General features: G+C 40.1%; 1 protein-coding gene across 1 annotated transcript; it reads right to left on the bottom strand.

The window, feature by feature from the left end:
- Positions 1–19,414: 19,414 nt before the first annotated feature.
- MAL2 (mal, T cell differentiation protein 2) lies at positions 19,415–46,751 on the bottom strand. The gene is made up of 4 exons (XM_058564840.1): positions 46,606–46,751; positions 32,591–32,761; positions 23,718–23,873; positions 19,415–20,873 (listed from the first exon to the last, which is right to left on the bottom strand). Exons 1-4 carry the CDS (start codon positions 46,735–46,737, stop codon positions 20,802–20,804), a joined length of 531 nt encoding a protein of 176 aa, XP_058420823.1. The 5' UTR covers positions 46,738–46,751; the 3' UTR covers positions 19,415–20,801.
- Between the last annotated feature and the right edge of the window lie 25,338 nt (positions 46,752–72,089).

Genomic DNA, 72,089 nt, shown 5'->3' with positions numbered 1-72,089 from the left:
AGAAAGACTTTCATTCTATTTGTGGTATTTACTGAAAACATTGTCTCTTTAAGACCAAATTAGGTTCCTTTCTAAGAGGTAACTATTACAGACTCTCAGAGCCAATTACAAATAAGTATTGAGAACATTTTTTGCTATTATTTCTTATTTCTTTTGGTGTTGGTATTCCTGAAGGGAAAGAAGGCATATAGAAGAAACAAATTTTATATAAAAGAGGAAAATTGAGAAACATGATATTTTGGGGGATGGATGAAAACAAAATTTGAATTTTTCTCCGTAATATTGAAAACTGAGTTGTTTGCTAAAACCAGATTTATTTGGGCTAATGTCTGTATTACCAGAGCAAAGCGAATGACGTGCCACCTTTTGGAGGGAAGTCACTGGTTGGTACCTGGCTAGTTTGCTCAAAATAATAGCAATGAAACCAGCAGCAGCAGGAACTCCTGCTTCAATTCTTACCGCTCAGTAAAATCAGAGCATTGCTCATCCTCCAGACTGGAGAAAAAACTGACCCAGAAATTAAAAGACTGGTCCCAAATCTCACAACTGAGCCAAAATATGAAACAAGTTCTACCTGGCTGCAAACTCTGTGTTCCTTTCCGGGCACCACCGGAGCAAGCTGGTTGTGAGGATAACTGTGACTTCAATCAAGCAGGAAAAGACAAAAATAGAAAGTTTACTACAAGACACAGCATTTTTTCTTTTTCTTTTGATTATTGCATGAAATGTATGATGGCCTTAAGTGTGTGTTGTTATTAATAATTCAGTCACCGCTAAGATTTTAAGCGAAGGCTGAAAGAGCAGTGCTTAACCTCAGTGAAGGAAATGGCCAAGTTTTGCCGGAACCCAGTGAGTATGTTCCAAAATTGTATTTTGATTAACAGTGAAAGATATTGAAAGGCATTGAAAAGATGACTTTTGATTGTAATATAGTGAGTGTCTCAAGGACATGAAAGGCACTGATGTTTTTAGATCCCCCTTTCTCTCCAGTGGAAAAAGGCATCTGATTATAATTATTGCTATCTATGCTTTTAATAATCAAGTTTTGGCTAGTGCCTTAAAAGGGGCCATGGTGCTCAGCTCTGACTTAGAACAGCATGCTACATTTGGCCTTGAACTTTAGGTTTACACGTCACCCTGAGGAGAGGGACTCAAGCGTACATCATATTAAAATGGAAAATCTCTCTGTCTTCCACCCTTGAGCAGCTGCCTATCAAGTCTCTAAAATGTACTCAGACTGCCCTCTCCTGGTTGGATGGAAGAACAGCTAAAATAAAAGTATGAACATTAGTTTTAGCAGTGCAAGCTCTTAGATTAATTTGAATTTAATAGAAATGGAAATTACCAAGTGATCAAAAGAGAAAAACAGTGGGACAGAAAAAGAATTCTCACATGTGACTTTGAAGTGCAAATATAAATCCGAACTAAACAAATTCCGTAAAAAAGCATCCCGATTGTGGGCTGAAGTCTTGCATTAGGGTCATTTGATCAGTAGGGCTGTCCCATAGCTATCTATTGTGAGCAATCAGAGCTCACCCAAGTTCTGGATAGGTTCGTCTCAGGCCCCATGAACTGTAGGACAGGACTCAGTGGAGCCTGGGGTCCCCAATGTTGCATTTGTTTTCGTTTGTTTATACACTTCATAGCCTGGTGTCCTTTGTAGCACCCCAATGGCAGATAAAAAGGCTGATATCAGGCTGAAGTGCAAAAACAGAGATAGCTGGAGACCCATGGAAAATGTTCTACGTTTCATTACAAAACACTCCTGCATTTTTTCAGTGTCTGTTGACCAAATTTATGGCTATGATAAAACCTAAAAAGTGTATATCTACTCAACTTCTTGCATTTAAAAACATTTTGTGTGTGTGTGAGGAAGTTTAGCCTTGAGCTAATATCTGATGCCAATCCTCCTGTTTTTTCTGAGGAAGATTGGCCCTGGGCTAACATCCCTGCCCATCTTCCTCTACTTTATATGGGAGGCTGCCACAGCATGGCTTGACAAGCAGTGCATCAGTGCGCGCCCCGGATCCGAACCCCAGGCTGTGGAAGTGGACCGTGCGCACTTAACCACTACGCTACTGGGCTGGCCCCTACAAGCATTTTTTAAGGTCAGAATTGTGACTTAAAAAATATTTTGGATACCAGTACTTCTTGGCCTCTTGGACTATATCGCTTAGGTTTAGAAATGTGGCTGTGCTCCTAGCTGCATGACCTTATGTTAAGTCCCCAAATTTCAGTGTCTTCAGTTTCCACATCTGGAAAATGGTGATCATAGAAGTATGTCTTGGGTTATTGGGAAGATTAAATGTGATACATCTAATATTCTTAGATCAGTGACTAGCACATAGCAAATGTTAATTGCCAATGTTATTCTACAGTCAAAATAGGGGGAGCTTTTGTTAAAATCTTCATTCACAGAGAAGCCATAAAATCATTCCTTGACACTAACATGTCTAACATTCAGAGAGTAGAATTACATTGATTTCAAAACACTTTATAGATCTTCATTGCTCCCTGCAGATCTGCCTTTGTTGGAGGAGGTCAGTCCCCAGTTGCAGTGCAAACCGGGCTGCCACCATTAGGAGATTAGAGAAGCTGAGTACCATGTATGGACACCCTCATCAAATAGACAGTTATTGGGGGTGACATTTTAAGGATCGTGATGTGCAAGACTAGCCAGAAGTACATTACATTGAATGGAAGTTCCATCACCCCTACAACCTGCAAGCAGCAGGGTTAGTAGAAAGGAATAATGGAATATTGAAGCAGCAGATTAATTTACTAACAGGTAAAACCACCTTGGCCAGGTAGACTAAAGTACAGTCCCAGGCTTTAATACATTTGAATGATCAACCAGTAGGGCCTGTCACCCCGTATGGCAGACTAAGGACCCCTGCTTAGATACCCAGCATCGTAAAGGTTTGGAAGTCACAGGAGACAGCCACTGCCCTGACTCTCATCATGGATCAAGGTGCTATGCTGCTGAGAACACTAAGATCCGTCACACCTGGAAAAGGCATTATCTACTGGAATTTGCAATGAGATGTCCCACCAGGATGGGTGAATTACTTTGCAGCCCTGGGTGAGGGGGAACTATTCAGTCTCCACTGGGATTCTGCTGCAAATCGGACCTATTGAAACACACTATACCTGGAATGGAACACGCACCATTGAAAAAGGGGAGAAGTGGGGGTCCTGGTCTGGCATATCCCACTCCTATTCCATCTCCTCATGCCTGACAGTGCTGCTCTTCCCTGGCCAACATGTATGCTATGCACAACCAGGCCAAATTCCTAAAGCTGCCAACCTCCCTGTCTTAAAGGCCAGGTGGGCATGTTCTTTTTTCTACTGGTATGACCATTTGACCGCCATCTTTTTTCCCTCCATTGGCCTGGAGGACATTATAGCACACATGGAAGCCCTAAATAAACTCACTCAGCAAGCCTTAAATGATGTCCAACAAAGCCTGTCCTTACTGAACACTGAAATGTCTCTAATGAGAAAAGCTGTCCTTCAAAATAGAGTGGCCTTGGACGTTATTACTGCCTCACAAGGAGGTACCTGTGCCCATATCCAAAGAGAATGTTGTGTGTTCGTACCTGATGAGTCTGTAATGTATCATCTTCCTTAAATCACATGAAGACCCTGAGTGATCCAAATCAAAGCCTAAGGGACTTAGTAAATTAATGGTTCAGATCATGGGTCTCTTGGTGGAAAAAATTGTTACTTATTTTGGGAATCATTATCTTAATCTGTGTTTTCTCTTGCATGTGCTTACATTGTTGCTGTGTTATCTGCCTCCAAAGCAGCCAGATAGCCACGAAACGAGCCACCTCCAAGCTAATGAAACCCTTTGCCGACTGCTCAGGGCACACTGTGGAAGAGGGAGGCTTGTAAGATTGTAAGAGCTGGTCATAAGAGGTGGAGTGTCGGAGGTGGTCAACGAGAGGATGTGACCACTGGTTGACTGTGGGCTGGCCCTAGGCAGTCAGAGGCTCCTTACCCTCTCCCCTGTCCTCGGAATGTATGCCTTGCCAACCATTCCCACACTAGAAGCTGTTTCAAGAACATAGCCGTGAGAGAGTAAAGTGTTGTTGAGACCACCTGGCAGGTATATGTGACTGAATTCAGTTAAAACTTCTGTATAAAGTTTTAAAATTCTGACTGGTGGGTGCGGAGATCTACTCGTCTTGCCTAAGATGAGCCTTGTATGTAAGTTCCCTTGCTTATTAAGGCTGCCACCTACCAATCTGGAGTGGTCTGCCTCTTTCTTCAATCTCTTCTTGTCCTCCATATGCGGAGGCCAGTTTCAAATTTCACTTGGGGAACTCCAGAGGTTGCCAACCAACAGCTTTACATACCTTTTGCCTGACTGGGACCCACACAACACACAAATGCATGTTTTTGCTGCTGCTGTTTTGAAGCAGAGTAAATTCTACATTAAAAATGTCTTCAGATGAGATCGGGCATGTTCAGGGTGGTATGGCCATGGACTGTTATTAATTTCACTCTGAAGATTTACTATAAATTCTGAACAGAATGTTGTTCACTCCGTAACTAAATCTGTTGATTGAGTTTTAACATGGTGGTAAAATAAAATCACAACTCTTAAGACATATAAATAGAGGAAGAAAATATTCTATGTACTAAACATGAAACAAAGTTTATAAAAAATTCTAACCACATAATTAATTGAAGAGAAGTAAATATTACAAAAAAAAAATGTCTTCAGGTCAAGTATCCAACAGATAGCTCAAAATGTCAGAAATGATTTGAATTTATTACAGGTTAATGAGAAATTCTGTGACAAGCATTATATAGCTATACCTTTTAGCCTATAATGTACAGGAAGAGAAAGCTTGCTATTCAGACTGAAGGAAAAACACACATTCAAAACGGCTAGGCAATGATAAGTGCTCCTCAAGGGCTTCACTCACTACAGAGGGACAGTAAGTCAGCTCCCGTATTGCTTGCCTTTCATCTAGCATCAATCCAGGAGTTTTTGCTAAAGAAGACTTGGCACATGGTTATACCACATGTCAGATGTGCACCTTTGCTCTTGCATCTGTTAGCAAAAATTGAAAAGGGAGAGGGACTTCTGGCCATTCTTCATTTCAGAAACAAAAAGAGAGAGTTGTGGGCTAGGTGGGGTTGCCATGTTAGAATACCAGGTCATAGGACACCTGGCAGCTGATCAGGAAATTATGAGAGTGAGGTGATAGAAAGAGAAAGGAAGGTGGACTTAAAATAGGACCTGCTACCTCTGCTTGCCAGACGATGAACTGCTGCATGTTCCTGAAATGAAGCACTCAAATTCATGGACTAAAGCGGCATAGCCAAGACACTTGCACAAACTCTTCCAGGGCAACTGGAAAAATTCCAACACTCACTTGAGGCCAAAAAAATTTCTATAGGTGAAGAAAGAGAAATTATGAGGAGATAGCTAGGCAGGTGCACTTTGGTTTAGAGTGGCCTTGAGCCTCTTAGAACAAAACTCAAACTCCTTAGCATGACACAGAAGGGCCTTCATAGTGGGACCTTGCTAACAACTCCATCATCATCCCTACATTCATCACTGTCACACTCCAAGCTACAGCCACACTGAACAACTTTGCTTGCTGGACGCAGCATCTCTTTTTCTGTCGGGCCTTTACACAGTGGGTCCCTCTATCTGGAATGCCCTTCTCCTTATTGTCTTGATATTTTCTTGATTGGGTCTAATTCATCCTTCAGATCTCTTATATATCACTTCCACCAAGAAGCATTCTAACATCCCTCCCCTCCATGGCCAGGGTAGTTAGTCTTTCGTTGTGCTTCCATTGCATCCTATGCTTATCTCTAAAATTAGCTTTTTCTATCTTAATTGTATGTTTATTTGTAGATCTCCCTCTTTATGGACAGTTGCTGGGTCTTATTCATCACCATAGTTTCATCTCTTGTTCAATGCCTGGCCTAAAATAGGTTCTCAATATACATTTTGAATAACTGAAAAGACTCTTTTACTTTCCCTAGGAATAACGCAGAACTTCTACCTGAGAAGTTCAGTTGGCGGTTGATTTTATCTTAGTGGTGAAGTCACCCATTGGGCATTGCCTAAGGCAATGTCCAGACTTTAAAAGCCTTGAAGTCAGCAACCATGCTAGAATTATTTTATTTTTAAGAATCTTTACCAATGTATAATTTATCACTATTTGTATACAACGGCTTCCCTGAAGCAAGCTGACATTTAGCTTTAAATATAAACCAGGGCCGGCCCCGTGGCTTAGCCGTTAAGTGCTCGCTGTCCACTGCTGGCGGCCCGGGTTCGGATCCTGGGCGCGCACCCACGCACCGCTTCTCTGGCCATGCTGAGGCCGCGTCCCGCATACAGCAACTAGAAGGATGTGCAACTATGACATACAACTATCTACTGGGGCTTTGGGGGAAAAATAAATAAATAAATAAAATTAAAAAAAAAAAAAGAAGGGTTTATTAAAAAAAATTAAATATAAACCAGCAATACACTAAAACATGTTATGTTCTGAAAATACTTGTTCCAAATACACGATAGCTTGATGCAGAGCTATCTGCAATACGAGGGGCTCTGATTCATTCACCTGGTGCTTGAGACACTCTTAGAGGGCTTTCACACTCATTGTCCCATTAGACTCTCACAACAGCCCCTTACAGTTGGGGATTGTGTTTTCCAGTTTTATAGAGAAGGAGATTATGATTGCTTCATAGTTTTCCCAGGCTTATTCAGTAAATAAGTGGGTGCCAGTGTTGACAACCCTAAATATTTTTAACTTAGAGCTTGCACCTGAACTCCAGACTTGTATATCCAACCGCTTCTCAACATGGATGCCTAAGCAATCTCAAACTTAAAAATGAACTTGACATGTCTGTTATGAGTTGACTTGTGTCCTCCCAAAAGTCATGTAGAAGGTCTAATCCCTAGTACCTGTGAATGTGACCTTATTTGGAATTAGAGTCTTTGCATATGCAATCAAGCAAGGTATTAGAGTGGGTCCTCATCTGATTTGACTGGTGTCTTTATAAGAAGAAGAGGCAGACATATACAGGTAGAATGCCATGTGATGACAGATGCAGAGATTGGGGCGATGTAGCTGCAAGCTAAGGAATGCCAAGAATTGCCAGTCTCCACCAAAAGCTAGGGAGAGGCAAGTAAGGGTTCTATGAGAGTCTCAGAAGGAGCACGGTCCTGCTGACACCCTGATTTCAGACTTTCAGCCTCCAGAACTGTGAGAGAATACATTTCTGTTATTTTAAGACACCAGTTTGCGGTATCTGTTACAGCAACCTTAGAGAACTAATACAATATCTAAAACCTAACTTCTGATTCCCCTATAAACCACCCCCTCCTATGGTCTCTTTTAAAGCAGTAAACGGCAGTTCCATCCTTGATCTAAGTCTTGTTTCTTCCCTTTTGCTCACACTGCATACCCAGTCCATCAGCACACTCTGTTGGCTTTCTCTTCACAGCACGCCTAGAGTCCAACCACTTATCACCACCTCCACTGCTGCCACTCCCATCTGACTGTCAGCATCTCTCACCTGGTTTAATACAATAGCCTCTTAATGAGTGTTTCTGCTTCCACTCTTATTCCTCTACACATTATTTTCAGCCCAGCAGCCAGCATTATCCTGTTAAAACTTAATTCAGATCATGCCACACTTTTTCTCCCAACCAACACAGAAAAAGGAAGTCCTTTTTTTTTTTTTTTAACTTATTTTTTTATTGTAGTAACATTGGTTTGTAACACTGTATAAATTTCAGGCATACATCATTATACTTCTGTTTCTGCATTGGTTACATCCTGTTCACCACCCAAATACTAGTTACAATCTATCACCACACACATGTGCCTAATCATCCCTTTCACCCTCCTTCCTCCCCTCCTTCCCGCTGGTAACCACCAATCTGATCTCTGTCTCTATGTGTCTGTTTGTTGTTGTTTTTTCCTTCTACTTAAGAGTGAGATCATACGGTATTTGACCTTCTCCCTCTGAGGAAGTCCTTTCATTTGATTACAAGGTCCTATATGAGCTGCATCCACCAGCACTCCTTCCCACCTCATCTCAGCCCACTCCTCCTCCTGCTCACTTCTCTCTGGATCCACTACCCTCCTTGCTGAGCCTGGATCACACCAGGCATGCTCTCACCTCAGTCCTTTGAAGGGCTTGTTCAAATCCCTAAGGGCTTTTCCCTTAAACATCCACTCACTCACCTCCCTCAGCTTCAGGGTCTGCTCATTGCCTCTAAGCTAGGCTTTCCCTAGTCAACTTACTTAAGATTATAACTCTGCTTCTCCTGGCCCTCCCACACTCTTTACCTTGCTTTATTTTTCTCCTTAGCACTCTTGAGTGCTATATGTACTATGCACCTCTCTCCTTACACCAAAATTTAAGCCCTATGAGGAGAGGGACATTGTTTTCTTCACTGCCTGTCTCTGTAGCATCTAGAACCATGGCTGACACATGAAAGGGTTCAATAAATATTTGTTGAATAAGTGGATGAATGAAAGGTCTCTTAGATCAGTCTGTTACTTTTTCCATTTATATACATGACAAAAAAATCCAGTGCGACATAAATGACTAAACTATGTAACTTTTAAAAAATGAGTAATGCACTCAATACACTAACAATTCATTTGCACTCTCCCAGTTAACCACCATAAAATATATATATATTTTTTTTTGTGAGGAGGACCAGCCCTGAGCTAACAACCAATGCCAATCCTCCTCTTTTTGCTGAGGAAGACTGGCCCTGGGCTAACATCCATGCCCATCTTCCTCTACTTTATATGGGACGCCGCCACAGCATGGCTTAACAAGTGGTGCGTCGGTGCGCACCCGGGATCCGAACCAGCGAACCCCGGGCCGCCGCAGCGGAACGTGCGCACTTAACCGCTTGCGCCACTGGGCTGGCCCCCACCATAAAGTATTTTAACAATTTAAACATCCAATGTCAGACTTACCTGAAATGACCAAGAGATTCAAAACTGGAAGAGGAAAAAGAAAGAAAAGAGAGAAGAAAGAGGCAGGAGAAGGACTTTAATAATTTATCAAGATAAGAGTGCTCACTGTTAAGACAAAATGAACAAATACCATAAGTAAATCGAAAACTGAATGGTTCCAGGTGTCATAGAATTGTCTGAAGTTTGGAGATTTGTGCCAGTTGGGGGAAGCCTTTACACTATTCCTCTCCTTTTTTTTAGCATGTCATCTGGATTCTTTTTCTATATTTGGAAACCAAATCTACTCAAATCTCTGGACTAAAATAGATGTTATGATTAGTTATTGGAATCTTGGCAAATTAAGCAATGATACTCTAAAGTGAAATAGGGCTCTTTTGGGTTAGTGGCAAGAAAAATTATATATTTATATTAAATTTTGTAATAATAGTCAGTGGTGCTGATAAATTAAAAGGCACAAATACCATATTGGGTAAATACAATCATCCTAACATGGGAGAATGTCCCCATGGAGGAGAACACTCTGGCCGATGTGATGATTCAGGTCTTTGAAATTACAGAGGAAATAACACATTAAGTTACAAACAATAGCAAAAGCTGGTGATTAGTTTTGTTGATGCCCTACATCAATAATGAGAAACTGAAGGTCCTTAACAAAGAGTTAAAACTAAATGTAACAGCCAGAGGCCCTATGAGGTAGCTTATAAAGGGATTCTATCTTTTGCAGTGGGAGAGCAACATAGCTAAAGAGCATGCTCAAGATCTGACAGGTTTACTGAATTTCAAAGGTAGTAGAAAGCTCTGCCAAGGCAAATCTGTAATGCTAACTTCAGCACCCTGGTGAGAAAGCCTGGGCCCCTGAAACACAGGATGATGGTGTTTGAATGGATACCCTCCAAGATTGTGGCTCTCAGAATGAATGGATACCCTCCAAGATTGTGGCTCTCCAGAATTCTCTGAATCCTTGGAGCTACAGAGGTGGTTCATCCCTCCTTTTAAGAGCTAGTACTTTCTCCATGCAGAGACCTCTCCCCCAGGAGGCAGCAGAAGCCTCCCCTCCGGGCATGTCTCTACCTTTCTCCTGGATGCCAGGCTGATAACTATGGTTAAATCCCAGGATAGCCCAGCTGAATTCATGTTGGATCTAATAAAGAAGAACGATTATACCCTGAAGCAAAAATTAACTAGCATGTATTATTAGCAGAAGCCAGGGGATTACCAATGGGATTGGATTTTAAGGATGCTTCATCAAGCAAAGAAGAACATAAGACTGGATAAGAAAGAATTTCTTAACCTCAGAGGATGGTGCAAACTCCCAGTTGAATTGCCAAGGAACACAATAGAAAAAGGGATTAAGAAAACTCAGTGAAGTGAGCATGTTGGAATGATGTATTACATGAGGGCAGAATACGTCCCAAAGATTTTACTCCATGTGAAGGCCTAGAGGACACATAGTCACCAAGGCTCAAGAAGGCACTGGTGGGAGGAACAGCAGCATCACTAAGAAGGTCAGTGATGGATTTCCTTTAAAACACAGAACTGAAGGTAGGAGAGAGATTTACCGAGCTTGGCTCATCAAAATAAATAAGGATGACAGAGCCCTGATGCAATAGAATATAGAAGGTGATACTTAACCACCGAAATGCACGGAGGGGCTGCAAATTTTGAGAGAGGTATTCATACATGGATTTATGCAAATGGTTACTAGAACATGGCCATCTGTAGGGGCAAAAACAGATGGGCAACCAATGAGGGTACTGCTTACTACATACAATCAAAAGAAGGAAAGATGGGATGAGCAGGAAGTTGCTGGCAATTGCTCATGTTTTCTTGCTCAGTTCACAAACCTGAACCAGTTTTCAGACCTGGAACCTATTGACTGAAGAGGTGGCCAGTTACCCCTGAGGAAGGACCTCATAACACCAGGGCAAGTGCACACAATAATGATACTCTTGGTCCTTCTCCAAAGGGATGTACGACCACTTAAACAAGTGATTAATATCGAGTAAAGGGGTTGAGGACTTGTGGACACAAGGACTGAGTTGACATTGAATTTGAAGATTCAAAACATGACTATTGTCCCCATTTGAGTAGGGGTATATAGGGACAGGTAATAAATAGAGTGCTGGCCAAACTCTAGTTTACAAAGGACCTACTATGTTTGAGAACCAACCTGGTGGTCATCTCCCTGGTCTCCAAATGTATAATTGGGTTTTCCACACTTGGTAATTGGAGTAAACCCCATATGGGATCCTTGGTCTATAGATTAAGAGCTATCATAGTAGAGAAGGCCAAGTGGAAGCTTCTGAAACTGCGCAGTCCCTCAGCCAATATACTAAATTAAAAAAAAAATTACATTCCATGAGAATGGAGATGACAGAGATTAGTGCCATCATTAAGACTCTTAAGGATGCAGGGGAGGTGGTCTCTAACATAACTCTATTTAATTCAACAGTCTGGCCTCTGTGGAAATTGTTGCCTCCTTGAGAATGACCATAGAATACCACAAGCCCAACCAAGTAGTGGTTCCCATTGTGACTGCCATGCCAGGTGAGGTATCAGGCACATGGTATGATGAAGGAATTGTTCTATCTTAATCACAGAACTACAATGAGATATCACCTCACACCCATCAGAATGGCTATTATTAAAAAGACAAGAAATAACAAATAATAATAACTGCTGGTGGGAATGCAAACTGGTACAGCCACTATGGAAAAGAGTATGGAGATTTCTCAAAAGTTAAAAATAGAAATATCATATGATCCAGCTATTCCATTTCTAGGCATTTATCCTAAGAACGTAAAAGCACTAATTTGAAAAGATATATGCACCTCTATGTTCATTGCAGCCTTATTCACAACAGACAAGACTTGGAAGTAACCCAGGTGCCTATCAACGGATGAATGGATAAAGAAGATCCACACAATGGAATACTACTCAGCCACAAAAAGACAAAATCGTGTCATTTATGACAACATGGATGGACCTTGAGGGTATTATGTTAAGCGAAATAAGTAAGACAGAAAGACAAATACCTTAATGATTTCACTCATATGTGGAAGATAAGCAAATAGACAAACACATAGGTAAGGAGAACTGATTGGTGGTTAACAGTGGGGAAGTGGGTGGGAGGAGGGCAAAAGTGGTGAAGGGGCACATATATATGGTGATGGATGGAAATCAGACTTTTGCTAGTGAACACGATGTGGTCTATACAGAAGCTGAAATATAATAAAGTACACCTGAAATTCACAGAATGTTATAAACCAATGTGACGTCAATAAAATAAGAAAAAAAAGATCAGAAACAGTTTGCTTTCACATGGATCGGGTAGTAAAATAGATTAAAGATTTGTCCCAGAACTAGAATAATTCTTCTGCTATGTGTCATAATGTAGTCTGCAGAGACCTGGGCTATCTGGACATAACCACAAAACGTGATATTGACCCATGACATCAGCAACATCAGGATAAGCAAGAGTAGGCTGAAGACCTCCAGAGGGCATGAGAAAAACTCTACAAAGATTCAGGGAACTGCCTTTTCTTGCCAAACCTGTAGGCATCTAATTGTCAGGGGCATGTTGAGACATCCCTGCAAAGAAGTGAAATTGCAGCATCTTGCTGTCTTAACCACAAAGATGGAAGTACCATGGACTATAGGTTTCTCTGGGTTTTCTGAAGGCAACGCATTCCATGTGTAGGAGTATTGTTCTGGACCACATGCTGGTTGACACAAAAAGGAACCTTCGAGTGAGATCCAGAGCAGGAAAGAGCTCTGCAGCAGACTCAGGTTCTGGCACAGCAGCCAACTTAGTTATCTCACGCTGCTGTAACAAAATACCACAGACTGGATGGCTTAAACAACATAAATTTATTTTCTTGCAGTTCTGGAGGCTTGAAGTCCCAGATCACAGTCCAGCAGGGTCAGTTTCTGGTGAGGACTCTCTCCTGGCTTGTAGGCAGCCCACTTTCTCACTGTGTCCTCACAGTAGGGGGAGATAGCGAGAGACAGAGAGAGAAAGAAAGAGAGAGAGAGAGAAAGAGAGGAGGAGAGAGAGAAATCTCCCTAATGCCCCCTCCTTTTAGCCTCTGGCAACCACCAATTTGCTTTCTGTCTCTGTAGATTTACCTATTCTGTATATTTCATATAAATGTAGTCATACAATATGTGATCTTTTGTGTCTGTCTTCTTTCAGCTAGCATAATGTTTTCTAGGTTCATTCACTTTTAGTATGTCAGTACTTCAACCCTTTTTTATGGCTGAATAATACTCCATTATATGGATAGACCACATTTATTTATCCATTCATCCATTGATGGACACTGGGGTTGTTTCCACATTTTGACTGCTGTAAATAGTGCTACAATGACCATTCATATATAAGTATTTGAATATCTGTTTCAATTCTTTTGGATATATACCTAGGAGTAGAATTGTTGGGTCATGTGATAATTCTATGTGTATCTGCTAAAATGTTTTGAGGAACTGCCAAACTGTTTTCCACAGTGGCTGCACTATTTTACATTCTTATCAGCAATGTATGAGGGTTCCAATTTAGTTATTTTCCTTTTTAAAAAAATTACAGCCATCCTGGGGGGTGTGAAGTGGTATCTCATTGTGGTTTTGGTTTGCAGTTCCCTGGTGGCTAATGATGTTTAGCATCTTTCCACATACTTGTTGGCTATTTGTGTATCTTCTTTGGAGAAATGTCCATTCAAGTCCTTGGCCCATTTTTAAATTGGGTTGGTTGTCTTTTTGTTGCTGAGATGTAACAGTTCTTTTTATAGTCTGGATACTAGACTCTTACCAGATACATGATTTGCATTTTTCCATTCTCTGTCTTTTCACTTTTTTGATAGAGTCCTTTGATGCACACGAGGTTTTGAATTTTGATGAAGTTCAATTCATCTATTTATTCTTTTGTTGCTTTGCTTTTGGTGTCATATCTGCAAATTCATTGTTGAATTCAAGGTCATGAGGATTTACTATTCTTATGAGTTTTATCTCATGCACCTTTTGTGGAAGGAAAAGTGTCTTGAGGTGAGAATATGTATAGACTCCTGCACAATGAGATTATGGTGTTCTTGATCCATAAGCATGGAATCCCACTCAACATAGCATCTAACCAGGGAGATAGCCCTATGACTGTGGTCATTGGTCATACCATATATTGCACCATCCAGAAGCAGCTGCCCTGAGCGAGTGTTGGAATGGCCTGTTGAAAGCACAGTTGAAGCACCAGCACAGAGCCAGTACTCTGTGAGGAGTGGGAGCCATCTTCCTAGATACCAGATACACACTGAATCTGAGACTTCTACAGGGCATTGTGTCCTCAAAAGAACTCACGAGGCTGGGAAAAAAGAGATGGAAACAGGAATAGCCCCCATGTACCATCTCCCCATGACTCACCGTGGACTTGGTGGCACCTGTGGTTCTTCATGGTTACCTTTCTGATCCCCAAAGAAGGCTCATTCTTATCAGGTGACAGAGCAAAGGTCTCATTGAACTACAAGCTGTGGCTTCTGCTGAGGCACGTTGGACTCTTTAGAAACCAGCAGGCAATAAAGATTCGCCATCTTGGCAGAGGTATTTGATCCTGGTCAGGAAGTGGTAGGGCTGATATTACACAATGGAGACAGGGAGGAATGTGTATGGAACTCAGGTGATCCACCTGGGTACCTTATCAGTACTTCCTTGCCCAACTCTTACTGTGAATGGACAAGTGCAGTCACCCCCACTTGAAAAAGGTATTGTTGCCAGGGATTCAGATCACTCAGGGATGAGGGTTCGGGTCACGACGTCAGATAAGCGACCAAGACCTGGAAAGGTAGGTGGTAGCTGCTGGGGGAGTTCAGAATGGATAATCGCAGAGAGAGATTATGAGAACTAGTTATGGCCCCAATACAACTGCAGTGATGGGGCTAGCAGTTTGTCTCACTAACTCTCTTGTTCTAATTCTTCCCTAGGACAAGAGGGCCACTGGAACCCTGGAGAAGTGGCTCCCAGGACATGTATGGAAAACAGGACTTATTTGGCACAAGGGGCAGAAAGTGGTAGTAACCAAGTGTGCTGTTCGGATTTCCCACAGAGAACCATCCACAGAGTGCAGTTATTTGACAGGCTCCAGTTGCAGGTGTCTTCGGGATTGTCCTTCAGCTTTTAAGCCAACAAGCTGAGGTCATACTCTTTCTGGGCAATCCACAGCCAATAACTGAGCACGGTGTTGGTACAAAGGCTCATCCTTTCCAGCGGGTGTGGGACTCCTCTATGGACAATCTTGGTGCTTGAGCTCCCTGGTAAGCTGGTTGAGACTTTCTCAGACCAGAACACAGTCTGAAACTCTTCCTACCTAATCTTGCTTACTTCTCCCTCTCCTCTTTATCTTTTACAGCCATTTCCTCCAATAAATTGCTTGTACTTCTAACTCCATCTTGGGTTCTTCTTTCCAAAGGACGTACTGTCACAGGTTCGTAAACGTGATCACCATTGATAGATGAGAATATAGGCTTGGACAAATAAAGTGATTCACCTCAAGTCATAAAGCTCTTAATGGAATATTTTTTCCTACTTAAATGTTTATTTAGTTTCATGATGAATAATATTCATGACATCACACCTTTGATGTACAAGTCATACTTTCCTAATCCACTTTGAAAATGTAACTATTAAAAAAAATGTCTGAGGCAATGCTCACTCATCTCACATTGGGAAAGAGCATAATATCATAGGCATTTGCCAAGAATTTGTTTTATAAAAGTTTATTTGGCCAAGAGTTAATTTTTGATATTTAGGCCACTTTTCCACTTGAAAGACATGGAGTAGTTATCATCTCACTGGGAAACCAAAGCAAAGGTATTGATAAAAGTTGTGTCTATGGCTGCCAGACCCTATATTAGACACTTCCCCTTATTATCTTATTTAACACTTCCATCAAACCAGCAACAGAGATAAATTAGTTTCCTGACCTCTAGATCAATGATCCATCCCTGCAGCCTCCAAAATGAGTATAGGCACCTTAAGAAATACTCAAGATCATTTATTACACAGAGTGACAAAAAAATGTATTTTACCTATACTTAAACTTAAAATACTTTACTAATACTTAAAATAGATTGACACCAGTTCATATACTTCATATACATAAATAGGGTATGTATGTTAAAAACCTGAGACAACTCAATTAAAACAAACTGTCTACAAGTAACAAATTTTTTGGCAACCACTGTTATTTTATATACCTTATGTATACAAATGAATTTATTCATATTCCAAAAAATTTCCACACAAAAGTTTTAGTGTATTCAGTAAGATGGCATATTTAACAATCAATAACATGCACAATTTCATGAAAGAGCAACGTGGTCCAGTATACTGATGCATCAGAACTTCATTGCTTCAGCTAAACTGTACATTGATTCAGAACATCAGGCATTCTTAGAATGATGAACTACAGATAGAGAATTCAACAATATCCTTCATCTAGAACACTTCTCATACATAGCCAAGAATAAAGCTTGGAGTTGGGAGACATGAAAAATCAAAATGCCACATTATATATACAGATACCTCCATGTCTTATTAGGTTTAGAACAGTGACTATCATAATTTCTGGCCAAAACTACTAGTAGCCATAACCCTCCTATCATAATTATATAAAAACAACAGCCTTTGACCATTAGTTTTTAGTTCTGATGATGCTTTGAGGATTATCTAAGTCAGTTGAGTCTACATTGATATCTTTAGTCATGAAAAAAAGTTACAATAAAGATCTAAAGAGTTTATATGGAATGTCTAATTTTTACATGCACAACTCCTCTGCTACAGAAGACTGATTATAAAACATTTTTATGATACACATATATTTAATTACTAGAGAACTTGTAAGGTTAGCATTCACTCTAAATACATCCAGAGCTAGGAGAAAAACACCTGGTCATTTTATACCAGAATTTTTCAAGTGCTAACAAGATTACTTTTCATAGAATATATTGATTGGAACACAAGAGTAAGGTATTGCTATAATATTCATCCATTCATTAATTCAATATATAGTTACTGAGTACCCGCTATTTGCTATGCTTTACTCTAGGCACTGGGGATAGAGTTGTAAACAAAGCAGGCAGTTTCTCTCCACAAGCCATACTCTAGTGGAGAAGAGAACAAACAAAATAAATAAATAAAATATATGGAATGTTTGCTATATTGAAATATGTCATAAGCACCATGGATAAAATGCAGGAAAGGAGAACAGAGGGTGCTCATGAGAGATTCAAGTTTAAACATGGTTCTCAGGGAGGGGCTTCACTGCAAGAGTGATAAGTGAGCAAAGATCCAAAGAGGGTGAGGAAGTCAGCCACGTTAAGTACTGGACTTAAGACACTCCAGAGAGGAACAAGGTTTGACCTACTGCCCGGGGCACAGCCTAATACATGTTCTCTCTAGAAAGGTGAACTTTCAAAAACATTAGAAAATGCATATGTTCTAAAGATGATTGCCTTCCCCTAAACCCTGGATTCCTCCCGCATGAATCCATTAACTTGCCACCTGAGATGCTGGCTCACTTAGTAATAAAATTGAAGCGTGATGTTAAGGCCATAATCTTCATGACAATGACTTAGAATTCCAGATTCTGGCATATTCAGAGGTGGAAATTCATAGTTAATGTGTGAAGATCGAATGGCATATCTCAGAAGAGAGAATCCTTTTGATGTTAGTTCCAGGGGTGATCAGGAAACCAGGCTAATTCAGGAAAGGGCTGACTCATATAAGGCAATGGAGTGAACTGAAACCCCATAGTCCATACCAGAATTAATGGACCAGAGCAATATTCAGGCAGTTAAGCATTCCGGGGATCTCTGCAGACCAAAGCTGCCTAACATTTTCCCTATTATGCAGGTTTGGCTTAAGTCTTATAGCTCAACTCATGAGTCCTAGGTTATGACAAAAAAGTTCTAAAAGATGACATCTACCATAAACAATTGTTATTAAACATGCTACTAAAAACTTCTTTGGGGGAAAAAAGGGTTATATTTTTATATATACAATATGTAAAATCTGGGAGAACTAAAGGATACATAGCCATTAAGAGCCCAGACTTTGGAGTCAGACTGCTGAGGTTTAAATCCCACCTTTCCCACCTGCTAGGTACCTGACCCTGGGTGTTTCTTAAGGTCTATGTTTTAGTTCCCTCATCTTTAAAATGAGATGATAGTATCTACCCCATAGAGTTGTTATGATGAGAATTAAATGAGCTAATATTTGAAAAAATGCTTAGAACACTGCCTGGCGTACATTAAGCACCATATAAATGCTTTTTAAATAAAATAGAGTATAATTTAAACTTCCTTTATAATATTACTTTCAAAGACTTACCTCCGACCTTCATCAAAGAAAAAAGACTTACTGACATTTCCCAAGAGACCATCTTTTAGGTAGAAATGTTTAAAGAACTCTTTTACATATTATGAGTCTAGAAGTTCCAAATCTGTCAAGTTTATATCAAACCTTTAACTGAATTTCAAAGTGAATTGTATAAAAAATAGATGACCAAAAACGATTATCAAATGAATACTTTATTAAGAGTCATAACACTTATAAAATAAATTCCTTTTCATCATGGAGTTACCAGATTTTAAAACCAACCAACATTTTTACAGCTAAGATATATAAAGAAATCCTCGAATGCCATAATTTTTGTTCAAGTGCTTTGTCACTCAACTCACAAATCTAGAGTGCGATTAATCTACAAATCTAAGTATTCACAGTTAGATGAGTTTTAGGCTTGGTTCTTAATGATCTAAAAGCAATCCATTTACAAAAGTGCCACCAAAGCAGTTTCATGAAATCATTTAATTTAATGCCACCAAGCGTGGACCTGTTACCCCTTGGAAACAAAAATACAATCTCAAAACTAAATCTAGCAGACTAACTTTAAACGATTCCAACTAGAATGGACTATATATCCTTATGGCACATTTATGACTTTGTAATATACAATTCATAATACAGGTTTAAGCGTGTGGTATGGAGCTGGATATTATAGAAAAAGAAGTTGGATATTACAGAGAAGATATGATGTGAGTATAAAGTCATAAGACTGATTTCCTATTGTCACAAATCAAAACATGTCTTTTATCTTTATAATTACATCACAAACCAAACTCTAATAAGATTCTTCTTTCTAGGGGATTATTACATAAACAGCATTTGATCACTGAGCATTGATCATGCTATTCGTTCAGGATTGTTCTACGTTCCATGAAATCTAATAGCCCAATTTATACATGGCACTCTTAGGGGATGATTCAGTGAAAAAAACAAAGGGCTGAAAGTATGGAACGATTGAAAGCCCTCTTTTCCCAGAAGTAGCCCTCCTGGGGCAAGAGATAAGTACATTGCTTGGACAGCATGGTCCAAGAGACTGGGGACTGGGGAGCTGGGGACTAACAATAACTTGTTCTCTGATTCATTTTGGCACCTTTCCATGACCAAGGTCTCTACAGGTGGGTTAAAATACTTTTCTGTGCTATTCACCCAGAGAGAGTTTTTGTGATGACTGTTGTTTTAAAACTGATTTTGTGTCTCTGTCACCAATGAAAAACAACATAGATGTCAGGGCTTTTATGTGAGGGCTATTATCAAAACATGTAAGAATCTACAACTTTAAGTTCTATTCAATACTCTATTCAAATGTAACTCCGAAAGTAATGTAAAATAATTAGAAGTAAAAAGTTAATTCTTCAAAGAGCTCTATTTGGTAAAACCTCACATATCCACACACAAATATTCATATATTCATGCACAGGGCAAACAGCTATATCCTGAAGCATAAATAAATCCAAAGTAAGACATAAGTAGCTAGATACCAGTTCCAGTAGTGGTTAATGGTCTCGAGAGATCTCACTTTAAGGATGCCAGATGAGAGTTTTGCTCAGTTACTAGGAGACCTTTAGTTTGATTAAGCAACTAGGGTTCACTTCATAAATTACTTTTTTCTGTATCCAACATTCTGCTTGAATTAGCTTGAGAAACTATACACCCTTTCTAGGGGAAGTATTTGATCATTAACACAAAGGTCATGTGATTATTGCATAATTATGTGGCTTGTCTAATTAACTTTATACTTTTCAGGATTTCAATAAAATACAGAACACATAACTGAGGTTTTACATTAGAGGTCGGCAAACAATAGCATGCAGCCCACAGGCCAAATCCAGCCTGCTGCTTGTTTTTGTAAATAAAGTTTTATTAGAACACAGCTACACTCATTCATTTACGTATTGTCTATGGCTGCTTTCATACAGTAACAGCTGAGCTGAGTAGTTGCAACAGAAACTGTATGGCCCACAAGGCCTAAAATATTTACCATTTGGACCTTTATAGAAAAAAGGTGCCAATCTCTGTTTTATACTAAAAGATAGAGTTCAGCAGGAAGCCTATTTGAAATGTGTTTTTTTTTAGGGAGTTTTAGTTACCTATTAAAATTAAAATTCAGGTGACTCAGCAACTAAACCGAAGAGATACCCCTTTTTTATGAACAATATCTGTATATTTTATGGCTATAAAGGGAAATTTTCTTTCAAAGAAAAAATAAGAAAGAAAGAGACAGATGTAAAATTAAAGGCCATTTCTCTGCTTAACATCATAATAAAATTAAAATTCCATCCATGAAATGAACCAAAGTTTGTACTTAGATTCTCTTCATATACTAAACAAATTACTTTTGGAATGTTGTTATATCTGGATAAAATGGTATCCAAATTGATCAGACATATAAAGTAGACAAATGAAACTAACACACAGACAGTTAGTTTCTAAGGAGTGTTACGGTCGCCATCTTCGTAAAGCCAAACCCAAACTGCAACCATAACAAGCTGTCGTCACAAAGGCAAAAATCTAAGAAAAAAGAAGCAGAAGTTCACATCAGATTTATAACATTGACTTGAAGAAAACACTCAACCTAAGGAACAACTATCTGAAGACTGAGCAGACTACCTAAAGATACTCAACACTTACGAAAATGGCTTATAGTCATCTCTTTTTTTGATGATTTGTACTACTATCTTATCCCCTCACACCATTAGCCCTTTTAAACATTCTAGCCCCTAAAAATTTTCTCATTTGTGGACAGCCTTAGTTTGAACATTTTTTCACATACTGGACTTACATGTCAGGTATTTGTGAACCCCCCTTCAGGGTATTCAAAAATTCATCATGAGGTGTCTATTCATACAGTGATCTCACAGCCAAGGAAAGTGCAACTATCAGGACTTGAGGATGTATCAAATCATTTCTGTGATGGTGGAAAACTGACTTTAGAACCGAACAAAGAAAACTCATAGAAATGAATCATCAGGTTAGCAAGGGAGATAGTCCTCAAGTCTGTACTCGGCTCTGAATTACTGTCCTTAGTGTTCAACAAGGATTTCTTTAGCACCTACTATGTGTATATTAGTATGTTTGGTGCATATAAATAAATAGTAGATATTGTCCCCACCCTTTTGGGGTTTATGATCCATAGAAAACCAGAAGACAAAGCAATGAAATATGATAAAACATGATTTAGTGCAGGGATCCTTTTCCAGGAAACTATAGTTCTGAGAAGGAATATCAGATTCACCTATAGAACATTTTCACAGTATAATTACCATTCGGCTGTTCTATCCACCCTTCTTCTGTTGGTTGTCTCTCTGACACATCTCTAATCTAGACATTGTCTGCTGAATGAGAATGACTACTTTTGATACCTATTATTAGTGAAAAGGAATTTTCCTCTCTCTAAGGTACTGAAATAAAAAGAAAAGTGAGGGACCTAATATAATGTCACCAATGAATGGCTCATACATTTAAGTGTTATTAAAACTCAGAAACTAAAGATTAACTTCTACTGGAGTGTATGGATGAAATGGGACCTAACATAGAACTCGAAGCACATAGAGATTTACTAAGGCGGCTTCACTTAGGCAGAGAGAGAAAGGGAAGGATAAAAGGGACAAAGTCACAGAAGAGGGAGAGTCAGAACAGAATCACACTATGGAGAACATGGAAAACTGGGCTCCGAGGGCAAAGGGATATTAGTGAGAAGTTAGTGACATCCACCACTGACCATCAAGTACTTGAGCACCTATTAGTCTCATGCAAGTAGGATCTCAGGGAAACTATAAATAAATTTGGGGCCACTTCAAGGATCCAAGGGAGGTAAGGAGAATTTAGCCTGCCCTATTGAAAAGGAGGGGATGGAAGTAGTAAAGGAAAATCCAATGGGAACTGATGACTAATAGGAAGGACATTTGGAAAAAAGTCAATTCCAAGTTGCTGAACTTTTCTCTGCTTTGTAAAATTGTTAAAACCAGTGGTTTTCTAACTGTGATCTTTGGATCACAAGGATTCCATGAAAGTACCTCAGAGATGATGAGGTGGATAGAGGTGGCCTTATGAGAAGAGAGGATGGGCATCATTCAAAACCATCTTCCCCTACTCCAACTATGGCATCTATGCTTTTCCTTCTACATTTATTGGGTATTAAGTAAGAGTTCATTGAGTAAAACAGTTTCATTTCTTATAAAAGAAAGTATAAAAATCACTGATGTCAACTATAAGCCTTTCAAAGCTAGAACCATGCCTCTCTTCTGTTGCAATCTCACCTTCAGTCTAATTCATTGTAGATGCTCAATGAATTCTGACAAATCCTAACAGAGACTTGGAAAGCTTATGATAGTGGGTCTTGGAATCATCGGTCCTCTACCCTTCAAAATCCAGACTCTAGACCTGTGCTAGGGTTATCCAATATGATAACCACTAGTCACATGTGGCTATTTAAATTTAAACTTACGTTAACTAAAATGAATGAATGAGTTTAATTAATTAATTAGTAGCTATCATATTGGATAGTGCATATATCAAACATTTCTATCATTTTAGAAAGTTCTACTGGACAGCACTGTTCCAGACAGATTTTAATGGCTATATGGGGAGTCCTGGGCAGTTTATTTGCTATTTACATAAAATAGTAAAACATTAGGGTTACTTACTTGCTATATAGTCACATTAAATATCAAGACATTTCAGGGAATAATTTAAATTTCTGACAACTTAAGTTATAAAAACAGAAACAGTATATCATTTATTAAATTTCCTATGCCAACACAAAGTGACAAATTCACTTAAGTATATGAATTAAGGAGTATAAAAAAATTTCCCCATGGAATGCATTTCATCTGCATATCATCTATTGTAATGGCTGGCATAGTTACCTCCCCCACTCACCTGGACTTTCCTCAATGGCAGGAACTATGCCTTATTCATCCCTGTCCCCAACACGCAGCAAATTACCTGCCTTGTGGTAGGCTCTTGGTAAATATTCATTGAATTAAAATGGATTACAAATAGGTCTTGAACACTGAAGAACAAATCTCCCTTACCATGTCTGAAGTTACAAGAAGTAAAAAGCACAATTAATTCTTTTTACAAAGTAGACTTTGTTGGGCTAGGCCAACCAACTACCACGGACCGGCTATAATCTTACGTGAATGTCAATCTCTCTGTGCTTCAGTTTCATCATTGACAGCACTAGGGGTAATAACAGTACTTTGCTCATAAGGTTATTGTACAGATAAATAGCTATTATATATTTAATGCTAATATCTATTATTAAAGAAAATTATTGTTGCCTGAGGAGTTTCTTGGAGACCCCAACAGTGGAGGGGAAGTGCTGGGAAACTGTATTCATCACACACTTACTGTGGCTGCTACGTTTATGTTATATTGGTTATCACTCAAGAGCGGCTGCAGATCCATGGTTCTATTGCAGTGCAGGTCGTGCAGGGATGTGGTTGCTGCCTCCAGTAAAAAGGCTCCAAAGTAGAAGACAAACACTGTAAAATGGTAAGCAAAATCCTGAAAAAGGAGGGAAAAGAGAGACATCTACAATTAAAAATAATAAGATTTTGTTGTTGTTCCTCATTTCAAATGATGAAGTGTACAATCAGGAAGATTAGAACATTTAATTAAACAATCTTTAACTACATTCACAATTTATTTTGGCCACTTTAGCAATGCCAAACTATTAGAATCCAAACGAAAATCTACTGACCCATTATAAATGGCACAGTGGCAAACCTTTTGATACACTGAATTTTATAATAAAATTTATAATTTCAGTTTAGATTAAGGTGCCATAGAGATCAATATTAATTAATATAAAAAAGAAATAACATGTTCTCCTTAAAATTCAAGTAAAATAACATTTAAATTACATCTTGTTATAGTTATTACATAACTATATTATTATAGTAATTATATAGTTATATAATACATACACACATTTTATAATTAAGTTTTTTATTTTTGAGCAATTATTGTTTTTATTCATTAGGTTGTCACTCCATACACTGTAAGATACAGAAGACCGATGAAATCATAGAATTCAATAACACATCTTCTGACATTCTAAAAAAATAATAAATCATAAACTTCTTTTATATAAAAAGTATAGGGACTTTTCATACAAAAATCAATTATTAGGTTATTTCATATGTTGCTGGCATTAATGTGAAGCATAACTCTATTAAAAGTCACATTGTCTTGGGGCTGGCCCCGTGGCATAGTGGTTAAGTTCACGTGCTCCGCTTCGGCGGCCTGGGATTCACAGGTTCGGATCCTGGGCGTGGACCAACACACCACTTGTCAAGCCATGCTGTGGCGGTGTCCCATATAAAGTAGAGGAAGACGGGCACAGATGTTAGCCCAGGACCAATCTTCCTCAGCAAAAAGAGGAGGACTGGCATCGGATGTTAGCTCAGGGCTAATCTGCTTCACAAAAAATAAAAAATAAAAACAAATAAAAATAAAAAAATTCACCTTGTCTTACCGGAATTAATATACCATCAACACACTGCTGCGTGTTTTTGTTAACAGCTTCCATAAACCAGGTACTTTCATTCCTTATCATTCATCCTTACAACCACCATGTATTATCCCCATTTTACAAAGAAGGAATTTCTTCTTTTTTTTTAGTTAAGTGACTGTTCCAAAGTCACACAAAGATGAACTTTTGAAGGGAGAACTCAAATCCACATAGGTCTGTCTGGTTCCAAAGCCCACTTTCTTTCCTATCTACCAAACTGTCTGTTATTGATACAGCAACATTACAAAAGAAGAACACTGCACTGCCTTTGTAAATACCCATTCAGCAAACAAAACTGTCCATAGGAACTGTTCTTATCATGCCTAGAACAATAAGGACAAAGTTAACTAACCAGGCGTGAGAATTACATAGGTACAGCACTAAAAATGTTTTCTACTTAACACCTCTAATTTATAAACTGACCCACGAATGCCTTCAAAAGATTTAAGAAAAGTGTTACATACTGGTCATGTGTCTAATCTATAGGAGAAATGCTCAAATACATGTCGTTATTCAACAAATGTTAATTGATGAAGGTCAAAATCCAAATGTCATGACATTTGAGGATTAAATGTAATAGAGCTAGATCTTAATTAGTAATAAAGATTAAGAGAAAAATAAGTTCGAGATCATCAGGTACTTATTTACTTTACTGAGGTAGACTCTTACAAATGGCTTTATCTTAAAAGGGACAGGAGAAGTGTGGTGACAGGGCCTGCAACTCTTGGTATGATGTGACCCTTCTTCACCAGCTCATCTGGTGCCACCGTCACATCTCTTTGAACATCAGCCACTTTGGCCTCATTTTGGTCCTTAGAAAGCACTCTATACCTCAAGGTTCATACTCTTTACACATGATATTGTCTCTGACTGGAAAGCCTCTTCCCACAACCAATTACTATTTGCACCTTTCCCCTAGCCTTGTCCCCCGCTACCCCCTCACATACCATTTCTATTCCTGCCTAATTTTGTCTCCTCCCTCCTTTTCAGGAGTATTAGAATAGAATTGTGGTGAAGGCTTTCCCTGTCCAATCCTGTTTCTTCCCCCTTCATCTTTCATAGGTGTTACCATCCAATAAACTTCTTGCACTCTAACTCTGTATGGCTTGGGCCATATTATCCAGCTATCCATATTATCCTTAGGGTCATATGTACCCTAAGGTATTGGAGGAAAAGATGTAGTATGTAGTATGTTATCACTATGCAGGCTCCTGGAGTTCTAGAGTCAGGCATGTAACCTGCACGGGGACACTGCATGTCTTTGAAAAGCAGCTCCTGGTGTACCCCTGGGCCCTTGTAGAGAAGGAACACTTGATCTTGAGACACCAAGTTACTAAGTATCCAGAACTGCCCATTATGAATTGAGTTCTATCAAAGCCACAACGCATCAAGTCAGGCAGGCCAACAGCAAGGCTACTTAAGATGGAAATGGCACATCAGAGAGCAATCTGAGCTGGGCTGGAGGGCACGAGTCAGCTGCCTGAGCAGGTAGCCCAGGCCCCCGTATCACCTACCAGAATGGAACTGCCTCCTTCCTCAGCTCACACCTATGGCCACCTAGGGGAGGAGTTCCCTTATGTCTACTGAAGGAGAAAGAAAAGACCTGAGCTTGTTTATGGTGGCATGACATGTGGCTGCAGGTAAAAAGGGACAGCAGCTACATTATATGTGCATTATAGCCACATTCAGGGTTGGCGTTGAAAGACAGTGGTTAGGGAATATTTTCCTAATGGGTGGAACTACGAATGGTGCAGCATTTCATGCACTTTGTTTGGAAAGCAAAGTGGCCCAAGGTGAGAATACACAGAGACTCACGGTTAGTGGTAAATGGTCCGGCAGGTTGGTCAGGGCCCTGGGAGAATAAAAGACTAAAAGTTCAGAGACAAGGAAGTATAGAGCAGGGAGATGGACATACAGGATTAGGCATGAAGTGTGCAGTATGATCTTTCTGTCCCATGGTAATGCCTACCAGAAGCATCGGCCATGGAATGCCACATAGAGAAAATGGCATGACCAGCTGATGCTAGCCAGACTTTGTCTGCAGCCACCTGATGACTGGCATTATGGGCACATGAAGACAGTGGCCACAGTTGTGAGAAGGAGGCTATGTAAAGCCCAATAGCATGGACTCCTAATTGCCAAAGCTGATCCAGCTACTGCCTCTTCTGAATGTTGAACCTGCCAGCAACAGAGACCAACTCTGAGACCCTGATATGGCACTATCCTTACCTGGTAGCAAATTGATGAAATTGAGCTCCTTCCTTCCTAGAAGGCATAATGGTTCATTCTCACAAAAACAGGCCCTCATTCTGAGTACAGATTTGCTTTTCCTGCCCTCAGAGCCTCAGCCACCACCACTACTCAGGGACCTACACAATTCCTGATTCACAGGCATCCACTCAACACAGCATCTGACCAAGGGACCAACTTCTCAGCACAGGAAGAACGGGAATGGCCCCACAACCATCTAGAAGCTGCTGGCCTGATAGCATGATGCAATGGCTGGCTGAAGGCACAGCTTGGAGCACCACTCTGTGAGGATGTGCAGCCATCCTTTGGGATGCAGCAGATACAGTGAAGAAGAGTTTTCTACATGTAGAGAATTCTACATTCTACAACATGTCCCCATTTTCAATGGGAAATAGGGGTTTCTCCACTTACCAACACTCCCAACGATCTGATGAAAGACTGTTATTGCTGTCCCTGCAACTCTGGGCTTTGCATGACCAGAGGTCCTGGTCCCCAAAGGGGTGTACTCTTGCTAGAGGGTACAGCAAGCATCTCACTGAACTATAAGCTATGGCTGTTGCCTGTGCACTGTGGATTCTTTGTGCCCAGGGACCAAAAGGCAAGAGGAGGAGTCACCATCTTGACAAGGGTAGCTTATCCTTATCATCAATAGAAGACACAGCTGCTGATACACAGGAGGGAAGGAAGAAGTATGCTTTGAACTCAGGTGATCTACCTGGGGCCCTCTTGGAACTCTCTTGCCCAATTGTGACTAAAAGTGGACAATGGCAGCAATATGGCCTAAAAAGGATATGGTTACCAGGAATGAGGGTTTGGATTACACCATCAGGTAAGCCACCAAGACCAGCAGACACAAGTGTTGAGCAAGAGGAGTTTAAGACGGTTAGTGGAAAACGGAGACAATGAATACCAGTTGTGTCCCTGAGACCAACTCCAGTTAGATGAGCTGTAGTTTGTCCCTCTAGCCTCTCTCTCTTAAGTTCTCCTTCAGGAAGAGAAGCACACTGGAACCCTGGAGGAGCAACTCCGCAACCACGAATGGAGAGTGGATCTGCATGGTGCAAGAAGTGGACTGTAGCCTCCATAATCATGCACTGCACACATTTCCCTTCAAGAAAGAACCTGACATTCAGCTGTGAGAAGTATAGTTAGCTGACACCTTTGCTTCAGTGGACTTGGGATCTACTGCTGTACTTGAGCCAAGGCCACATTATGGCACAGTGGGCATACTGTCCACTTTTGCCCAACACAAGACTCTCAAAAGGAAGGCTGTGGTCTGGAGCTTCTCACTGATTTGGCCAAGGCTTTGTCAATCTGCATCACACTCTAAGACTTTTCTTCTGTATCCTATTTCCTCCCCTGTTATCTTTTACAGGTGTTATTTCCCCCCCTCACCCTCAAAAACAAGAAAATCTCTAGCACTTGTAAATCCATCTTAGAGTCTGCTTCCCAGTGGACTCGAGAGGACTCATATGCTCTTCTGGTACCCGGAGCATTCCCTTCTTGACCATTAACATAATTTTAATTAATGCACCAACCATGTAATCATTTCTTTACTGCCACTGTCTACTACAACAATCTCTTTGAGAGTCACTAGCAAGCCTGTCTTGTTCACCATTGTATTTCCAGGGCCTAGCACAGGACCAGACACGTATTAGGGGCTCAGTAAATATTTCCCACTGCTGGAGAGCTACACTCACATTTATATTGGGCCATCCTGGACATCTTATTCCAATTCCTGCTACGTGTGGGATGCGTGCAGAAAGGTCTTCCACAAATTTTGCTCATTGTCTTGGACAATGCAGATCTAAGCCATGGGTTCTCAAAGGTTAGCATGCATCAGAATCACCTCGAAAGCTTGTTAAAAAGCAGACTACTGGGCCCCATTCCCAGAGTTCCTGACTCAGCAGGTCTGGATGGAACCTGAGAATTGGCATTTCTAACAAGTTCCGAGGTGATGCTGGTGCTGTTGGTCAGGCACCGCCCTTTGTGAGCCACTTGTCCTGAGCCCTTGGCATTGCCCACTGGCAGATGTCCTCATCCCCTTTCTGAGACCTTCACAGACTTCTGCTCTTTTGTCAATCTTTCCAACACTCACACACCCCAGAGAGCTGCCCACTTGCCTTCACCTTTTCCTCAGGTAAACTCAGCCTCAAGTGTAGTTTGATTTTTTTCAGTGACAAGTGACCACCCCTCACATTCTTATCTCAAGCCCATGTTTTGCTCCTCAGTTCAAGGTCAAACTTTCACTAACTAGTTAAAAAAAAAAAAAGCTACCTTGTATATAGGGGGATCCTGGTTTACACAACAGCAGCATGAAAAAGGGACAACAGTCACTTTGAGCTTTAGTGTTCTCATCTGTAAAAAGGAGGATGATAATAGTTTTCCATAAAAGACTGTCAAAAAGGCCAAATAAGTAAATGAATGTGGGGACTGCAAGTCTAGCTCAGGACATTTACAATATTAAGTGACGTCCATAATAGGCAAATGATCAAATGTGTGCCAGCTACACTTTTTGGGAATAAAGGGAAATGTTTAATTGTATAGGACATTTTTTTTTGTAGCTCTTATTTTTCTAAAATATATCTTTCCTTAACACCCCACCTCCCAAGAAAGGGAAAATAAATATGGCATCTTTTGTTTCAAGTTAGGCAAAATAGTATTATTTCTCTCCACAAAAAAACAATAAAGAAAAACCATCTCAAAATAAAAATCTGCTTCTCTCTGTAAATTAGAATGGGGCACGTTTTTAGCATTAAATGTATGTTATTACATATTGTATTTTTATTTCACCATTTATACCAAAGCTAGAAGCTCGGGAGAAAATACTGAAGACTTCTACCATAAATGTTAATTTAATCTCATGATCAATAAAAGCTTGAAGCTACAAATATTTTAGTTACCATCCCACAACAAATACTTCTAGAAAACAAATTCTTTATCAAAATGCACCCTTGCTTCCTTCATACATGGTGTACAGACGACACTGAACTGTTACCATAGGAGGAAACAATTATTTTCTGAGCAATTAATGTCTAACAATTCCAGAATGCAGCAACTAAAAATTGTTACCATCTGGTGACAACTCCATGATATGCACAGCTCAAAAATTTTCCTGGCTGAGAATGTGCAAGATATATCACAAAACCTATCAAAAGCAACCAAACAGTCAAAAAATGACTGAGCATGGAGAAAATCACACAAGAAGAGAAAGAAAAAGAGCCCTTTCTAAATATGCAAGCATTTCAGTAAACTCCTTGAAGGCAAGAGTTGGCTCTTTGAAAGCATGCCCATCATATGACAAGGCTGTGCAGTGACAAGGCTGTTCTGTGTGCTGTGTGTTGCTATCACCATTTTTTCCCTAAGTAAGAGCAGACTGCTCCAGCTAAAAAACCACAGGATAAACTCTGCAGGTGACCCATGGAATAGACTAGTAGGTCTTTCCAATTACACTAGTTCCTTTCATAAAGTGGTTTAACTAAAAAAAAAAAAAAAAAAAACTCGTACATTTTATTGTCTGAACATCAAATAATGCTACAAATCAGGGGGAAACAAATTTAGGAAACCTAATAAATTAATAAGGACATTAATGATTGTACTCAATACCAAAGATAAGACTCAATATAAGCAAAAGGAAAAAAGATGGTATGGACATATGTATAATAAAAACAGGAGTGATATTGGAAAAACACTTAAACATTGGTAAGACATGTGCATCAACAAATTAGAAAGAATGCTGGGCACTGCAGGATCCTGGAGACTCACTACTTTTCCAGGTATTAACCCTTTACTTGCTGGGCTATTAGGCGGTCCACGCAGGTCCCAGAGGAAAGGCCAGGGTCATGGGGAGCACAGCACCTGGGAAGAGGTAGTAGGTTGGGGCAATGACTGTGTATTAACTAGCGTCACAGTACCAGTAGGCTGTACACATACTGGCCAATTACCGTCTCTGGGCCTGATGCTAAAAGAGTCTGGTGGCGCTAACCAACCTTAGGGATTGATTGATTCATTCCTATATTATTATGGGAAAGTCAGGCATTTAGAAAGAGGAGATTAAGCATCTATCTGTAACTTAAATAAGGACCTCTGATCTTCACCACCTGAACAATTATTAGAAATATTTTCTCATTATTAATGAGAAATCAAGGCAAAAATGTAGGAACACACTGTATCAGCAACCTAAGAAACAGACAGACTTTCAAAGTTTTAAACTGCAAGCTTCAGCGTGTTTAAGGAATTATGATTATCGATCACTTATTATAAATAGTACACAAAGCTGAGCACTTTATAATACATTAATTCCGCATCTGGTGCGGTAGGTATTATTATTACCATTTTATAGAGAAAGAAATTGAAATTCATAAAAGTTCAATATTTTGCCCAAAGTGACACAGTTATTGAACAAACCAGACCTAACCTCAAAGTCTGTGCGTGACTGTAACCACTGCACTGCACTTCCTCCTTAGCTTTACACTAACCCGGGCCATCTGCCCTTGGGCGGGTTTAATGGGCAGCCACATTCGCTAGACTTCACTGGTGCTGATAACATTTGAGATGACGGTCTTCCTTATGCTCTATAAATAGGACAAGAACAAATATTTTCCTCTAACATCTGTCCTAAAGCTGCTGAATAAAATGCTACCATACTTGAAAGGAAGATAGATAAAGTCTGACTAAAGGCCTAATTAAAGTTTCTAACCACCAAAATGTGACTAAAACCTAATGGAGGTTCTCCATGAACTTCATTAAAGCACTGTCCACCATGGACTAGAATTCATGCTCCCCTGGGCCATTCTGAGATAGTCCTAGAGTATGAATAACCACAAGCATGAAAGAGTCCCTCTATATTAAACGGTGAAAGGGAAAGTAAGTTGATCCAATTTAATGGTGTCATAATTTGAAAATTGTGTTGACTGCAAATTCATGTCTTAGAACTTACCAATTCTTATTAATTTAGGATAAGAATTGAAAATAAATATAAAATATCCTCTTTTCTTTTCTAAGTATCTGGAGAGTAGAATATATAGCTAATGTTTTCTGAAAAGAATATATGCATTTAATATCTGAAGCAGAAATCAATGGAAAATTTTAATATATGTCACAGCATCCATCTCCCAAAGGCACCTGTTCAATAGTTCAACAAAGGCATCTGTTCAATAGTTCAATAACTGTAATACAATTCATTTGTTGAATGAAATAAAACAGTCTTTGAGTAAAGGTCATCTAACTCATAAAGGAGTAAAGGAAAGATTGCTCAGCTCTATCAGCAGAGGAATGTCGCAAACTGGGACCTGCTGTCCAGCAAGGCAGCCGCATGGCAACACAGCAGACACTGTGGTCCGACCTTTTCTCTTTCACTAGAGGCAACAGATAGAACAGGGGATCGGGCATTTCAGGACAGAAGGAGATATTTATAAGTTTTTCACATTTTCCTGAAATAGACTTAAAAATCCCTTACCAGGAAGTTCCAATTGGCATCAATCTGAGTCACCATGCCAGAGAGGAACACACCAAGGAAGATGAGGGAAAAGATAAAAGCGGTCACGGACACGAACATGACCCATCCTTGCAGCAGAGGTAGAGGAACATTGGAGGAGGCAACCAAAATCCAGACGAGTCCCCCGAACAGCTGAAGGAAAAGAGAAAGACGGTAAGAAGTTTGGGCAACAGAACTGAACATGCTTGTATCACCCTTACCACTACCTTTGTTTCTCCCAGGCCCCTGCACACAGTCCTGCAACCCCGCCCATCCTCTTCTCTCTCATTACGCCAGATGCCTTCTTCCCTCAGGTGAAGGCCAGTGCTTCTACTCGCAGGCCTGATCTGACTCCACACCTGTTTCTGCACCTGCCTTCGTGTTGGACTCTTGTCTTCAGCCCATGAACAGGCCCAGCATTCTTGCATCTTCTAAAAATATCTTCCTTTGACCCCACTGCCTCTCTAACAACTGCTCTAAGTATTTTTCTTTTCATTCAACCATTTTTACAAATCCATCTTTGCTTGGTCACCAGCTCCTCTCCTTGCTGTTACTCTTCAAACCACTGTACAATAGTCCCCCCTTATCCACGGGGTCTATGTTCCAAGAACCACTGTGGATCCTGAAGCCACAAATAGTACCAGACCCTATTTATACTATGTTTTCTACCTATACATACATACATACATATGATAAAGTTTAATTTATAAATTAGGCACAGTAAGAAATTAACAATAACTAACAATAAAATAGAACAATTAGAATATACTGTAATAAAAGTTATGTGAATGTGGTCTCTCTCTCTCTCAAAATATCTTATTGTACTATACTCACCCTTCTTGCGATGATATGAGATGATACAAAGCCTATGTAATGAGATGAAGTGAATGACGTCGGCACTGTGACATAGCATCATTTGCAGACCACAGTTGCCTAGGGGTAACTGAAACTACAGATAAAGGAGGACTACTGTGCACTGGCTTCTGTTCTCACCACTTCTCAGCGAGTTTATTAGCAAAGATCAGCCATAACTTTCTAACCTGTCACTTCTAATGGCTATGTTTCAGTCTTTACCATGACTTATTTGTACATGTGAGATTATTGCCTCTATACTGAATAATAGTTGCAGCTGCTGTACATGACAGTAAACAATAAAATCTACCATCATTTATTGTCATTCTACTATGTGCGGGCAGGGGGATAGGTACTTTAGATATTCATGGATCTAATACTCAATAAATACCTACTCCTGCCAGGTACTGTGCCAAGTGCTGGGAATAAAATAGTAAACAAGCTATACTTGGTCTTCACCATCACAGGATTCCTAGTCTCTTACAGGAAAAACACGAGCAAGTGATTAAAATGCTGCTTCATATATGTCACAATTGGGCAAACACTGGGAATTGCAGGTCCCCACAGTGAGGGCTCTAAATTCAGATCTGAAAAGTCAGGAAACACTCCCTGGAAGCAACAGCCCAAAGGACAGGGCTAGGGAGGGTAGCAGAGGGAGGAGAGGGCTGTTCCAGGGCAGGAGGTGAGTCTTGAGAGGATCTGGTGGGAGGCGAGAGTGCCTGGCTGAGCTGAAGGACAGAGCTCAGCATGGTGAGGGCAGCAGGCACCAATCGGGGAACAGCCAGAGGAGTGAGCTGGAGACAGAGCTGCAGGGTCCTGAAGGTCAGATCAAGGAGCCGAACTTCACTCAAGGCAGCGGGAGACCACAGATCACCGTGAACAGGAACTAGCAGGATCAGATCTGTATTTAGAAGTTTCTCTCTGGCTAGAGTGCGACAGTGGAGAGGAAAGGATGGAGGGCTGAGGACCACATAGGAGACTGTTACAACAACAGAGTGTAAACTAGAGGACACTGAGGACGGAGAGAAATGGATGAATCGGAGAGAAATTTAGAAGTAGATGTGATGGTAGTTGGTGACTGATCAGATGTGGGACACGACAGCAAAACAGATAAGGAAAATACCCAGATTTCTGGCTTGGGAAACTAGGAGTGAGTGAGAAAACACAGCAGGAGAAATGGGTAGGGGCTGAAGACAGTCAGTTTTATGACTCTAACAACAGCAATGTCCTCCATACAACCACTAAAGCAACAAAGGCTATGCATCCTTTGCACGGCATTCCAGGCCCTTTAGGATCTAATCTGTCTTTTTCACCCTTGTCTCTTGCCACTAGACTCACATTTTACATTACAGAAAAAAAGTCCGCAATAAAGCCTTTTGACATCTGAGTGGCCTGACAAATGCTGGCCCAGAATGTCATTCCCTCCTCACATGTATTTGAGAAACTCCCATTCATCGCTCATCCTGAAAAGCACGTCATCCAAAAAGTCTTTCCTGAGATCCATCCACGCTCAGCTACCTCTCCTTCCTCTGGGTCAACTCCCTACTGTGACATGTTACATCAACAAGAAACATGGTAACTGAAGGCTCTGGGCTCTCAGTCCAACTGCAATGTTACACCTTGGCAGTATGCTGCCTTATATGTCTCTGCATCCGAAGCCATTTATTAATCTACATAATAACACTTTCCTAACTATCAGTCAGTCACTATGCTAGATTCAGTAAAGTAAAAACCTAGGCTACACACCTGTCCTGAGGCCACCTACAGGCAAGTGGGAATCAATTCCACCCCCCGCCCCAATACTCTCACAAACACATACACACACAGGTAATACCACAGAAGCATGTACATCTGGCACATAGAAGGCTCTCGAATATTTGTTTAGTGAACAAATAAATTCCTAGTTCACATATGAGAACAGCAGGAACTCCAAATATTAAAAACCAATACATTTGTATCTTGCATCTTAAATATCTAGATAATATCCAAATTGCACAGGTCACTAAAAGTTAAAAATACAAGTTATAATTCAAGTTTCTAAAAAAAGGCCCAGTCATGCAATTCATTACTACTTTGAAAAACATTTTTGAAAGCATAACAAATTATCATGTGAGCAATGATAACTAAAGCACCAATTAATAAATTCATAATTGTCGTGGTACATCTCAAGTCCTAATTTCAAATGAAAAATGAACAATCAACCTAGAAAGTTTTATGATATAAATCTAAGTCATGAATATTAACGCATATAAAAAAATTTAACCACAACCTATTAGTAGCTATGAAAAAAATAATGTTCCTGGTAAAAGATTCTCTACTCTTTCATACTGTTTAATAAATATTTGAAGGTGATAAGATCTCAAATCTTTCATTTTTTCTCAGCTTCTTCTTCCTGGTAGCCTTTTCTTACTCTCCCACTACAAATAATGTACATTACTTTAAATACTGTTTAAGAAATATACATCATTATTAAATACCTGTTAATTCAAGAGTCATTTATTAAGAACCTATGTGCAAGTATAAAGGGTAAGAATGAACAATTGGCCACCATTTATTAGCGGCAAGCAGATTCAAATAGGTAAGCATAATTATATGATACAGGGATTATGATAAATCAACACCTCTGAAGAACAGGCTATAGATCCCTTGGAATTAAACATACCACTTAATAAACCCGGACTGGACCTCAGACTGGTCAGTCCCAAATCTACTGGCAGGCACCACAGAGGGATACTCAAGAAAAAAGAAAGAAAGGCAAGGTTCCGTCTCCAGGAGCTCCACATGAGGGAGAAACAGACACCACCAAATCTGATGCAGGAGCAGATTGTGGGGAGTGCTATAAAAAGAGCTCAACACAGTGTGCTCCGAGGCTGGGAGCGGGGAGAAGAAACAGAAAGGGAGGAATCCAGAAAGCAGGCAGGGGAGGCAGGTTTTGAAGCAGGCTTTCAAGACAGACCAGGGCTTCGACGTGGATGCTAACGTGGAACAGTATAGATTAACTGTTCTTGTCATACTCAAAATTACAGCCCTTCCAACACCTCAAAGGCTTGGAAAGAAAACTGAGTGCTTACGTGCCAAGAAGACAGATTCGCCTCTCCATTTGTGGCGTGTGTTGCATGGGAAGGGGGAGGGGAGGGAGGAGGAGTATGAATGTCCCTCCCCACATAAACACACACACACTACATCCCTAGATCAGAGATTCTGGGAAATCTGGGTTTAAGTCCTGCTCGTCACAATAGCTTGGGAAGACAGAGGCCAGAGAACATGATTAAGCCCACTTTGGAGATCCACCTTCCTTACTGCAAGACTGTCATACTGGTGTAGGGTCACCAGGGCTTCAACACAGTTATTTCTTCTCTACTTCACGATTTCCTTTTGCCAAAAGCTCCCTTCTCTCCCGAGCTTCTCAACCTGTCTCCAACTTTAAAAACTGAGCTTTTAATAACATTACCAATGCTCAGCATACTCACTTCATCTAATTCTGGGTGTTATTAAGCTCAGAGTATTTACCAGACACTGTAATTATCAGCATCCTTGTTTAGTAGCCGTGACTCTGAAGGAAGCCTTGTTTTCAGAGGTGAAAAGAAGAGCACAAAAACGGTTAAAATCTGAGGGAGACCAGCTGATAAAATATCGTAGTAACTGCAGAGTATACACACTGGGAAGAAGGGTGGAATGCCATGCTCAGCCATTGTTCTCATCTTGGATCTGAATCCACATTCTGACCTCTTGTCTATCACTGCCCTCCCTTGCTCTCTGGTGTCCTAAAAAATCTGATAATTAAGTATAAAACTTTCAAATGCACTGCATTTTGAAGTTTCTTTCAGGGACTAAGGCAGGGCTCATGACTCCAAATCTTAAGCTCTAACAAAAAGACAACCCAACTTCCAGATAATGCAAAAGTAAACATTTCGCAGAAGCAAATGTATGTGTGTGTCCCTGTGATACAGTTACCCCTTACCTTCTGAGCTGAGATTTAGATGTACCTGGCACACATCTCAAGTGCTCAAATACATTCTGAGTTGTGGTTATTACACTGCTACACATTTCTAAAACCACAGATCTCCTTCGTGGCTTACCATATGTTTTTCACTTTGGTTTGGCCCCTGCAAGCCAGACGAGTATGACTTGGCTGAAGCCCTCCCATAAGAAAACCATGGAAGTATTCATCCACACATCACACTGAACTGAACCCTCAGAGTTGGAGTTAAAACATGTTTTCACTAGAAACTGTAGACTGGCAAAATACGTAACCCCATGGGAAAACATGGTATTGAGCAAGCAGCAACTCTTGTAATTCTGGCTGCGTGGATTACAGACTTCTCAACTTGTCTCCTATTTGGATGTCTTCTTATGTCCCCAAAGGATTCCTTTTGCAAATACCCTTTTTCTTTTCCAATGTCACTTTTTTCCTAATAGCTTGCTTTTAAACATGCCCTCCGACATCTTAGCTAATAATTTTCAAACCAATTTGACACCTTCATCTTAGTATACTCTTATTATTCACTAAGTAAACAGGCTAATTCTAACTCTGACCTATTTTCAGTCAATGTTTGGAATGAGAACAGGGAAAGGTAAGTGAATCTGAAGGTATAAAGGACTGGTTAGACTGCCCCTAAGGAAAAATACTACATTATTTAAACATTCTGTATATAACACATACCTGTCTCTTTCCAATTCTCCTGTTATTTACATTTTGAGCATTTCATCAGTATAGCAGTGAGAATGAATCAGCCAGTGAGCCTAGAGTTAAAAAAAAAAATGTCTCCTAGTCTGACTTATAGAGTTAGTTTGAGTAAGAGGTTGAAGCTAATGAGGACAACAAAAATATTAGCTTGCATTTATCGAGCTCTTGTGTTCCAAACACTGTTCTAAGGGTTTTATATACCAATTTAATCCTCACAAACACTGAGAGATAATTACTATTATTATTCCCATTTTACAGAGAAGTTAATTGAGGTAGAGAGCCCTTAATAACTTGCCCTAAGCTACACAGTTAAATGTTAGACCTGGGATTTGAACTTGGCAATTGCCTTCCAGAGCTTATTCTGTTAATATACTCTTCTGCCCCCCTCAAAGTTTAGTGTTCATTCTAGAGCAGGGTTTCTATCCTTTTGCCATGGAGCGGCTTGGTGCTGGGGGAGGTTGATTTCCTGAAATCATATCAGTTGGGTAGATAAGTACATATGCATTTTTCTGAGGACACAGTCTATAACTTTCATCAGAATCACAAAGGGGTTTGTGACCCCCCGCAAAAGTTCAGAATACTTTATCTCCTTGATAACCCCTCCTATTTTAATGGGTGCTGACTTATTTGGCACCTGCAAATGAAATTACAGGGTTAAAGAATGTTTAACATGTTCAGACTAGTTATCATCTAGTGAATAGACTACTTACACTTAACTTCATTTTATACACAACTTGTATTTCAAAAGATTTTTTTTAACTGGGAACATAGGCAGTCAACAGATGCAAGAACTGACAGATGTGTTTACAAGGCAACCCATAAAAGTGTAAATTCATTCACAAGGTGACTGCAATCCAGTGGTACCAGTACCAGAGAATACTGCTGCCTGCCTCTCCAAGCTCATTCCCTACCACCCTATCTTTGACTCCAGCCTCTGTCCCTCATCCCCTGCACACACAGAGTCCAATACATTGGTCCAGGCTTCTGCCCAGCATGCTGCCATCAAAATTTTTTCTGGATAACTAAACTCCAGTACCATGTCTTCCAGAAAGAGTACCCTGGCTGGATGCCATTCCTTGGTGCTTCCATGGTTACTGATGCATGCATCCTTCATAGTGCTTACAACAACTCGTTTGAAATCATGGGTTCACATGCCTGTTCTGCCCACTCGACTGTGAGGTCTGAGTCTGGCACTGCCTTCAACATCTCTGTATGCTCAGAAACCAGGACAGTGCTTTCTACAGAAGATGTTCAATTGCGTTCCTCCTTGAAATGAACAGAAACCAACCGGTCTGTGTAATGAATGGTTCTAGAAGAAAATGCTTCAGAAGTGCAGCTTGGGATGCTAGAAACAGACTGCTGTCTGGAGCTCAGCTCATTCCCTGGTACATGGTGGGTGTTCAAAAATAGGCATGAAGACTACTGAAGCAGGAACATGTACTTCTCAATTTTCAAGTTATTATTGGCAACACCCACCATCTAGTACAAGATCTCAGGAGGCTAGGGTGGAAAGTTATGAGGAAGTTGGCACCTTTTGCCTGTCTAGCTCAAGACACCCCATTTTCAATCTTCTTAGGGCCCTAAATTTGTTCAATTTACCTCTTCTATTGTAATTGCCACTGGAACTTTTGACCAGGGTAGTGTTTATCTTATGCCTTATCCCACCCCCTCCTGCTCTCCTCCATTAATCCCCATCTGTCCTCTCACCATGCTGACTTCCATCCAAACTGGTCCTGGACTAGCCCTGGTACAGTTCTGAGTTAGAGGCACAATTTGGCAAGGTGTTTTGTTTTTTTTAAATCAAGGAAGGGAAAACAAGACACATTCTGGGAAGCAATGAGAGATGACATATATTAGTAAGAGGGCTATGTACAACATATACTAATGCAAAAGAAGTTTTGCTTTTTAGATTTACATTTTAAATCTAAAATTCGACAGCTTTAAAATTTTTGAGGAAGGCCGGCCCAGGGTCATAGTGGTTAAGTTTGTGCTCTCCGCTTCAGCGACCCGGGGTTCACAGGTTCAGATCCTGGACGCAGACCTATGCACTGCTTATAAGGCCACACTGTGGCAGCGTCCCATATAAATTAGAGGAAGATGGGCATGGATGTTAGTCCAGGGCCAATCTTCCTCAGCCGAAAAGAGGAGGATTGGCAACGGATGTTAGCTCAGGGCTGATCTTCCTTATACACACACAAAAAAATGTTTGAGGATGCTGTAAGGAGTTACACTTTCTTCCTCCCCATCTGACCCCAACTGCCATTTCAGTTTCTTAAATAGCTGATGCTAACTCTAAAATGCAAAGCACATATTACAGGGAAGAAATATGTTCTGGTCTCTTTTTATTCTTATTTATAATTTTCCTTAATTTTTAAAATCTTCTTTTCATTTTATAGGTAACTAGTTATCACCTAGGTTAAAAATGTTCATGCATGCCAATGCCTTGACATCAGCAAGAACTCTACAACTCACTGCCTCTTTTCTTTCTTTTTACCTCCCTCCTTTTGAAAGCTATTATCCAAAAGTTAAGAATGTCATATATGGTGACGATGAAAGGACATGGCCCTTTTCATATAAAATAGGACACAGGAACTTCAGGTCAAACCGTAGATGAGAAGAATCATGACATTTCAAGTTAGGCAAGACCTACGAGGACATCTGCTCCCAAGCTGCCTGTCTCACTCTAGCCAGTTTCTCTAAAATATTCTCACACGCTGTTCTGTTTGTCCTACAGGACAATCCAGCAGCATTTGTTAAGTACTTCACATGCATGATATTGGGTATGCCAGCCCGGTTCCTGTCTTGGTCATTATGCAGTCTTTTCTAATAAGACACATCAATGCAGATACGCCACGTTCACAGCTTCTACTACCAGATATGACATTTCTAGAGGGCTCCATAAAACAAATCCCCTCTCCCTCACCTTTGCCTTTGGAACTCAAGGTCAAGGTGTATAGGAACTTGATTTAAAGTTTTCCAAATTTCAGTTTTCATATTTCTTACAGGGCTGCCAGTCAGGGCAAATGATTGCTGAAAATCATTGGCAGGGGCATCAGTTTATTTTCTCTTAAGAAGTTTTAAAGTCTTTTCACATGGATGGAGGTTTTTAACCCAGGGGCAAAGGAAAAATCTCACAGAATTAAAACCCTTTTAGAGAGGGAAACATAGCCATGGGTAACCCCTCTTCAGCACTGCAAACACACAACTTCCCTTTGCAACCAAAATCTGTTTTCTGGGCAAGAAAATAAAACTCTATACATCTGAACATTTATGCATTAGTCTGTCTAAAATCAAAACTTTGGGTTGAAAATAACCTGAAATCCCTTCCATAAATGTATCTGCATGACTGCACATGCCTGCTTCACAGCCCCTCCCTCCCCATCCTCCTCTCATCAACATTGGTTTTTCTGGCATAATTCCTCTGAGTTACATCTTCTATTTAAGTTTGGTCTAGTATCATTTCAGGACACGTCAAATGTCACATCTGTTCTTCCTCTCTGCTTCTTTCCTTTGTCCTAGTTCAGGTTCTCATCACTGACGGATGATGAGATATCCAAACTACTGCCATAAGCCCCTTAACTGGTCTCCCTGCTTCCAATCTCTCTGGTTTATAACCAAATTTCACTGCTCAAAGATTTCTAAAACACAAGTCTGATCAAGTTTACCCCTGTCCTTCAGCAGCTCCCTACCACAGACAGAATAAATTCTATGCCTTGGCCTATCATTTCTCAGCAAATCATAACTTGAAACTTACCTGCTGTTTCTCCTTCTTCTGCCACCTTCCCACAACTCATGTAAAAAAAAAGAAAAAAAGAAAAAGAAAAAACCTAACAACTGCCAGAATCTCCTTCATGCCATGCTCTTTCTCGTCTCTGAAGTTTGCACATGCCCTTGTTTCTGCCTGGAATTCTCTTTCCCATTTTTTCTGTCTGTTGAATGTCTACTCATCATCTAAGGCTAAACTCATCTGTCACCATCCCATTAAAGCTGCCTGTTCTAGCCTCCTCAGTGGTCAAATGTACCCTACCCTGGTTTTCAATAGTACTTTTCATAAACCAATTTTACCACTTCAAACACAGCATTGTAATTCTTCTTAACTTTATACTTCACTGTACAGGAATTTCTTTTAAGGGCAGGAGTTATGTTGTTTTTTTTTTTTTTTTGTGAGGACGATCGGCCCTGAGCTAACATCCATGCTAATCCTCCTCTTTTTTTTTTTTTTTTGCTGAGGAAGACCAGCTCTGCGCTAACATCTGTTGCCAATCCTCCTCCTTTTTTTTTCCCCAAAGCCCCAGTAGATAGTTGTATGTCATAGTTGCACACCCTTCTAGTTGCTGTATGTGGGACACGGCCTCAGCACGGCCGGAGAAGCGGTGTGTCGGTATGCGCCCAGGGTTCTGAACCCGGGCCGCCAGTAGCAGAGGGCACGCACTTAACCGCTAAGCCACGGGGCAGGCCCAAGGGCAGGAGTTATGTTAATTATCTTATTCCCAGGGCATAAAATAAGACCTGATGCATAGCGGGTTCTTAATTATTTGTTGAATAAATGAAAATTATTGTGGCACCCAAAACACCAAAGTTAGAAGCATGAGAATAAGAGTCCTAGATATCCCCCATAAAGGGATATGTGGATGAATATCTTGGGCAATGTAGACAGTTTCCTAAACACTGAAACTGTGAAACACACTGAATTCAATAATGACCTTTATTCTTTTCCATGTTTAATACTATTACGTCCAATCTTTCTTATGCATTACACAAGATAAGCTCATTGAGAACAGGGACCCGAAATATCTTGTTCAGACCAATAGTACAAGCGCTCCAATGTTATTTTCTTATAGAAAATGGAAAATGCTTTAGCTGTGGTTCACTTTCCATACCATGTCGTTCTTGCCTGAATGGTAGTTATTTTTGTGCATATCCTCTCAACTAGGTTATAAGCTCTTTCAGGTAAGGAAGGATCTAAACGTCTTTGTTCACAGAAGAGTGCCTTGTACACAGTAGGTATTCAATAAACACCTGATGAATGACGTAGAAAGCATTAATTCAGGAAATGTTGTGAGATTTTGAAAATGATAACTTTTGAAGGTGATGTCTTCCATACTAAACTAAAAGGCTTCACTTTGCAAAACTAACTTAGTATTAAACTCTTCATGGCAAGCATGCATTGGTTAAGTCCAGCTGAATCCAAAAACCGAGGCGCTGATGACTTAGGTATCTAGGAGTGGAACACAGCTATCTCAGGAAACCGCACCACACTGGCTGCAATATTCTCCACCCATGAAGCCAGTGCTATAAATTGTTTTACCTGGTGCTGTTAGGCTGGCACTATTTGTACATTTTGAATTATCTCCCAGACAAATGGCTTACACCTGAGAGATTGAGAATGGGGTATAACAAGGGGGACTGGGAGCAAATTCTTTGAGCAAACCTACTGGTTAGTGTGAGACCTGAACTCCAAGATCATGGTCTCATTAGCTTAGTCAACTATTGATGGCTCATCTTTGTCAGATGCAGTTTTCATGTGTTAAGTTCTAGACTGCAACAGGACATAAATAGAGAAATCATGAAGACAAATGGATCTGGATAAGAGGTCAAAATTAAGGAGGAGTTTGGGGATATCCAGAAACAATGGCAAAGGCTAAAATAATCAGTGCCCAGAAAGCAGATCACCCAGAGTTTAGAACTGCTCCTGGAGAATTCGCACATTTAATTTGCAGGGGAGACACTTCCGAAGAGGAGCCATGGAGATGTACACTTTAAAGGAATGAGAAAATTACAGGGAAATTAAGAAAGCTGGGAGAAAAGGTACATCAAAAGTGTTTACTTAGCTCCTATCTGTGTGTCTGCTCAGTATAGGCATTCTAGATAGTGGGGTACCAAAGTGGTCTTGACCTCTGCTCTCTTAAAGCATATAATCCAATATCTCTAAGTGATCTGGAAGGATGGGAGCCAAGAAGGAGCTATAGTTTAGCTCCAAAGTGGTCTCTTGTTTCTCTAAGGTCACTAGTTTCATTGGAATATTTTGATCCTTTTATTTTTGGGGAGTGGGTTGGGGAGGAGGGAGATTGATACTCAAGTAAAAGAGGCAATGGAGGACTAAGATTTACACCTATCAAGATGTTTGGCCATAAAAAGTGAAAAGTAGACTGTAATGTCTTTTGGAAGTCATGCTGTTCTATCTAGACATGGTTCCTAGACATGTTTCAGGGGTAAGAAGCCAGAGGAAATGAAGAGATAAGAGGAAAAGACTGGATTCTTCCATGAGTCTGGAATTACTCCTAGAATGGGGAGTGGTAGAAATTCTAGCAGAGAGAGAGAATCCACATTTGCAAGAGAAGAGCTGTCTTGTCCACAGAGCCGTGATAAAGGCCTCCCTTGGTAGTTCTCAGCCATGACTGTATATTAGAACCTCCAGGGAGCTTTTAAAAAAACCTAGCCGACTCTGGGTACTCCCCCAGAGATTCTAATTTAATTAGTCTGAGCTGGCAACAGTATTTTTAAAAGCTGCCCAAGTAATTAAGTACAGCAAGAGTTGAGAACTAACAACTGGGCTAAAGAGCTTTGGGGGTGGGGGAGAAGAAACAGAATAAATCACCTTCTACTTTTATTCCTCAAAATTAGGCAGTCTTTCCTAAGGTGTCACATGACTGCAGGTGGGTCTTGAGATGGTATATGCTTTGATGGCACATGGATAAACCTTCTTTACATATATATACCTATATGGTTCGATATAGACATATACGTTATCTTTACATATATACATATGTATATATATATATATATAAATACATTTGAATATCAGAAAAAATATAACCAGCATATCAAATTTGAGAATTCATATATATTATTGCTTAGGATGAGGCAACGGTACGTTCCTGAAGTGTAGAAAGTGAATATATTAAAATGAACATTCTGTAAATTCTAGTACAGGTGGAATGGGGATATGGCAAAAACTTCTAAAAGAAGTATGCAAACAAATGGAGTTTGGTGAACACGGAAGTAACGTAGCCCAGCATCTATAAAATCTTTCTTCCCCGCTCTTACTGTTCCAAACGTGTTTCCCTCCCACAGCAGTGCAGCGGGCCCAAGGCCATCCTCTCCCCGCTCTTCCCACGTGGATGCCGGTGCCTCATCCCAAGCATTCAGATGCTTCTGAACTGGGCTCAGACTCAAACCAGCCTCCTCTAGCCTTGCAGTCACGATCCGATTACTGATGCCATAGCCTGTAACTCACTTGTCTCCTTTTTCAGATTCAAATCTGAGCTCAACTTAACTTAGGGTGCCTGAGCTACCCTTAGCATAGTAGAACAGAAAACCAATGTTCACAGGCGTTCCAGTTCCACAAGCACAAAAGTGAAACCGAAGCGACTCAAATCCAGGTTATGCAAACTCAAAGGAGGGGGTGAGGGGCAAGATATGAACACCCCAAACCGAGCAAACAAAACCAGCCTGCAGGAAAGGCACTGACTCGCTAACATTTCACCCTGTATTTGCCATTCTCAGAGCATGATGCAACCTCAGGTTGCCCAATTTATATTTGCACATTTTTCCCCTTGTCCACAACTAGCTTCAAAAGCTTCCAACTCCATAAAATTCCTCTTAAAAAGCTGAAGTCTCTAGCCCAAGAAGGTTGCACGACAGACCAGGTGACCTTATCTTCACCTCGGCCCAACAAAGTGTGCCAGAAGGTTGGAGTTCCAGAAGCAGCCCAGGAAAGAAGGCAGGCAGGCAGGCAGGCAGCGGGGAACTTGACAGCCACGTTTGTACCTTTCTCCCCCCATTCTCACGCCCACTTGAATAGAAACTGCCAAGGGCACGGTACATACTTCACCTTTTCCCCTGCCTTGTCTCCTGAGCCCTACTCCTCTTCCCAATCCGAAGGGCACTAATAATGGCATGGGGAAAAAAAATGCCAAAGTCTTCAGCCTTCCTCCTCCTCTTCCTGGTACCTCCCGCCCCCGCTCTTCCTATGGTGGCAGCCTCCCGGTCACCCAGTCATCGGCTACACCTTTGCACCGCCCAACAAAATGGCAGGTTAGCAACAGGCGAGGCCGCGAGCGCCTGCTCCGGCTCTAGCCAAGCGCGGCCCCGGGCCGAGCCGCCGGGCGTCTCTGACGGCGCTCCCAAGCCCGAACACCCTTCTCCTCTCAAAGTCCCCAATCCTCGGCCCCACCGGACCGCCTGCTCGCTCTCTTGTGGCCATTTCTGTCGCCAGTGGGGAAGCAGGTGCCAGTGTAACAAGTGCCAGGCGAGAGGGCCCGGGCAGCTGCGCCGCCGCCCAGGTTCGGGCTGCGCTGGGCATCGAAAGGACCCCGGGAGGGGAGCAGGTGAAGGCCACGTCGAAGGGAAGGGAGCCGGGGGCGTGCGCAGAGGGAGACAGCCCGGGGGACAAGGATGCCGCCGCTGCCACTCCTCGCTCCCCAGCCGCGACCCTCGCCGAGGCCGCCCCACTTACAATCTCCAGGCAGACGAAGGCGCCCGAGGAGGTCCGCAGGATGCCGGGGCCGGAGGGCAGGGTGACCCGGGGCGCCGGGAAGGACACGGCGGGGTTCGGGGGCGGCGGGACTGCCGCTCCGCCGGCCGACATGCTGCCGCTGCCGCTGCCGCTGCCGCTGCTGCGTCTCCGCGCGCCACCACCTCCGGCCGCCCGCCTCCGCCTCCCGGGCTCCCGCCGCCGCCGCCGGCGCTCGGGTCCGTGGGGTCCCGGCGCGCCGCGCGGGAGGGGGCGTGGCCGCGCTGCCCGGGGCCTCGCGGGGCCCCGCCCCGTCACGTGGCCCAGGTGAGCGCGCCTCCGCCCTGGCGCCCGCGCCGGTCACGTGCACAGGTGCGGCTGCCACCTGGCGCGGTGCGTCCTGCTCGGCTTTCCTTGCCCCTCTTCGGGCCAGCGCCCAGCGCTCCCCGAGCCTCTCAACGCCGGACCCCGCTGTCTTGCTTTTTATTTGCTCCTTTTGTCCCACCTCTTAGTTTCCACCTGTTCTCTTCCACCTGTCCTTCCCCCAACCCTCACAGCTCCCCTACTCAACTTTACTCAATTTAACTGGAAGACAGGTCTGCGAGCTGTGACTCAGAAGATAAAATCCAGGTCACCAGTCACACCTGGTGTGGAGTGGATCTGCTTTAAATGGGACTCTAGTGGGATTTTTAAAACACCACTAGGACAGCATCGCGCATTGGCGATGGATGCCTGGCAGGTAACTGGCTGCTTTGTGCGCCCGTGGTGTGCTCATCTGTGAAATGGGCATGAGCATGGATTATACCTACCTCGAATGCATGCCCGAATTACATGATATAAGGTGCAAAGAATTTAGCACATAGTAACCGCTCCTCGAATGGTAGCTAATATGATGATTGCTGTTTTTCTAATTTGTTCACATGCACATACCACACTCCTGTGTACACATGATGTTGCATAAGTTATATTTTCCACATAAAACTTTTATTGATTTCACCTGTCTGAAACTTAGTTGTCTTTGCTGTTGTCTTTTAATCACTTAAAAGGATTAAGGGAAAAAAGGGGGGATTCTATGTATAGTTTGCATTCTCTGCCCCAATTTATCCCCATTTTATCTTTGGTTTTAATGTCAACATTTTATAAGTGAAATAAAGGAGATGAGATTAATTTTCTCAAAGATCAGCTGAAGATAAACTACACACACCAGCATACACATGTAGACCAGGTTGGAAACAGTATTAGCTAACAATATCAGACATTCTCCAAATTGAATACTTACCTTGTCTGTCAGGTTTAGCCTTTGAGGACTGTATTTAGCTCTATGCACTGGTCAGCAGATTTTAGTCATTTTACGTCTTTATCATTTTAACAAGCGAAACTCATAGGTGTGGTGGCAGCATCAGGGTAGAAACCACAAAATTGGGTGTGGGTGAAACCTTTTGTATATACCGCCTATCTTCTCCACCTCTTAGTCATCACTTTCTGATATTTAATGTGTGGTATTTACTTAAAAGAAATTTAAGGTTTTCTGCACTGATTTATTTCATCAAGGAACCCTCTCTGTGTTCAGAATCCTATTGGTATAGAGTGATCTTTCTGTCTGTTTTATTTTATGCCTAACATTTCTCAGTGAGCACGTAAAGAACTTTCAAAGGGAAGATTTCTTCAAAAAATTCGTCATGGAGATGCTCAGCAACTATGATGGGCCCCCAAAATTTCAGTGAACAAAGTTAAAATGACTTTGGAGTTTCCAGAAGTGCTAATGACTCACAAGAGCCTCAGTTGTGCTTGTTTAAAAAATTGCCACCACGGGGAAAACTTTTCACTGTGTGCCTTCCAGCACCCTCCTCATTATGCCGTATATCCCTGACCATCCCTGACCATCCTTGCTTTCCCTCTTCTACCTGGTTGCACAATGACCAGTGGGATGAAAAAGATTGTTGTTGAGGCCTCTTCTATTATTGTAATGTATCATTTGCTTGAAAATGAATTCCTCCCTAGAATCGTTTTCCTCACTACCCAAACCTTTTATTTTTCTTGATAATACCAGTTTGCTTCTAATGAAGGTAACACTTCTGGAACCAAAGGAAGAAAAGCATTCATCCCCACCCCCGCCCCACCACTCTGTCTCTTCCTTCACACAACTGACTGTGAGCTCTTAACAGTTTCACTTCTCTGCTCTTTCCTCATCCTGTTTCCATGGTTTACTGACTTCCACCATGACTTTTACCTTGCACACAGACTTCCTTGGGATCCCATTTTTTGGAATGTCATTGTTCATATTCATGATACTGTCAACAATCTTGCCTCACAACCACTTGCTACCTTCAATGAGGTGAAATCACATCTGGATCTACCTTATTACTTGGAATTTTGCTACTGCCATTCCCTGGAATGCTAACATTCTCTATGATGTCTATCTCCTATTCATGTAACTCTCCATCATTCTCCTCTTACTTTACGAGGAGTTTTAGGATATCTAACCAGTAATACTTGTTTCATTGAAAACAGGACCATCAATCCAGTTATACAAGACAAACATCTGGGTGTTTCCCTTTGTAGCTCTTCTCCTGCCACATATTTAGTTAGTTGTTTTGATGGCAGTTCTACGATCGTATTCTCTAGGATATATCCACTTCTCTCCATTCCCACTCTGTCACGGGATACTATTCCTTCTCACAACAAATACTCTAACAGTCTCGTTTCCCTCCCTGTATTCTCTACACTGCTATCAGAATTATTTCTAAACACAAAATTGATCACATCCACTCCTCTACTTAATTCAAAACTCCCTGGAATGCATTCAAGGAATTTCTGGGGTGCAGCTTGTAATGAGCTCTCTGACTTCACCAGTCCTGTTAATCCACCTACAGTTCCAATAACTCCTCTGCCTCCGGACCTTTACACATTCTCCTCCCTCTAATGGAACACCCTTTCTTCTTACCACTCCTCTATGTCATATATATTTCCTGGATAATTCCTTTGGATCATAAGGGCAATTCTTTATGGCAGCATTTCTGGCCATAGGGCTCCCTCCCAGCCAGTGTGTTTCTATAACCTGATATGCTTACTTCACTAAATTGAAATTATATTTTCATTTGTCTCATATCCTTAGCTAGTGTTGTATAACAGGATATTAAATTGAGAAGTTCAGTGGAGGCACCAAGACATGAGAGATATCAGATACCAATGTGAGCTGTGAATTAGACCACTAGAAGTTTTAAAGTAGGCTTGAGAACCCATTTGATAATCTATAAACCCTTCACTTCTATCAAGAATATGGAAAGCTCAGGAATGAGAATTTGGAAAGAGGGTGATGTTGGGGGAGAGCTATGCTGGGAATCACACTTCACTCTCCTCCTCCTTCATGCCCTCTCCCACACTGAAGGAAGTAGCTGAGATTTATTCACATGATATAATAGGAGTTCAAGTAATATCAGCTGACCAAATGAACTCTGTATCTAAATTTCTCTGCTTCATCACCATTACTCTCCTCCTTTCTTCCTGTTTCATAAGAAGTGTTTCTTTCCCTATCCAAAGTTGAGCCATCTCAGCTTTTCATTATTTCCCCTTTGTAATTCCTTTATGAAATTGATCCATTAATTTTCCCTTCTCTCTCTTCAATTTTTAATTTCCACTTTACACTCAATCTTTCCCTCTCTATGAACATATACAAGTTTCCCCTGTCATCAAAAACAGCAACACTTGACTTCTGCCCAAACTAGAATAACCAGGACTGGATTTACCTGCCTGTCTGAAACAACTAAATCCCAAACTATATGAAACACTGGTTTTCAGACATTAAACATCAGGCAATGCAGGATAGTGATCTTCTAGAGATGGGAAAGAAATGGCACGAGCCCTATGATTTTCTCAGTTTGGAGAGAGTTTCCAGAGTACAAGAGAGGGAGACCGCAGTGGAGGGTAGCAGTCTCCATGAACTGAGGTGGCGAACCTGGGAATTTGAAGGGAACCAAAGGAGCTAGAGTTCACAGAGTACTAGAATGGAAAGAGCTGCATATAGAGAAAGCTTTGAAAGTGAGCAGAGGGTCCCCCTTAAATATTCAGATGAGTGCTTATCAGCACACAAAGGTAGGTGACTTATCTGAGGCCAGGGAAGAAACATTCCAAAGGAGCAGAGAAACAATCCCAGGAATTCATACAGGGACAGGAATAGTTCATGTTTGCACCATCTAGAGTGGAAAATCTCCTACTTAATGGAGCACTGGATAGAGTACTCAAAAAAGTATTGTCTCAGTTCTGAGGCAAAGTCAACTTTAGACAAATGGCTACTCTGGTCCTACCTTACACAGCTTTTTAAAAAAACCTCAGAATACTTAAACCATTTCCAGTTAACTGAACTGAATCAGAGAACATGCTCAAGAATATTAAGGAGTACAAAAATGTCCAGCACCCAATAAGATAAGGTTCACAATATCTAGCATTAAATTAAAAATTACCAGGTATGTAAAGAAGCAGGAAATATGAAACATAACAAGGATAATAATCAACCACTATAAACAGACCAAGAAATGATATAGATGATTGTGTTAGTAGAAAGAACATTGACAGTTATTATAAATGCATTCCATATTTCAAAAAATAGAGTAAGATTGCGCATGTCATGTAAAAAAGACCAAAATTAAATTTCTAGATATGGAAACTACAATGTCTGAGATGAAAAATACTCTGCAGAGAATTAACAACAGATTAGATCCTGCAGAAGAAAAGATTAGTTAACATGAAGACATAGAAATAGAAACTAAAATTAAAGGCACAGAAGAAAAAGACTGAAGAAAATTAATAGCATAGTGAGCAGTGGGATAACCTCAAGTGTTTTAATATGTTCATAAATAGAGTCTCAGAAGGAAGAGAGAGAGAGAGAAAACGTTTGTGAAGAAATAATGGCTGAAAGATTCCCAAATTTTATCTAAATTATACTCGCAGAGATGATAAATTTAATAAACTCCAGGAATTGGAAACGTGAAGAAACCCACGCCAACGCACATCATCATCAAATTTCTTAAAAGCAGTGATAAGGAGAAAATCTCCAAAATAATCAGCAAAAAGACACATGACACACAGAGAAACAAAGATAAGAGTGGTAACAGACTTCTCATGGAAACAGTATAAGCAAGAAGAGCATAGAACAACATCTTTAAGCTACTAAAAGACAAAAGGAAAAAAAACAACCACTGTTAACCTAAAATTCTATATGCAGTAAAAATGCCTTTCAAAAATCAAGGTAAAATATAGACTTTTAAAAATTTTTTATTTATTTTTTAAGACAATTTTTTTAGAGCCGTTTTAGGTTTACAACAAAATTGAGACAGGAGTAGATATTTCCCATGTACCCTCTCCCCCAACACATGCATAGCCTCCCCCATTTTCAACATCACTCACCAGAATGGCACATTTTATACCAACCTACATTGGCACATCATAGTCACCCAGAGTCTATAGTTTACATTACAGTTCACTCTTGGTGTTCTACATTCTATGGGTTTGGACAAATGTATAATGACATATATCCATCATTTTAATATCATACAAAGTATTTTCACTGCCCTAAAAATCCTCAATGCTCTGCCTAGTCATCTCTTCTCCATACCTCCACCACTGAAAACCATTGATCTTTTCATTGTCTCGATAGTTTTGCCTTTTCCAGAATATCAGATAGTTATTACATATAGTAACATACCTGTAGCCTCTTAGATTGGCTCCTTTCTCTTAGTAATATACATTCAATGTTCCCCCATGTATTTTTATGGCTTGATATCTCATTTCTTTCTAGCACTAAATAATGCTCCATTGTCTGGATGTACCATAGATTATTTATCCATTCACCTACTGAAGGACATGTTGGTTGCTTCCAAGTTTTGGCAATTGTGAATAAAACTGCCATAAACATTTGTTTGCAGGTTTTTGTGTGGACTTAAGTTTTTAGCTCCTTTGGGTAAATATCAAGGAGCATGATCGCTGGGTCCTATGGTAAGTGTATGTTTAGTTTTGTAAGAAACCACCAAACTGTCTTCCCAAGTGGCTGTACCATTTTGCATTCCCACCAGCAATGAATGAGAATTCCTGTGGTTCCACGTCCTCACCAGCATTTGGTGTTGTCAGTGTTCAGGATTTTGGCCATTCTAATGGATGTGTAGTGGTATCTCATTATTGTTGTTTTAATTTGCATTTGCCTGATGACATATGATGTGTAGGATCTTTTCATGTGCTTATTTACAATTTGTATATTTTCTTTGATGAGATGTCTCTTAAGGTCTTTGGCCTATTTTTTAATTGGATTGCTTGTTTTCTTACTGTTTATTTTTAAGAATTCTTTGTATGTTTTGGATAACTGTGCTTGATCAGTGTGTGTTTTAGAAATATTTTCTCACAGTCTATGGCTTGTGTTCTAATTCTCTTGATTTTGTCTTTCACAGAGCAGAAGTTTTTAATTTCAGTGAAGTTCAGGTTGTTAATTATTTCTTTCATGGATCATGTCTTTGGTGTTGTAAATATAGACTTTTTCAGATACAGAAAAAGCTGAAAAAAATTGATAGTAGAAGGAAATACACAATAGGAAATGGGAAAGGAAGTCTTTCAGGCAGAAGAAATTGATGCCAGTTGGAAATCTGCGTCAACATGAAGAATGAAAATGGCCAGAAAGGAGAAATATGTGGATAAATACAAAATTTACTTTTAAAATGTTTTAAATTATAATAGTTGTTTAAAGCAAAAATTGTAAAAGTGTATTTTAGTGTTTATATTATATGTAAAAATAAAAGATATGACAATCATAACACAAAGGTCATGAGATGGAAATGTCAAATATAATATTCTGAAGTCCTTATACTCCACTTGGAGTGGTATAATATGTGAAAAAAATGTATGTACTATACACCCTAAAAAAATCACAATAAACAAGACAGAAGGAGTTATAGCTAGAAAGCCAACAAAAGAGCTATAAAAGAATCATAAAAGATACACAATTAATTCAAAAGAAGTCATGCAAAGAAGAAAAAAGAAACAAAGGACACGTGGAACAAATAGAAAACAGAGAGATGGTAGAATTAAATCCAATTTTAGCAATAATCACATTATATATAAATTGCCTAAAATTCTCATTGAAAAGGCGAGGATTATCAGATTTGATAAAGAGCAAGACCTAGCTATACACTGTCTACACAGAGCTTTCTTTCAATGTAAAGACAAATATGTTAAAAGTAGGAGGATGTAAATAGGTATAACATGATAAAAGTAATCAAGAGAAAGCCTGAGGGGCTATTTTAATATCACACAAAATAGGTTTCAATGGCAAAAAGAGTTATCAGGGGTAAAGAGAGTTATTTCATAATGATAAAAGGGTCAATTTATCAAAAGGACTTAAAATTCCTAAATGTTTATGCACTTTATAACAGAATTTTAAAAATAAGTCATGTAAAATTAATAGAATGTAAGGAGAAATAGAGAAATCCACAATTAGAATCAGAGATCTCATCACCACCCTCTCAATAATTGATAAAAGAATGACAAAGAAAGTCAGCGACAATATGGAAGACATGAGTAATACTATCAAATTCCTTGTCTTCAATCTGGTTCCCCAGAGGCAGCCCCTGAGATATGGATTCCTGTGCAATGGATTCAGTAAAGAAGTGCTTTTGGAGGAGACTGGAAGAGGAGTGAGTAAAGCAGCACAGGGAGGAGGGGAACCCAGGCAAGGGTGGGAGCTCAGGCAGAGGTCAGCCTGATCCTGCAGAACAAGTGGAGTGTAAGTTATGTCTCACTGTTGCATGATTAAGGCAAGAATTTCATACACCTTACCTTCACTGGGAAAGGCTGAGGGAAGGAAAGAGGATGCATAAACTCCATACTTTTCCAGCAGTCTATATACGCAGGCAATGCACTTCCGGTAGCTAACGATCATCTTCCAAAAATGGCCCACGGGTGCTGATGATTGAACCCACACCATAGCGGGGAGAAGGGCACACAGAAATGGTATAAAGGGATTTGAGGGGACCTGGGAGAGCGCTGACGTCATCTGCTTCACTTCCCGATCTAGACCCTGATTTCTAACTCCGATTCCTATCTGGAACTCCAAACGTCTGCTTCCAATTGTCTGTTGGATGGACTTGTATTTTAAGCTCATAATGTCCTACAAGAAACTTTTTCTTTCTCTATAAACTTCACCTTTCCCTTTGGTTTCCTCCTTCTGTTCTTGGAAGCACCATTTTCCCAGTTATCCAAGCTTTAACTTTACCTTTAAAAACTTTTCTTCTATTGTGCTTCCACTATCCAGTCAGTTTCTAAATCCTTGCAATCCCACATCTTTGATAGTTTGTAATCTGCCCCATTCATTCATTTCCAATACTTAGAACAATGCCTATTACCTCTCCTTTGAATTATACTAATAGTTTCTAATATCTGATTTTTTGTGTGTCTAGTCCTTCTACTCTGTAGTAAATTTTAAATAATTCTGTCAGTTTGACTTGCTCATAGGACAGCCTAGACATGTCATTTTCCTCCCTAATAGCTTTGATGGCTGCCCAACACATCCTAAGTAAATGGCAAACCGCTCATAACTCTGTACATTCCGACCTCTGTGCCTTTGTTCATGCCTCTGATTGTCTGGACTCCCTTGAATAATCCCTCCTCCAACCTTTGAATATCCGAATTTGATCTATGTTTCAAGATCCTGCCTGAAAGCCACCTCTATCATGACGCCTTCAGTTCTTCTCCTTTTGACCTTTCTGTCTTTCTAACACTTTTCATGTTCTATCTTACGTAGTGGTCATTCATTAGTGCATATGTATATATGTGTGTGTGTGTATATATATATGTATATACACACACACATAGACAACCCATATCTCAGAGTCTGCCTCTGGGGATCCAGATTGAAGACAGGGAGTTTGATAGTATTGCTCAAGTCTTCTATATTGTCACTGACTTTCTTTCTCCTTCTTTTATCAATTATTGAGAGAGGGGTGATGAGATCTCCGATCATGTTTATGATTTTTCCTTTGTATACTCTATTGTCACCTACCCTCTCCATCATTTAGGCACAGTGCTTTACATAGATCAATTCATTCTTTCATTCAGCAAATTTGCTTTGTATCTACTATGTATACTATGTATACAAACTACTATGTGTACTATGTATACGAGCCTGTGTTAGGCACTAGAGATACAGTGGCACATACAATAGACAAAGAACAAGTTTTTTTCAAGCTTATAGTTCAGTGGGGGAAGCAGACATCACTGAAATAAGTATTCATTTTAAATCATAAAGTTATAAAGGGCAAGAATATTTTTTCATGGTTCTAAGTTGCAAGCCACAGAAACTGAACCTGGCTGATTTAAACAGAAATATAATTTACTGAAAAGACATGTGGTAGTTCATAGATTTGGCAGGGAGGTTGGGAAACCAAGCTCAGAAAGTGGATGGGAATAAGGGAAGATGCATAGTCAAAGCCATGCCCAAAATTAAGCTACAGAATTAGTTCAGTGATGGCACTACTTCCAACTCCACTAATCAATGGAATCCACGACTTGCACTCCTTACATTGCCAGAACTGGATCAAAGATTCTGCCATCAGCATCAATGCTATTGCTGCCTCTACAATTCCCTCAAAACTGGATGTCAGCACAGCCACTGTCATCACCTTGGGAATAAATCCTTCTCTTTGGAACCTGGAAGCAGGTGCAACTAATTTGCTAAACCTAGCCCATGCATTGGCACTCTAGCTGAAAGGAAAGCTGGGAACATGAGTATCTACTTTTAGCCCTCCATAATGGAAGATGGGCTCCATCTCTCTCTATAATTCATGCTTTGGGAAAGTGACCAAATAAGGAATTTGTTCATCTGCAGTACAGCATAAAAAGTCTTCACCTAATGTGGGAAGTTGGGGAAAGCTTTGATGAGTGAGTTCGTCATAGACCCAAAGGATGAATACAAACTAGCCTGACTGAAGGGTGGATGGGAAGGGGTTGTTATAAACAAAGGAAAGAGCATATGTGAAGACCTGTAATCAAGAAGGAGCTTGGTGTTAAGAAACTGAATGAAATCTGTGTACTTTGAGACAAAGCCAGGGAGTTAGGTGAAAGCTTGCTTTTCCAGGGCTTTCTCGGTCATGCCTAAGTCTGTGAGCTTTATCCTAAGAACTCTATAAGGACAGTGCAAGGTTAGAGCAGGGGAGTGAACTTCTGAAGCACAAGCTTTCAAAAGATAATTCAGGACTCTTTGTGAAGAATAAATTGACACTAGAGTGTTGGAACTTTTCAACAATGAATGGGAAAGCAGTGTGGTGAGGGGGTAAAAGTAGGAACTTTGCAGTGAACAGACCTGCTTATCTTGATCAAATCATTTAACCTCTGTGAGGCTCATTCCTCATCCTTAAAATGGGAGTTATTTTCCTGTATTTATCCACCTTCAAGGTTATTGTGAGGTGAAATGAAATAGAAGATGTGACTTTTAATTGTAGAATGCTCACAAATATGATGTTGGAATAAATGTTTGGTGAGTGCTCAATTATGTTGCTAAGCAAGGTGGAGAGTACACAAATTTATTAAACTTTGGGGAAATATTCCAGTTGCACATTTTACAGAATGTCCTTTATTCTTGTGGGTCCAGGTCTCTATTTTTAACTACACTTCTGTAGGGAAGCAGCGTTATTCTGCAGTTTGATATATTATATGTGGAGCTCCAAATGCAGTACCTAATCCATAGTAAGCACCTAATCAATGCTAAATGTCATTAGTAATACTGCATGAATCACAGAAATTATTCCTGAAATATGCATAATGTTTGTTCTTCATTCTGGTAATCATTTAAATTTACCCAATAGAAAATGACTTTAGAATCCGTGAAACAGAGAAATGGGTTGATGTTTACAAAGGTAAGAGAGCAAGTGTTGCCATTACTTTCACAGAAAAAAAACAAATACATTTCAGATGGTCAATTTTACATTCAGCACCTCATCACACTACAAGAAAGAAAGAGATCTTTCCCCAGGGAATTTGTATTATCACTGTTCTTCAAACCTTAGATATAATCAGATCTGACCTTACTAGAAAATAATCTAAGGATAGATATAGCCTATTAAGCTAATTTTCCTCTAATTATCATATATGAAGGCATAGCCCTTCAAAAGATCACAACAAAAATCAGTAGTTTGTGGTTTTTAAGGAGACAAACAGATGCCTACAAAAATACATTTTTTGAAGTGAGGAAAATAATTTACAAAGAAATTAGGTAAAATGATAAATATTTGGCATGCGTTGCACTAGGTATCACCCCGTACCCAAGACAGACATCAATAATAAATCATAGCACTCTTTAGCTTGGAGCAGTTGGCACTTGGGGAAAAAAAGAAATCTTTTATCTTTGTTCTAGGCGTTCATAAAAGGAGCATTAGTTTGCCAATAATGTTCCTCTGGTAGGAGGATAAGATATTCTAGAAGACTGGGAAATAGGCAGAAGACCTTTCTTTTTTTTTTTCCCCTGTTTCTCCCCAAAGCCCCAGCAGATAGTTGTATGTCATAGTTGCACATCCTTCTAGTTGCTGTATGTGGGACACCGCCTCAACATGGCCTGACAATTGGTGTTTCGGTCCGCGCCCAGGATCCGAACCCCAGCTGCCAGCAGCGGTGTATGCGCACTTAACCACTAAGCCACGGGGCTGGCCCCCAGACCTTTCTGCTTTAATAAAAAAAATCCTTGAACTTCCCATCAAATAGAGACTAATTAATTTGTGTTGATGAACTCATCTATTGTATTTCCAGAATCTCTTGGAGGATCAATGCTATCTGTCAATGAGAAATAAGGATAAAGTGTCCAAGAAAAATACCCTGTATACTGGCATTCAAGAAAAGGAGCTGGCCTTCCACAAACTCTCTGGTAGCTGGCCCACTTCTTAGGATGAGCAATCCCCATCAAATGCAAGGCTTGGGCTCCCACCCTTGATGGAGGACTGATGCTTCCCCAACAATAAATTCTGATATTGCAACTCTTACTGCTAGTTTGGTGCATCGTATATGGTCTGGACCCAGTGCCCAGGGCAGAAACTGTTTCCCACCCTCCATGAATGCTAAACTGGCAGGATACAGTTGGAGCCAAGTTTCTGCCACGTCACAGCAAGGGAATCACGCCAGGGAGGAGCCAGCACTTCTTAAATCATGCTGCTTAAAGTTCACAGCTCAAGGTTTAGGGTCATCTGAGTCGTATGTCTGGCCCTGCTATAATGAATGAGCATCTGGGAACATCTATACCTGCTACAAATTCTATCTACAAAAATTTTCCCAATGAATGCTATTCTAGCCGAACTGTATGTAGGAGGCATGTGTGTATGTGTGTGTGTGTGTGTGTGTGTGTGTGTGTGTAAACATTTGCTCTAGTATTAAAGAATGTTCATCATACCTTTGTGTAAATTGTTTTATTCTGGCTTCTTTCCTTTTTAGGTGAGATCACACATTGAAGGTTTGAGAGCTTTGAATAGAAGAAAAGGAGATAATTTCAGAAAAATTGGGTTTTGTTTGATGTGACGTAGGGTAAATGTGAGAATCAGTGTCCCTGCCTTTAAATGTTTCTTTCCTGTCCGTGTCTGGGACTCACCTTGTAAAACCTACTAATCTACTTAGTTCAGTAATTTTCCTTTGGTGTCATCACCCACCCAATTCTTTAGATCTTCCTTTTGTTTGCTTTTCTAAGTTCTCCTCTCAACAGGTCCTGGCCAGAATCTTGATTTCTCTCTGCCTGGCTTCCACAGAATGACAACCTATTTAGATTACATCTGTTTGTCTTCTTCTGTAGACTCTCCTGTTATCACTTTCCTCTGCTCCACACGGCAGCCAGAGCTCAAGTTCCACCCGCCAAACGTAGGATCTATAGAGCGTGACTCAGTTCCCATAATGACCTCTATCCAGTGGTGTGCTGGTAAATGTTTAACAACCATCTAGGGCAGAGGGGAGCTCTAATTTGTAGCATGGGTTGATTTCCGTGGTGCAAATATTTCCACTGTGATCAATTTCAAGCTACCAATGTGAAGTCACTAAAAGCGGAGTTATGAGGAGGTGTGCAGCAGTATATAGAATATCCACTATACAGGTATGACAGTTATAGATAACTTCAAGAGTATAGATAATAAAAAAAAGAAAATAATTAGGAATTGTTGAGTATTTACCTTTATTTTTAGTATACTTTATCTACTTGTAAGTTTATATAATTTAAATTTTAATGGTGGCTGTGTTTAATAAGCAGCTTGCAAGTTTCTCAAAAATTTGACAGTTAGCTTTCATGAGCTGGTGCAGGTTGGCTCCAGCACACCACTGCTTCCATCCTACCATCGGTCTGGGAAGAGACAAAAGAAGTGAATGGTTCAAGGGCAGAATATTCCCAGAAAATGAATTGCTATGGATTTTCCCCAAGATTAAAATTTGCTTGAAGATATGTCTGATAATACTACCCACACTCCAATACTCACAGGAACTGGAGGCAGAAAGGGTTACATTTTTGCAGCCCTGGATTGAAACTCCAAATCTACTCTCTTCTCGTTGCTGTGTTGTTCCCTATCCACTGAACCGCCAATGGTTGTGTGACTGAAGTAGAACATGAAATAAGCTTTATACGCCATTCTTAAGTCCCACTACAAACTGGAGCTGTATGGGCTTGGTTGGTATTTTGATTCCATGAATGGATTTTAACACCAATATCCTGAATGAAACTTGTTATAATTTCACATTTTTCTACATATTTGTGTTAAAATATATTTTATCCAAATTCATATTAAAATATATTTAAATGATTCTCCTAAGATTTTCTTTTATTTCCAAGTAGTCTCTTCTCTCTTCAATTGCACATTGCCTTAAGAAATCAGGGAATAGTATATTGAAAGAGCCTAGGATTGCTAGAATGCTAACTTTAACCCACAGTAATAAACACATACTTACCCTCCTTCTGTAAACTTTCCTTGCAGCCTTTATATGTGTTGTCTTCAGCCATCTATGGGGTTTTCCAAACTGATTTACAGTCAGTGTAATCAAAAGAAAGCAGACTTCTTTTTAATCAAACATATTTCATTACAATCATTAGTCTGCTGTGTACTCATTAAGTGGAATTATCTCTCATTTTCTTCTAAACTTTGAATTTGTTTCACAGCCTTAAACTGTCTCGGGGATCCTCGCACACAGAGTACTTATTAACCTTCTCTATTCAAACACTTCCTCATTTGAACATTAGTGAGCTATCTTTTGCTTTTCTTTTTTTTTTCTGGAGTCACCAATATTATCCAAAGAAGCAGTTTTACCTATTTCTTTTTGTTTATATGGGAATTTAGCTCCAGGATTTTTTAGAAACTAGTTTTTCCACTGTTGTCACTAACGGATATCAAAATACCAAATGTATACAGTTGAGAATATATGCGTGTATGTGTGTATCTTTTCCCCCATTACACACAGGTGGCGTTTTGTTATCCACTAGCGAAAACAGTTGAAACTCAGTTTCTATGAAATCCTGGAGCTAAATTCTCTATATAAGGTGAATATCTATATCTAATCAGTTACATAGTTTATATGTGTGTGATATATACTACTTATAATGCATGTTATATATGTCATATAATATATATAACCTATATGGTATATGTATATATTATATATACTAGAAATACATAATATATATTATAGCTCTCTATATATACTGTTATAGCAACTACATAATACCTCTCTCTATGTGTAGTCTGTTATGGCAATATATTATGGTTGTTAAGTCAGCTATTAAATAAAAATGCCTGCGTTTATATCGCAGTTCCACTACTTATCAGGTGTGTGACTTTGGGCAAGTAACATTACCTCTTCGTGTCACAGTTTCTTTTCCTGTGAAATAGGAATAATAAAACCACCTTCCTCCTAAAGACAGAATGAATATTAAGTTAGCATTTAATCAGGGAGCAGAAATCACTGAGCACTGTGGAATAAAGAATGCCTTGTAGGAATTTAACCTTACACAACCGTGGGAGGAATCTGGGGGAATAAAGGTCTGAAAAGATCAGAAAAAAGTTGCTAACCAGAAGCCCTGGCATGGGTGAATGAGTAGCAGGTTTCCAGAAGCTAGGTTCATCCAGCTGCTATAGAAGTTTATGGAAGGCTGTTGGCTCCTTGCGGCTGCTGCCTCTGTGAGTTCTCAGTAAAGACTCTTGAGGTAGGTTACCAGACCCTTGATGGCATGTTAACAGGTAAACTGCAAGATGCTCAGTTAAATTTGAATTTCAGATAGAGAGTGAATAATTTTTTGGTATAAATATGTCCTAAATATTGCATGGGACATACTTTTAAAAAATTGCTGCTCATCTGAAATCCAAATTTAGCTCAATGTCCCTGTATTTTTATTTGCTAAATCTGGCATCCCTAGCCTGTGGCCACTTTTAGTCAACAGAGCCAGCCATTGGGATGGAGAGCTGGGTATGGAGCAGGGAAAATCAGTAATAGACGGGAACCCACCAGCACCTCTGCATCTGTCCGTCATCACCTCCAACCAATGATGACCAGATAGCAGCTGCCACTTCACTTCCACCTCACCAAGCAAATCTCACCCAAATCTTGCTGGTGGCCAAACGTAACCTGGAAGTATACAGGTGAGGGACTCCAAGAAATGAAGTTCTAGCTCAGCTAAATCAACCAGTACAAAACCCCACATAGTGCAGTAAATGAGATAATATGTCTAAAGTCTTAGAGCAGCACTTACACATAAGACACACTCATAAGATGGTCATTCTTTAACGTTGCTGTTGTTTTGTTGTTTTAGCAATTCTACCAGATGGAACCTTGGGCTGAGAGGGTGATGGAATTTGATGAAGAGTTGTAAGAGGTAGGCGCTGGAGCATAGGATTAAACCTGCAGAAAGTTTCTTTACTGGAACAAAAGACAACTTTGTCCTGTGAGTATAAAGGAGAGCTCTTTCAGGGCAGTAAACAGTTTCTTCCAGACAGGGACTGAGGCCTGCAGGGCAGCCCAGTGAACAGTGTGATAACAGTGGACTCCTCTGTAGCTGCTGATTCCTTTGGTCCTGTTGTAGCGATTGTGTTGTAATGACTGCTGCATACTTTCACATTGATTTGTGCCTTTTAATCCCTTCAATGCAGATTGAAGTGTTTGAAATTGGGCTATGAATAGGTTGTGCAGCACTGTTTGAGATACATCACTCTAGGTGTGGTGATCCCCGGCAGCTGTAGAAGACGCCTGACTTGGCAATCTGTTTTCAGAGTCCAGCTGTGCACCTTACTACCTATGACCCTGCAGGACCATTTGGCATCCATTGTCTTTTCTCGTGGTACCAGCAGCCTAATTTTGCTCTTGGGGAACTGCCTTTCTCCCATTGATGCAAAGGTTAATGTTTCTTGGCTGAGGGGTGACCACATGACCCACACTTGACCAATCAGATGTGTGCTCCCTGGTATAGAAACCAAAACCAGCAACAACAAAAACCAGGATTTGATTCACACCATCTGTGAAGCTGTGACTAGACCATCATAAGTTTCTGCCACCTGGATCCTTGCTTCCAGTGTGGACCAGCAGCCTCAGTGTTGCCTGGGAGCTAGTTAGAGATGCAGAATCTCAGGCCCACCTCAGACTTACTGAATCAGAATCTGCATTTAACCAAGATCCCAGGTGATTTCTATGCATAGATGATAATGCATCTCTCACAAATGTTTGCCTGGTACATATATGTTATTTTTGACTTCTCAAGTGTCTAACTATTTAACTGCATTTAGGGTAGCCTCTTATATGTGCATCATAGAATGAGTGGTACCTTGGCCTCTGTTACAGAAATATTGGGATCGTCACAAAGTCAGCGTTTTCTGGCTTTCTACTTCTCCATCGGCCCTCTTCTCTCTCCTCCCAGGGCTTTCATGTTCACTCCCCACCCATTTCTACCAGATCTCATTCCTGGAAGGGTCACTACCATCTGTCTTTCAACTACTCCTGAACATGATGTGAGCTCATAACACCTTTGGGAGTTATCCTCTGAGGTTAGCATCAATAGTTTTGACTGTTTAGCATCTATTTTTCCCCTTCTGGTAATAGGAGATTATATTTCCTTTAATGAGCCACACCTCCCCAGTCTCAGTCCACATAGCTTGGATGGGGATAATTCCATTCTTGCCTCCAAGGGTAAGAAAGTGACAGAGGCCTAGTCCATTTTCATATTCCATTTATAATTCAAATCAGGGCTGTGGGGGTCGATCTGGTGGCTCCTATTGGAATGTTTGGGAAAGGGAAATTCTGTTTCCACTTGATTGTTAGCTCTAAGAATTTTGTGAACCTGGATATTCCAGGGACCATCTTGTGGAGCTAGCCAGTCTGAAAGCAAAGCCAAACACAGAGGTAAACAGAGTCTGCAATGAGGAAAGAGACCGCATCATGATAGTTTCATTTGAGCTCCTGGGTCTAGTTCTCAGTTACACGGGTCAATACATGTTCTTCTGTTTGAGCAGGTTTGGGTTGACATGCATATAAGACAAGGTAAGGCCAAGGCAAAGGCCTAACTTGTTTGGCTGGTAAAGATAAAATGAGCCACTTTAGGTTTGGACAGTTTATGACTGGCACAGAGAGCAGTCACAAGAGTAAGCCAAAGGTACCAAAGGTGTCTTTGTCCCACACACCGAAAAGGATAACCTCGAAACAAAAGGAGCCAGATAAATGAAACGCAAGTTGTGAGATACCCTGTTGCTGAGGAGCTAATTCTAGATGGAAGCTAAGAAATTTTATATTCTGCATCTCAATTCTGAGGAGGGTGGAGCAAAAGCCCTATACTTCATCAGAAACCCAGGAGCCAAGAAGAGGAGAGAAGAAGGCAAGTGCTAGATGGTCTCATAGCTATTTCTTAGAGACTTGTGTTCCTGAGGAATCACAAGTTCTGCCAAGACTCAGAAAAGCTGTAGATCAGGCCTTCGCCTATAAGGATGCATGTGAGGTCTCCAGGACACCATGATGGAGCCGTTCCCTCACAAGTCCTGAGTGATACATCTTCTGTAGTGGACATTTGTCCTTATTTTTGTTCGTAGAACAGGAACGTCCTTCCTAAGTTTGAGGACTCCCTCCCACCTTGAGAAAAAGCCCACCTCCCAGTACAGAAGCTAAAAATGCTAGATACTTTATAATCTCCCTTGCAGCTTGGATTGAGCACATTACATAGGATCCACCTATCAAATGTGCCACTTTGGACTTGGACAGAGAAGCTGAGAAATGAAGCTGAGACCACACAGAATCTATCCTGGTGAGGATGATCATCTCTGTAGCACAAACACTGAACTTCCAGTGGCTACAGTGGTAGCTGCTCTAGTGGTAGCTTCCATTATCTGTGAATGGAAGTGTGGTGGCCCAGCCCAGTGGCCCAGCAGTGGTGTCTTCACCAGGGCTTTAGAGTCATTTTCAGAGTTGTTTTTGGGTGCATCGCTTCCCACCTTTATCCTTGGGCTCTCCTGGAGAGTCAGTGAGCTACTCAATATCCTTTAAGAAAACCATTTTATGTTTAAAATAGAGTGTTTCTCTCAGTTGCAGATAGGACCCTTAATTGAAACATCCTCTAACACAAAATTTCTACTACTTACCTACCACCTGCCACTTTCCACTTACCATCTATATTACTCAGGCATCCGTTTATTGATCATCAAGCCGTCTTTACATGGGTCTTGATAATCAAATTCTTCAAGATCTATAGAAATGCAATTCTAATGATGACATTTCAGGTTGCATGATAGAAAATGTGTGTGATTAAAAATCATTCATGTTTGGGGCAGGCCTTGGGTGTAGTGGTTAAGTTTGCATACTCCACTTCAGCGGCCCAGGGTTCATGGGTTCAGATCCCGGGTGCAGACCTACACCACTTGTCAAGCCATGCTGTGGTGACAACCCACATACAAAGTAGAGGAATATTGGCATGGATGTTAGCTCAGGGCCAATCTTCCTCAAGTGAAAAAATAAATAAATAAAAAATAAAAATGATACACATTCATTTGGAGACAATATGGGAAATACATTAGAGGAGAAAAGAATTCATCCATAATCTTATCAGCAATACTTGTATTTTTTTCTTCCAGTCATTTTTCTATGCGTATTTGCACAGTAATGATAAAAGCATCTAAACAACTTTTTCTTCCTTCTTTAATGAGATATTTTAAGCATTTCCAATACTATTAAAAAAACTTATAAGAGATTACTTTGCCAGTTGTGGGTTCGTAAGCTGTTTTCAATTTTGCTTTATTATAATACCTCTTGTTTTGAATATCTTTGTTCATAAAATATTTTCTCCATGTTTTAGGTGAACTTCTTAGCATATATTCCTAAAAGTGATATTATCAAGTAAAAGGATTTGAAACCATCTTGATACATATATCAAATTGCTTTCCAAAAGATTCTATACTCTCACCAGTCATGGATGAGAGTGTCCGTTTCATTGCACTCTAACTAGTGTTACATGGTGCCATTTTAAAAAATTGCTAACTTGATAGTCAAAATAGCATTTTAGATAGATGAATAGCAATGGGTAAAAAGAGATGATCCTCCAAAGAGAGACAAAAAGGTCTAATAAACAGACGAAAAATATTCCACCTCATTAGTAACAAAAAATTTTAAATTATTCTGACTTTTAAACTATTTCAAGGTAAGGGTTTTTAGAACTGTTTACATTTCATGGCTTCATCTGCCTCAGAGCAAGTCAGATATAGTTTTTAAGTGATTAATTAATCCGAGGGAGGGATGTATTTAGCCCCACACCTATTTGCATCAAGTGCATTGGGCCCACACCTATCTGCTCTTTATTTTTCCTTTTCTTCCAAAGACCTTGTGAGGTAGTGATGGATTTTCCCCTTATTTGTTAATATTTCACTGAATACAGTGTACCAGGTGTAAGTAGTACAGGGTTTTTACAGCAGGAGATTTATTTTTTCAGATCACATTTATTTTTGTTGAGGAATGATGTCTCATCCCAATTGTCCTTGTCAATGACAGTAGCCCAGTATTTTTACTGTTGTTGTTTGTTATTCTAAAATGTCTTCCCTCTTCTCTTCTTTGCATTTGGGCTAGTATGACCTGATTTTCTTCTTCATGCATATTTGTTGATTGCTTGTTTCTTAATGTGTGTATATTTCCCCTTTACCTGTACATTTAAAAACGCCGTTTGTAGACATATTGGACATCTGAACTTATCAAACTTCATAATTGTATGTATATCCCTCTTTCTCTTAGACACCTTAGAATCCTACAGGTCTCTTTAAAGCAGAGGTCACACACTGGCTCATCATGAACCATAACTGGCCTGTAGACATGTTTCCCATAAAATGTTTAAACTTTTAAAAATAAATTGTCAATGTTTAAAAATTGTGAGATTTTATTTACAAGTTCAGATTTCAGCTTCCTCTTCAAAAGAAAGTCTCATGCTCTGGGAACACCGAGCCCACATTTTTGCCTGTTAGGTATGGGCTGCGCCTAAGTAATGGCTGCTCCGTTCCATGTGGTCCTGTGTTCTTCTGTCACCATGGGGCTGCTCCATTTTGTTGTTTATACTTCTTTGCAGAAAGACAATATAACTTTATAGTTCTGAGCGTATGCTCTTAGGCAGACTGCCTGGCTGCAAAACTCAGCTCTGCCTACTTCCTAACTATGTGTTCTCTTTGGTAAGTTCCTTTGCCTTTGTGTGCCTCAGTGTTCTACCTGTCAAGTAGGGTTAAGAATGCCTACCTCATAGGGCTGTTGTGAGGATTAAGTGTGTCGGTGAATGTAAAGTGTATAGACTGATGCCCGCATGTAGTACATCCTCGATAAACGTTGGGAGTTATTATTAACTCCTGGACCTTGAAGACAGTTGAGCTTGCAGCCTCTGTTTTGATATCTCTAAATTTGGCTTGAGCATCCCCCATAGATGCTGTGCCTTCAAAACTATCACTTTTGGGAACTGTCACTTTCTTCTCAGTGATAAATTCATTGAGAAGGATGGCCTCCCCTACCACACACACTACACACACACACACACACACAAACCAGCACCATACCAGGTGTCAGGATGGAGAGTACTAAAATGTTGGAGAGATTTACAGATCTCTGAGCAATGTCTCCTCAGCCAGACAGCCCGGCCGCTGCCCCTAGATTGTGAGCAACTCAAGGGCAGAAGGTTTGTCTTTATTTATTTCGTTATCAGTTGAAGAGTGGTGATCTCATATGAAAAGGTAATCCGTTTCACTTCTCTAGATTCCCTCTCCTCTCATATCTTGGCTCAGTCAACTTTCTTTCCAACCCCTATTCTTCTGTATCTTTCTTTTTCATTCACCTCCTATTACCTCATTCCCTTTAGCACAAACTCCTCTAAATTACGTTGTGTTTTCTTCCCTTTACAGCTAGACTTTTTGAGAGAGTGGTCTATACTCGTTGTTTACACATTACCATTTCTCTTTTTTTTCCCCACAACACAGAACATAATTTGGCTTCTACCTCCCCTTTCCCAACTCAGATTGAAATTTTTCAAGCCAAGGTCACTAATGACTTCCTAGAAGCGAAGTCTAATACTAACATTTTTTTCTTTTCTTTCTATTTTTTTAATATAACAACTTTATTAAGATATAATTCATATATCATAACTTTCACCTACTTAAAGTATACAATGCAATGGTTTTTAGTATATTAAAGTGTTATCCAATCATCACCACAATCACTTTTAGACCATTTTCATGACTCCAAAAAGAAATTCCATATCTGTCAGCATTCATTTCCCATTTCCCCCCAAGTCTGCCTGCCCAGCCCCCGACAACCACTAATCTATTTTCTGTCTCTATAAGTTTACCTATTCTGGACATTTCACAAAAATGGAATCATACAATATGGCCTTTGTGACTGGCTTCTTTTATTTAGCACAATGTTTTCAATTATGCGGTAGCATATTGTATCAGTACTTTGTTTACATGACTGAATACTTTTCCATTGTATGGATATACCACATTTTGTCTATCCATTCATCAGTTGATAGATATTTGAATTGTTTCCACTTTTTGTCTATTATGAATAATATTCCTATGAACATTTGTATGAGGTTTTTATGAGGATATATATATATGTATATTTTTTTTTGCTGAGGAAGATTCGCTCTGAGCTAACATCTGTTGCCCCTCTTCGTCTTTTTTATTTATTTATTTTTCTTGAGGAAGATTCACCCTGAACTAACATCTGTGCCAATCTTCCTCTATTTTGTATGTGGGTTGCCAACACAGCATGGCTGCCTATGAGTGGTGTAGGTCCGCGCATGGGCCACTGGAGCAGAGAGCACAAAACCCAACCACTAGGCCACAGGGCTGGCCCCTGAATATATTTTTTAATTCTCTTGAATATATATGTGCCGTTAGTCTCATTCAGTAAATGTTTCATTTGTATCTTTCATCTCTAGAAATTTCATTTAATTCATTAATATATTTTCTATTTCTCTCCTTTTATGTTTATGTTTTTCTTTAAATCCGTGAGCATATTGAGCATATATATATATATATATATATATATATATATATAGAATAGCTGTTGTACTGCTCTTATCTGCTAATTCCATCATCTCTTTCATTTTTATGTTTGTTTCTGTTAATTGACTCCTGCCTATGGGTCACATTTTTCTGCTTCTCGCCATGGCTTGTAATTTTGATTCCATGGTGGACATTTTGAATGTTATATTATTGACTGTCTGGATTTTATTGCTTTCCTTTACGGAGTGTTAGGCTTTTTTGGGGGGGGGGCAGGTAGTTTTGTTACTTGTAGATCGATTCTATAGTTAAGAGGCTTATTCTTAAGCCTTGTTAGAATGGGTCTAGAGTAGCCTTTAATCTAGATCTACTTTAGTCTTACTCCTCAAGTATGCCCATTCTGGGGTCTTTACTGAATGCCCTGGTCATTATCAAAGTGTGGTCCTTGGACTAGCAACATCGGCATTATCTTGTTAGCAACGTAAAATCTTAGGCCCACTCTAGACCTACTGCATCGGAAACTCCGGGATTGGGGCCAGCCATCTGTGTTTTATCACGTTCTCCAGGTACATCTGGTTCATGCTAAAGTCTGAGAACTCTACTGGAGCAGTCCTTCTCAAACTTTCATGTGCCTATGTATCACCTAGGGATTTTGTTAAAATGGATTTTCTGATTCAGTAGGCTGGACAATGCCTGAGATTCTAAATTTTTAACAAGCTCCTAGGTGCTGCTATTACTGCTGGTTCTCTGACCTCTCTTTGAGTAGTAAGGAGCTAGAAACCTTGCTTTCAACCAAGGAGTCTGATTTCAATGGTATAAGAATATTTAATTTTTAAATAACTGCATAATGATAAGCAGGCTCATTCTGGAATTTCTGTCTTGAGGGTCCTATTTACTGGATATGCTACTCCCAAAGATAAATATTTTAGGTGGAAGCAGTAGAGGAATTTCCCTTAATTTCTAAATCCAAGTGTGAGAAACACATTATAACTAGTTATAAGTATACAGTCATGCATCGCTTAACAACAGGGATACATTCTGAGAAATGCATCATTAGGTAATTTCATCTTTGTGCAAACATCATAGAGTGTACTTGCACAAACCTAGATGGTATGGCCTACTACACACCTAGGCTATATGGTACTAATCTTATGAGACCACTGTCGTATATGTGGTCTGTTGTTGACCAAAACATCACTATGCAGTGTATGACGATATGTTATTTGGTGAAAATTTTTATTATAGACATACCTCAGAGATATTGCCAGTTTGGTTTCAGACCACTGAAATAAGGCAAATATCACAATAATGTGAGTCACGTGAATTTTTTGGTTTCCCAGTGCATATAGAAGTTATGTTTCACTATACTGTAGTCTATTAAGTGTGCAATATCATTACATCTAAAAAAACAATGTACATATATTAATTAGAAAATACTTTATTGCTAAAAATACTAACCATCCCATCTGAGCCTTCAGCGAGTGGTAATCTTTTTGCTGGTGGAGGGTCTTATAAAAAACGCAATACCTGCGAAGCACAGTAAAGTGAAGTGCAATAAATCAAGGTATGCCTGTGTATGCTGGACACTGCCTATTATTTCTGTAAATCCTCACAATAGCCGTAGGTGGTCGGTATCATTACTTTCACTTTTTTGTATTTCCTATTTTAATCTCTCCCACAGAAACTAGAATTAAATTAGTTGTTTGATTCCATCCAGTTAGTAATTGGTAAAGCCTTTACCTAAATCAGGTCTCTCAAATTCAAATCCCAATACCTGAGTGTTTGTGCTTATTGTTTTGCTTTAGTATTATAGTTTGAATATAATCTTAAGAAGAAAAAATAAAAACAAATGAATTTACTATGTATTGGCTTACCATGATTAATATAACAAATTTGAGTTAAACATGGGTTCCAAGTCAATGCCACCTGGCCCTGTGCCTGCACTGCTGTGAGTTCATTACGTCAATTTTAAACAAGAGCCTCTCTACCAGGCTTCCATTGCTTAAAAAAGTCATGTACTAACACAGGCATCGTGTTATTTTCTTTATATTATTGGCAAAACAATACGTTTATTTAGAGGGAGGAGATTAATCTTGGCAAATAAAGCGAAGACTTTAAAAAATTGGCAAAAATTGGAGCTTTATATGCTGAGGCTAAAGTTGTAGCACCTCGGTTGCAAAGTCAGGGCACCTTGGTTGGGAGATTGGAGTGGCTCAGGGAGAGTTCCGGGGAGGGAAGATGGGTTTTCACAATGTGCATTGTGGTTCTCTCTCTTGTTTGAAATGCAGACAAGGGAACTCTGTTCTTTGCAGTAATTACTGTGTAGCCTGAAGCATGAGATTTGATCATTAATATCTTACCTTGGATCAGGAAACATATTATTATTAGTTAAAAAGTTATCCATATTTAAAAAAAATAGCAAACCCGCACTATGTCCTGCAGTTTTGGCCATTACATACTGAACTTTACCAGTTGGGTAACTGCTGCTGGAAAGACCCTCTCCCTTATAAAAATTATTCAAACTGTGTTTTCTATGTAGCTGAGACTCTCTTAAATATGGTGATCTCCAGTAGGAAGTGTCCTAGGTAAAGAATAGCCTAAATAGAGCATCCCTTGAAGCTTTTAAAAAATATATGATTCTCTCTCTCTCTTTCTTTCTCTCATGTAAACTTTAGCCATGTTCCTAGCTGAAGGTAAAAGGCAAGCTAAGTGGCCATTCAGAGGTCTCATAGACTTGTGATCAAATTTTTGGACCAAATTTACTCATAAACCTGATTTTTACTGTCTGTGTTCAGTTTGTAAGAAATAACTGGGTCTCACTGAGTTCTAAGTCTTTGATGGAAACAGAAAGCATTAGTGTCTCATCATGAAGCTCTTGATGACTTCATTTGGAAAAATAAGGCAATATTTTTTTAAATGCTTAAGGGTAGGAGATAGAAGAAAGAGAGCAGTTTCAAAAGGTCTCTCTTAATGAAAGGTATGATAAAAAGGACTGGTAGGCCT

This window comes from Diceros bicornis, chromosome 21 (genome assembly GCF_020826845.1).
Source record: "Diceros bicornis minor isolate mBicDic1 chromosome 21, mDicBic1.mat.cur, whole genome shotgun sequence".
NCBI classification, from domain to species: domain Eukaryota; kingdom Metazoa; phylum Chordata; class Mammalia; order Perissodactyla; family Rhinocerotidae; genus Diceros; species Diceros bicornis.
This window is presented reverse-complemented; position numbering and strand designations above follow the sequence as displayed.

Excerpts from the sequence above, each read along its gene's own strand:
- MAL2 (XM_058564840.1), bottom strand. The coding sequence starts at position 46,737 with ATGTCGGCCGGCGGAGCGGCAGTCCCGCCGCCCCCGAACCCCGCCGTG. Across the intron at positions 23,874-32,590 it reads ATGCCAATTGGAACTTCCTG|GATTTTGCTTACCATTTTAC; the intron begins GTAAGGGATTTT and ends CTCCTTTTTCAG. Across the intron at positions 20,874-23,717 it reads ACATAAACGTAGCAGCCACA|ATTTTTGCCTTTGTGACGAC; the intron begins GTAAGTGTGTGA and ends CTTTTTTCTTAG.